General features: G+C 42.2%; 2 protein-coding genes and 2 long non-coding RNA genes across 4 annotated transcripts in view; 3 read left to right on the top strand and 1 right to left on the bottom strand.

Annotated features, from left to right (window-relative positions):
• Positions 1-479, bottom strand: part of LOC120438112 — a 660-nt gene extending 181 nt beyond the window's left edge. Inside the window, exons 1-3 of the long non-coding RNA XR_005611675.1 lie at positions 380-479; positions 217-306; positions 1-138 (exon numbers count right to left, since the gene is read on the bottom strand). The exon at positions 1-138 is cut by the window's left edge and continues 181 nt beyond it. This is a non-coding gene — a long non-coding RNA (uncharacterized LOC120438112). The remainder of the gene's footprint in view (positions 139-216; positions 307-379) is intronic.
• Positions 1-6,405, top strand: part of LOC120435347 — a 63,688-nt gene extending 57,283 nt beyond the window's left edge. The window contains exons 9-14 of the mRNA XM_039604771.1: positions 1,931-2,164; positions 2,263-2,451; positions 3,169-3,246; positions 3,373-3,429; positions 6,072-6,116; positions 6,195-6,405. Of these exons, the coding sequence (XP_039460705.1) occupies positions 1,931-2,164; positions 2,263-2,451; positions 3,169-3,246; positions 3,373-3,429; positions 6,072-6,116; positions 6,195-6,202 (611 nt within the window). The 3' untranslated portion in view covers positions 6,203-6,405. The remainder of the gene's footprint in view (positions 1-1,930; positions 2,165-2,262; positions 2,452-3,168; positions 3,247-3,372; positions 3,430-6,071; positions 6,117-6,194) is intronic.
• Positions 6,406-21,808: 15,403 nt separating this feature from the next.
• Positions 21,809-23,547, top strand: LOC120439257. The gene is made up of 3 exons (XR_005612499.1): positions 21,809-22,241; positions 23,035-23,115; positions 23,516-23,547. It is a non-coding gene; the product is annotated as an uncharacterized LOC120439257 (long non-coding RNA).
• Positions 23,548-37,633: 14,086 nt separating this feature from the next.
• Positions 37,634-43,455, top strand: LOC120438110. The gene is made up of 4 exons (XM_039608551.1): positions 37,634-37,724; positions 39,828-39,861; positions 41,772-41,843; positions 41,971-43,455. Exons 3-4 carry the CDS (start codon positions 41,821-41,823, stop codon positions 42,821-42,823), a joined length of 876 nt encoding a protein of 291 aa, XP_039464485.1. The 5' UTR covers positions 37,634-37,724; positions 39,828-39,861; positions 41,772-41,820; the 3' UTR covers positions 42,824-43,455.
• The last annotated feature ends 28,634 nt before the right edge of the window (positions 43,456-72,089 follow it).

The following is a 72,089-nucleotide window of genomic DNA, read 5'->3' as shown; positions in this document are numbered from 1 at the left end:
CAAAATAACAAAACAATCGACAGCCGCAGCAGTCGGGCCGTCGAATTACACCAGTTTAAAACAAATTAAAACACACTGATGTGTCGGGTCCTTTTCCCGCAACCAGAAATCCACTGGGCAAAGCAGCAGCTCGGTACTCTGTGAATAAAAGGCAGGAGATCACTTATGCTGGACAATAAAACACAGGAATATTCCTCAACTTAATTGTTTTGTTACCTGTCCACAAGTTCGTGTCACACCCTAATAACTGTGGGTCAGTGGCGATGAAGTCCACTATACCGTTCTCACGGGAGCAATGTTTCCCACCTACAAGGGTGCACATAACTATAAACCTCTGCCAACAGCCAGAGCTCAAGTGGTACATTTTTGTGTAACCTACCGTTCTAATAGAAGTTTAGGAGAGAACCCACATCAGACTTTCATAGAAAGAAGTTACAAACACCAACTTGCCCAACTTGGACTGAGCACTTGCAGCTTCAGGTTTGCAGAGAAAATGCCCAATTGCCCACACCTGCGCTTATCAAAGGAGCAAAGACCAGCTCCGCCTACCAGGGGCGGTTCCCAGACTCAGGTCTCACCTGTCACACTGAGCTAACATTCACTTTTTCCTCCAAGTCTCTGGTGTCTAACATCACCTTCAGCACTCCCGTTCTGTCTCAGCTCACACTCACCTCACTCCTAACTGTTCTAACTTTGTGTGATTTTGTTATTACTGCAGTTCCCCCAGTGTGACTGCCACAAATGTCTGCTTATCTGTTTGGTCATATTCACACGCTGAACGAAGCTCCTGACCTGTGTAGGTAAACATGGTGGTGGAGGAGCCTGTGACCTTTAGTGACGTCTGTCCTCCTATTACAGGTGTGTGTGTGCTGCTGCTGTTTGCACCGACTGTTTCTGCAGGTGAGTTGATGAAGTGAAGACAATCAGTGAGACTCCAACAAGAACGCAAATACATTTTGTTAGATTTGTATTGTGATTGTCATTTATGCTTAGAAATATCTGCTTATATATTCTTAGAGTTTTATAATTAGGTGTAGATTGGTAGAGGGTTGATCCTTAATAGTCTGCAAGCTTTGTGTGCATTCCAGAGCTCTCTGACTTTCACACCCACATTTTAGGAGCATGGGAGAGGTCGTACCTTGTCTTATTGTTTTATGGTAGGATAAACTGTTTTAGTCTAAGTGCCTTTTGTTTAGATGGACGGCTCTGGGGAGTCTTCCTGGGGTCACAGTTTGACCCCCACACACATATACACACATATACACACACACACACGGTATTCGTTGTTCACATGTATACCTATGTCATATGTTAATGAGCCTATGCATATTCATGTAACCACAATAAAAGAGCAGTGTTACGGGAGAGCGGACGAGAGCAACTGGGGTCAAGCGAAGGAACGGCGCCTGTCCAGTTCTCTCCCGTGCACGTGAAACATAAAGAATGTTGCCTACTCGTGTCTTGCTTGCTGTGTTATTACATTGCCTTTAACGTTCCAGCAAATAGGTTTAAGCTACAAACCTATCACATTTATCTGTGTGTCTGTGTGTGTGTGTGTGTGTGTGTGTGTGTGTGTCCTCCAGTGTCTCTGTCTGTCAGTCCAAACCTTCAGCAGGTCTTCAGTGGATCTTCAGTGGATCTGAGTTGTGTTGATGATGGACAGACAGCTGATGGATGGTCAGTGAGGACCAGAGGAGGACCCACTGAGGACTGTGGAGCAGCTGCAGGCTTTGGGAGGCTTCTTGGTTCCTACTGTGTTGTGGATCTTTCTGCTCCCAGTGAAACTTTCTGGTGTGGGGACTCCTCTGGACAGCAGAGTGACAACGTCTCCTTCAGTGTCCAATCAGACCCTACAGGTGAGATGTTCCAGCTGTGTCTCTGTCTCTGTGTGACTCTGCTCTCATTAACTCTGTTTGTCTCTGCTGGTCAGATAAAGGTGTCATCCTGGAGATCCCTGCACTTCCTGTGAGGACAGGAAGTGATGTCATTCTGCGCTGCAGGCAGAGGAATGGTGCCACAGCAGCTTATTTCTTCATTAATGGAAGTCATCATGGTCTTAAACCAGAGCACATCATCACTAAGTTCCAGCATTCTGATGAAGGTCTCTACTCATGTTCTACTGATCAGGGTGGAAAGTCTCCTGAGAGCTTTCTGAGGGTCAGAGGTCAGAACACTGACATCACTTCCTGTTTAAAAAAAAGTGATGTAACATTTTGACCTGATAATAGACTGACTGAACCTTCTTCATCATCTCTCCTGCAGATCCTCCCACAGTTACTCATCCTCCTCCTCACTCTCCTCCTCCTCCAAGCACCTCCACAAACTTTCCTCCTCCTGTAAAACCTCCTTATACTTGTCCTCCCTCTCTCCTGGTCCCTTTTGTAGCAGTTCTGGTTTCTGGGGTTCTCCTGGTTCTGGTTCTGGTTTTCTTCCTCTGCTGGAAACTTAAAGGTATGAAAGTTCTCACTCACCCGATATAAACAGATGTAATCTGATTACTGTGCTGACCTTCTGACCCTACATAAATTAAATGGCTGGGTCACCTCCGCCCAGATCAGTGAGTCTTACTCGTCCAAACATGCAGTCATGGTGGGTTTGAATGTATAACTGAGTGATGCTGCTCAGTGATTCTTCAATTTCCTCTGTGACCTTTCAAAATAAAATGTGTATTTGGGTCACCTCTGACACATAAAGCTATATTATGCCACAGTTTGTTCTTTTAGTGTGGAAGATGTCACAGTGTAGCATAAAAAGAATAAATTAGTGACATTACATTTCATCAGCTTTCAGTTCTTTAGGATTTATCATAGAGCAAGGCAGTCGTTCTCTTGCTGATCCAAGAATAAGTATATTATATAAAAAAATGTTTCTTCACAGAATCTATCATATCCAGCACAGAGTACTGTAGTCTGTAGTAACATGTTAGTGTCAACAAGCTATATGACTGTCTTGGAAAAGCAAAATACTCTATGAAGCTAATCTTCTCAGTAAGTAACACATAGCATAAATGCTTAATAATGCTGTAATGTAACAAGTTACTTTTGAACATAATGTCTCCCAACATTGGCTAACACAACAAGGATCCCAAAGACTAGCCCTAAACACAGATTTCACACATACTGAGGGTCACCGTATTGATGTTCATGTGTTTCCTTCTTCTCTTTTCAGGAAGTAAAAACCCATCTCCTCTTCCTGTGGATGTGACCTATGCTGATGTCACGATCAATCAGAGAGCCAATAGGAGAGGTAGGCTGTCTTTTCCAGCTAGGTACTTGCTGTAATCTCTAAATCTATGTTAAAAGGAGTGCTTGTACTGCTGAAGGCTGAAAACTACTACCTCTATGAATGTCTGTGAATCTGTGTGTTCTCCAGACAAACAGCCTGCTGATACACGAGCCGTCTACTCTGATGTTAGGACTCAAACTTCAGGTACAAATGAACAGAAAACAGGTGATGATGATGATTATTTTCTCTTACATGTTTGTTCTATTATGAGTATTATTATCATCATTACGATTATACTATTCTGTTATTGTGAATCTTAGTTCCCCCGTAGCTGTGTCTATTTCCACAGTTAGTGTTGTGTAAACTTATAGTGCTGTTTTCCCATGTGTGCTTCCTATCTGTTGTATTCTGATTTCCTATTTACTCGATGTTGTATTTTCAGCTAAAGGTGTGCCTAATGTTAAGTCCTGCCCACCTGTCAAGTCTACATTTGTTTTCACAACTTTTGCCTTATGACATCAGTATGTTCATAAGGGACATGTACATACAGTTGGAAAAACACAGGAACATGCAGACTATCCGGTCTTTAAGTCTGACGTCATTAGTCGTGCCTGGATCCAAACTCCACTTCAGGTCCCTAAGTCACATGAACACTGCGGCATCACTGAGAGTTAAAAACTGTCTAAATTCTTTCATTTGTAATAAAATGATCAGCGTTGCTGCTTTAACAGGTGTAACAATTAAGTTTAAAATCCAGGCATCCATGAAAACAGAATTTATTACATTTAATGGAGTTAGAGGTTAGCGGGAAGTTAGCTCGCTAGTTTCCACTGAAACATGACACACCATGTTCTGACTGAGAGATTTCTGAAAACATTAAAACATACAGCTCTGCTTTCACTTCCAACATAGATGAAGACTACGTGATCGCTAGCGACACAGCTATGTTAGCCTAACATAAACACAGTGCTAACTTTTTTCCAATTGATAAAAGTTAACGTGAGGGTTCCCGATGGTTAGGGACAAATCCAATCGCATGGCAGGATGCTGTAAACGGACCAAACTTCAGTCAGGAGAACAACTGAGATAATCCATCCACAATACGAGGTTAGTCATTAATACACTGCTGCATGGGCTGGGCTGTAGTTACAGCGTAAGGTTTTAAACACTGAGCTTGTCACGGCTGCTGAGGCAAGCCGTGGTGTGCTTGTGGAGTAAATGCCCAAAATGCAGGCTAAGGCTGTGATGCGTTTATTTACAGAGTGGCATAAACAGAAAATGAGGAGCGAAAAGCTACCAAAACCTATACTGGGAAAAATAATGACAAAACCTGAAAACATGACACACAGGCCGACACATGAGATGAGACGCAGAGAGAAGAGGAGACCACCAACTTAAGCTGAACAAACACTGATTTTTTTCAGTCGTGTTATTCAGCTCCTGCTCAAACTGTACAATTGAATCGCAGGGGTTAGAAGTTCATAGGTCACGATGCAGGTCTCACACTATACAGCCCGATGCTCTGATGCTACCTGAGTGCTCACACTGTGCGTCCATAACATGAAGCTCATAACACAAAATCTGTCCCTGTCTCTCCCTCTCTGAAGCACATGTGTTAAAAAAAAATCCACACACTGCTTCAGAAACACTGTGCCAAGGTTTCATTCATCTGAACAGAGTCATGTGACCAGTGATGTCCAAATCTTCAGTCAGCGCGTCACTGCTTCAGTGCCTGATTAAGTCCAAGGAGCTTGGAAAGAAAAGCTTCTGAAATTTAAGTCTCTTGAAGGTGTTTCATCCAAGAAGCTTCTTCCGTTCTAAGAGTAATTGGTGGAGAGTCCCAGATTTAACTCCCATAGGAGTGTTCCTAAGAGGGTCTTGGACCCCCTATTGACCCTCTACCTAATCATACCAGCCAAGACTGCAATCACTTGGATGAGTGAGAACCTTCGCAGACATACCTGATTCAGAGGTTTATAAGGAAATTAATCATTCTAAGGATTTGTGCTGTGTTTAGGTGATTTTGTGTGAGAGATGGTGACCAAGTGTCCTACATGATCAGACACATGGAGCCTTGAAGAGAGGACCCTCTGCCTGCTCCTATATAAAAACCAGCTCATCAGAAATTCTGCTCTAAATGTACAATTTTATTTACATATCACCTTTCAAGAAAAAAGATCACAAAGTGCTTCACACAGAAATCCAAAGGCATAAAACATAAACAGACAAAAGTTAACCAAATCCAATTCTAAAAATGTGTTTTTAGTTGTTTTTTAAAAGACACTACTGAGTCCAGAGGTCTTAAGCTCAGTGGGAGATGGTTCCACACTCTGGAAGCCACAGTGGCAAAAGCTCTGTCTCCCTTCATTCTCAGCCTTAAATACTGTAAAATAAGTGGGCCCAAATCACATGACCTCAGGGACCTGCTATGGACATAGGGCTGTAGAAGTTCAATGATGTAGGCAGGCAGGTTTCATGAAGAGCTCTAAAAGTCAGAACCAGAATCTTAAAATGGACTCTGAATTCAATGGGGTGCCAGTGCAGCTGTATTAGCAACAGTGTCACATGTGAGTACTTCGAAGATTTGGTCAGAAGCCTTCCTGCAGCGTTTTGAACAACCTGCAGAAGGTTTTAAGGAATATTAGGAATAAAAAAGGTAAGTTTGTTGTGTGTGTGTGTGTGTGTGTGTGTGTGTGTGTGTGTGTGTGTGTGTGTGTGTGTGTGTGTGTGTGGTACACTGTAATTTCTGCCTGTAGGGAAGCTACCTGGAAGATATAAACATGTTAAACACACATACAAGTGTGTGATACTCTAATCCTGTGTGTGTGTGTGTGTGTGTGTTACAGAGCAGTCACCTGATCCATGTGCTGTGTACTCATCAGAGACAGCAGGTAACATTTACACACAGGTGTATTTAAATAAAAGCCAGAGGTGAACAGCTGACATCAGTGATGTTTGTCTGTGAACAGGAAGCTGAGGACACACTCGGTCTGATGGACGACCTTCATCCTCCACTCTGCTCCTCTTTCAGTGCCTGCTGAGGCATCATCAGTTATTCCTGAAACTTCATTAGTCAGTGTTGATCATAGAGGGGAAGAGTTGTATTTTTAAAATTAGTTTTGCCGTTTTCATTCTTCTGCAAACATGTGAACGACTTTAAAGGATCCACATACATGTAATAAAGAAGGGACCTGTGTTTAATAAAAGTTTGTTTAAAAGAATCCCAGATGTGTCTGTGTTTGTTAAATCTATCAGCCTGTATCAGTCAGTCCCTGTGAGGTCCTGATATCTGTCTGAGACAAGCTGAGTCCTGTAGGTCTGGGTGATTTGATAATCGAGCTGCTGGTTGGTACTTTGCTGTCCCACTCACAATCATCAGCTGATGCTTTTACCAGTGTAAGTTTAGTATGTTTAATGAAGCAATGCATGAATTTACATTGATACTGTGAATATTTTCAGACTCACAGGTCCACATCATGTCACAGTTTGGTGTCAGAGGGACTTGCTCTTGGATGAGTCCTCACTTTATAGTTAGATTTTTATTTTTAGCTCGGGCCCTACAGAAATATCAGACCATAGCTGCTTCGTGCTTCTGCCTCCCTGCCTCAGATCCTTTACTTCTGTGATGAAGCATATGTGTAAGTCAACAAGGAGATCTGTAATCACTGCTTGATTTTAAATGATTTTTTAAACCACTACCACTTTCTGACACTGCCAATTGATTGATTGAAGCCTTTATTAGTCACTTGCAGTTGCCTGCAGCTAAATTGGACCTCTTCAGACCGTACATACAATACACAAACATGACAGTGGGGAAATAGGTCAGAACAGGTAGCATAAAGAAAACAATGAAATGTATAACACAGAAGGACAGTCGAGGAGGAAAAAGAAATTCTGCAAATCCTGACCCCTAAAAGGGGAAAAAACACGTACATTTGGCCAACATGTTTTAATGTTTTTTGTTATTAAACATTTGCACATAAATAAGTGACATAATATTCAGTACTTACTTTTAACAGTTTTCTCTTCGGCCGCCCCGCTTCAGCCGTCTGCCGTTTGTTTCGGCAAAATTATCCACATCCACCGCTGTGCTATGAATTCTGGGATATGTTGGGCCACGGAGGATACACCAACCCATCCTTCAAATTCGAGAAATAAAGGATGAATTTGAGGCTGCATTTGGCAGCCTTGGAATTGGGACAGCCTTCGTCGCGTGGCTGTGACGTAATTGGCCTTAAAATGCGGCATTCAAGGCTGCAGACCCTGAATTGGGATACAGTTAATAGCTGTGTCCCAAAATGTCGGCTGCATCCTCCGGAGGCCGCATTTGAAGGCCGATTACGTCACAGCCAGGCGACGAAGGCTGTCCCAATTCATCGTCTCCTTCAAATGCGCCCGACAAATGCGTCCCTCTGTTTGGTGGTGTCGAGCCAAACGGACTCTAACGTGTGTTTGAACGAGCTGACGGTTCACTCGTTAAGCTGAAAGAAAGATGCTTTAATCACAGGAGTCACACATGTGTCCACTGGACCATCTGGAACTCTTCTTGTTTAGCACTCGTAATAACACAAACACTAAATCCTCCTTCTCTTGTGCTGTTTTGTAGCAGTGTGTACACCTGAGACTGTCACCTGTCTGTCTGTCCTGCACTCTCTCTCTGTTTCTTTCTCTCTGATTGTGGAATAAAAGTATGAACATGTATTTATAAGTTACACTTGTGTTTGAATCCTGCAGCTTATCACACATTTGATTTCCATGTGTGACAACTGCAAGTGTCCAGAGTGAGGACAGACTGAGGGACCCACTGCTGCACATCATCTGTGAGGCTTTGCACCCTGATGATCCACCAGGACAAACTCAGCAGTGTGTGAGGAAGAGGAGGAGGAAGAGCCAGCAGCAGCTGACAGATGGAGAGAATAGACAGACTGTTCCCTGTTTGTGAAGGACTGCTAGGAAAGTTTAACATAACTAATTGTCTGTCCTGAATCAGTCTTATTAGGTAATGTTCAAATAATGTTATCATCCCAGTGTTTTCAGTGTGGGAGAAAGTACTCAGGGCCTTCAAGTTACACACTATGAAAGGCAGCAACAAGTTTAATATTCAGAAACCTAAAGTATGTATCAGCAGCAGAATGGAGCTAAAGATAAATGTTTGTTTCAGTTCTATGAAGCTTTGAGTATTTTGGATTAGTAGCACTGCTGTGTTTGTTGCATCATATTGCTGTAATTGTTTATATGCTTTATATATTCTGAGGTAAGTTGATCTATAGTGTTACATCATATTCTATAAGGATGTTATGTGTTTGTATACTTTCTGCCCAGTTTGACCCATTTAGCAGAAGTCAGCCTGTTTAAGGCTCTGATATCTATTCTGTATGACTTAAAGCAGTTATGACATGGTCTGATTTTCTCACCCAATAAAGGAATATTTCATATATCAGTCTGATCTTCATTCCATCAGAAACAGTTATCACATTGCCGTCACATTTTCTTTTTATACATATATGCAAGCATTGAGCCAAATTTAGTAATGCCAACATATTAAATGAACAATATTTGTCTCTTATATATAATACATCTGTATATACACTGTCAAACATACCTGTCTTTGAGTGAAGATTTAAGGTGATAGGACATATAAATAACTGCAATTTGAATCTGTAAGCTCAGTATTTGACACAGAGTTCATGTTCACTGCTGAAATAACTAATAATAATTAATGTAATAACTATAATATTGACCATATTATATTTACATTACCAAAGTGAGATGACTTTAGTCTCATGAACAACATTAGCTAATTGTTCTTTACTAGCTAATCTTAAAATGACTGTTCAGTACAGAAATGAAGCCCAATGTTTTACAGTCCTGTGGTCTCAGACTCAGATACTTATTAAATCACACAAAGCTCGTGTAGAAACAAATGAACAAAATATGTTTTATTTTTCTAGCAGTTAGTGTCATGGTTGCTAGGCAACATGAGCTGCGCGACGCAAGCTGGACTGTTCAATTTCACAAGCCTCTCCCGGCCTTCTCGGTTTTCGAGGACCTTTAAGGCTGCAGACCCTGAATTGAGAGCCATTGACTGAGATATGAGTTCATAACCTCACACTGATGTTTTCATGTTGGCTCCCTGATCCCACTCACAGACTGCTCCCACTGTGGAAACAGGAAGTAGAAGAACCCCGAGAGCTGAAACCAAGCAAAGCCACCTGTCCTCAGATCAGCATCAAACCACAGAATAAGAAGGAGGAGGAGGAGTACAGATGCATAACAATACTGCAGGGGTGAGAGAGAGGAAGTTCTTACAGAGGTTACACAGAGTAAAACATCAGTGGAAACATGACTGTGAGTGGACCACACCCTCCACCACAGTCCTCCACACTACGTAGCAGAAGTGTGTCAGCCAGGTCAGTGTCCCCCCAGGAGCCCTGAGACACTGCAGAGTTACTTCCTCTATGTGATCAAACGTGAGACGGTACAAAGATCAGGTTTGTTTATGACACACTGATCACACAGCTGTGACATGAACACACATCATCCTGACTCTGAGTCTCAGCGACACACCTGCAGAGTGTTTGTGGGTCTGACTCACTGTGTGACCTCTGACCTCTCAGGCTGTTACTGAACCTTTCTGTCATTACCACTTAATGTGTGGGGGGTTGTCATAGCAACTCCCCTGTTACCAGGCACTACCAGCTAATGGAGAAGCCTAAAAACTGGTCGTGTCCAAATTCATGGGCTGCATCCTCCTGAGGACCCGGCCTTCGCGGTCTACGTGGGGCGGGTCCTCAGAAGCTCGGGTAGGCCGGAAGTAAACGGCTGTGGATTTGGACGGTCTAGCCTGCAGATTAGTGTCACAGCTGTGTCTGTGGAGTTTAATAAACTCGGCCGTCTGCTCCTTGCTATGTAAAATATAACACTAGTGTAAATTCTCGACCATCTCACACTTCTGTTTAATCAGTTTCCTGTTTGACATTTATTCAGCTGTGTGAAAACCAAGGAGGAACCCACCCAGGGGATTAATAAAGTTTTATTTTATCTAATCTAATAACTTTAATCTCAGCCAAACCGATTTACTCAGGAACAAATAAAACACTGAAACAAAGCCAAACAATAACATTTTTAGGTTGTCTAAGTGACTTATATATTATGTTTAACCTGAGTAGCAAAAGTCCGCGGTGTTCTGAAAATGATGTGCCCGGATATGTGCCGTTCTCAGCAGCTTCAGTGACGCTCGAGCTCCCGGCTAGCTATCGAGCTGGTGGGTAACAGACGTCTCCGAAAACGTCGAAGCACGTTTGCAAATATACAATGTCTTGATAAACTGAGCAGATATTTTGTTATGGTCCTGAGCCTGCCGGCTCAGTGTTTTGTGTTTCCTTATGCTTTTGTTCATTCCGAGTATGTATTCTGTTGTGATTTGCCATGTGTTAGGTTTCTGTTCTTTGCCTGCCTGCTCCCACTTCTGTGTTCCCTCTGTCTGTCCATGGTGTCACACTGTCTGTTTGTGAATCAGTCTGCTTAGTTCAGTGTCTTGTCCAGTTCTGTGTCTGTGAGTTTCCTGTTTTATTCTGAAGGTCTCTGTCTCATGTGAGTGTGTTCAGGTTACGTTTCCCCTGTCCCGTCAGCCTTGATTTCTCCCAGGTGTGTTGCCCTCCTGTCTCTCATCCCCTGATTACTGGTGTGTGTATTTAAGCCCTGTGTGTTCTCCTGCCTGTTGCCGGTTCGTCTGCGTTACTCCGTGTCAGTCTGCGTTACTATGTTCCTCGGAGTCCTGTTTCTCGTCTGTCTGCGTCTCTCTGCCTCTCTCTGCCTCTCACCCCGTTCGTATGTTCTCAGGTTTGTCATTTAGCTTTCCCAGTTTAGGTCTTTAGTTTTGTCTTCCCTCTTGCCTGTTTTGCCACCTCACCTCTGTGCAAATAAAACTTCACTAGCATTTCATCCCCTGCTTGCATCTTGGGTCCTCCTTCCTCCAACACCACACAGCTCGCCTCGGCAGCCGTGACATATTTGATGTTTACACAGCTACTTTCTCGCCTGAAAATATGTTAAAAGTTTATTTTGTGACCCACAAAGATTAATAGCAGTAATTAAAAAACGTACTAGCGGCTGCCATTGCCGGAAACTGGAGTTTGTCAGGCCCACGCTATGAATTCTGGGATATGGTGGGCTACGAAGGACACACCTGACCCATCCTTCAAATTCGGGGAAAAGGAGGACGCATTTGTCGGCTGCATTCGGAGGAGTCTACAAATTTGGACAGCCTTTGGCGCGTTGCTGTGACGTAATCGGTCTACAAATGCAGCCTTGTTACGCCCCTAGCCTAAGCGTGTAGAGACGCACATAAGGTTGGAGGAGAGAGAGACACGTACCCGCCCTGATTCCCAAGCCAAACATCCAAAACCAGTTGTGAGTAAAAAAAGTGATTTTATTGAAGGTAATGAAGCATAGCTCCAGGGTGAATCCAGGCCAAAATAATAAACAAAACCAACGAAGTCCCACCAGAGAAAACTAACTAAACCCTAGGAAAGAAACAAAACAAACAAAAGACAATACTAACCCTCGCTCCCTAACCCGGAAAACAGGAGAAAACGGTTCCCAAAGAAAAAGGCAGCTCACCCCTTCCACTTCAGTCTATGGGTGCCTAAGCACTAAGTTAACACACGGAGAGCGGCTCTCACAGAGCACACTCACACAAACACACAGCAAAAGTATAGGCTGGAAACCAGGGCCAGGACCGCGTCGGCTGTCAAACTGCTTGCTCGCTCGCTTCTCTCTCTCTCTCTCTTCCCGGCGGGAGCTGTCAGAACGGCGGTCACGTGTTCCACGGTCCAATCAGCTGCTCACTACTCTTCATTAGGGGAGGGACCTGCAAAGAGTCTTAAGCACAGTAAAGAGACAGAACAAAACAGCCCACACAGAGATCTTATGGCCACAGCCGTAACAAGCCTCAGGAGGATGCAGCCCATGAATTTGGACACGACCACTGAGTAAGTCACGGTTAATCACATGCTGTGCACTCTGCTCTGTGATTGTCTCAGGCCTGCTGATAACACACTCACACACTTCCTGTGTACAGAGTTGCTGTTGTCAGCACTGATGTCAGTCCCTGCTCCTCTCACACTGTAACTACAGACAGTCAGTGTCTCAGTGTCAGTTATTATTGCTGTTGTTAAGGCTCTCAGGTGTGTCCTCAGTAATCACTGCTGGATCATCAGGTTTGAATGTCTCACAGATGTTTATTACACATGTTTGTCACCTCACAATCACAGAGCGATGCTGCAGCGCCCCCTGCTGACACAGACTCCTCCCTCGCTGTCTCAGAGGTCAAAGGTCAGCCTGCTACTGAGTGTCTGCATGTTTATGGACTTTCTGTCACAAGCCCGGGTCTCAGGGTGGACTGGTTTCTGACTGGACGATGTTGAAACCAGCTTCCTCCAGCCGAGATACAAAAATCAATATTCTAACAATCGTTTTAAAGCAGTGACGTGTGGATTCATCCCTCTGTGGTCTTCAGCTGCAGGACTCTGACCCTGGAAGACAGAGCTGGTTACTCCTTTTTCACTCACTCAGAGGGGGCGGTGCTTTTCCCCTGGCGGTAACAAAACTGTGGAATTTGTCAGTGTTTACATTAGATCGCTGCACTGCCAGTGTTTAACCAGACCTCTTCTGACTGACCTTTGACCTCTGACATGTTGATTTGAGCCTTATTAAATGATGTCTTTTATTTAGTGTTTCCATTCTACAGGGTGGGCCATTTATATGGATACACCGTAATAACATGGGAATGGTTGGTGACATTAAAGTCCTGTTTGTGGCACATTAGTATATGTGAGGGGCAAACTCCTCAAGATGGTGGTGACCATGGTGGCCATTTAGAAGTCGGCCATCTTGGATACAACTTTTGTTTTTCAATAGGAAGAGGGCCATGTGACACATCAAACTTATTGGTAATGTCACAAGAAAAACATGGTGTGCTTGGTTTCAACAATATCTCTGATCACAGATGGATCACAGTCTTACTGATGATCTCTGACAGCACCACCCATTACTCTGTGACCTCACAGCTTCCTGGTTCTGACCAATGTGACTGAGCAGACCAATCAGAGGCCGTCAGCGCATGAACCCTGAGAGGACTCGTTAAAGCTGAAACATTCACTCGGATATGAGTTCATAACCTCACACTGATGTTTTCATGTTGACTACTTGATCCCACTCACAGTCTGCTCCCACTGTGGAAACAGGAAGTAGAAGAACTCCCAGAGCTGTCCTCTGATCAGCAGGAAACCACAGGAGAACAAGAAAGAGGAGTGCAGATGCATAAAAATACTGCAGGGGTGAGAAAGAGGAAGTTCTTAAAGATGTTACACAGAGTCAAAATCAGCTCTGTGAGCAGAGATCAGCTGCATGGGTGGAGACACTCTGAGGTCTCTGAGCGTGCTCATGGGTGGAGATCACACCTCTGCTTCCTGATGCTTTGACCTTGTTATAGGAGGACTGATGTGTGTGTGTGTGTGTGTGTGTGTGTGTGTGTGTGTGTGTGTGTGTATGTGTGTGTGTGTGTGTGTGTGTGTGTGTGTGTGTGTGTGTGTGTGTGTGTGTGTGTGTGTGTGTGTGTGTGTGTGTGTGTGGAAGGGTATTAACAACTTCGTAGGTACCAAAGATTGGTAGTTTACTATACTTGTGGGGACAGACAGCCCTCATGGGAACAAAATCCCGGTCCCCATGAGTTTGGAGGCATTTTTGAGGCTCAAAATATGGTTTTAGTGTCAGGGTCACAATTAGGCTATGGTTAGGTTTAGGCATTCATTTATGATTGAAGAAAATAAGAACAACCCCAGGTTTCTCTTCAGCACTGTAGCCAGGCTGACAAACAGTCAGAGCTCTGCTGAGCCAACAATCCCTTTAACGTTAACTAGTAATGACTTCATGAACTTCTTCACAAATAAAATTTTAATCATTTGAGAAAAAAAAATATCAATAATCATCCCACAGATGTAATATTATCTACTGCTACTGACGTCCTAGGTGAGACGAGCAGTTCAAGGACTCCAGATGTTCACCACTGGAAACTCCAGCAGAGGCAGTGAGGAAGCTGAGGCCTCCTGTGGACTCACTCAGCTCAGAGTGTGAGCAGCAACTCCTGTATACTAAACATAAGAAAAGTAATGTGTAGTGCTTCTTCTTTTCTTTTTTTTAAAATGAGAATCCAGGGCTCATATTCCTCATGCTTATATGGTTTTCTTTTATTCAAAAACAGGTTAGTTTAGCGAACGTGTTCCTGTGTCCTTGACCTTTTTAAGGGTTTGAGGAGTTGGTTCCCTGGTCCGGATATTTGGGATGGTTCAAATGCCGAGTCTTTATATGGAAACAACAGGATATTCTCCACCTTATTTCTTAAATGTGTATAAATGAGATCGAATGATGTCCGATAAAAGTAATAAACATGAATGTAAATCAGTTTTTTTTGTTTTTGTTTTTTAACTTTGCAGACTCATTTACCCACTCCAGTGAAAGTGATAAAAAAAATTCATGTCTTTAATGAGATTTTGAACAAAATGCATTACATTTTGTTTTTTGCTACATTAGCAACTTTTCCAACTCTGATTCTCTGCAGGACCCACGCGGACATCAGTTCAGACGGCACACGCAACGTCGCACAGTGCTGGTGGTCTTTCAGTAAATATAAGAAGATGGTTAAGGCGAGAGATTACTATTCTGTCATTTACATCGGTACAAAGGGAGGACTAAATGCCAAAAAAGAGAGAAGTTTTTTTTAAAAATGACGCTTTAAAACAGTTCAAGTATCTTTGTGTTTACGGGGAGAAGGGAATAACTGCGGCCGAGGCTCTGAAAAGAGACGGTCGCTTCACCAATGACCTGGGCGACTTTGAGGTGGTTAACATCGACGACGAACATAAGACCAAATGCACAGACATAATTGATCATCTGGACAATAAGAAATTCCAGATATGTTTTCCACAGGGAGCAGATACGGAAATAAAAGATTAGTGATGGGATTTCCAGCTCTTTTTAGAGAACCGGCTCTTTCGGCTTGGATCACTAAAAAGAGACTTGTCTTTCGGCTCCCAATCGGCTCTTCAGGTTGTTTTGTTGCTTTAATTAATGTAATATTAACAACAATATAAAATTATGCACAAAAGGAATTACTAATGTAAAAAAACAAGTGGTTTTATTTATATATGTTTATATATAAATATATACAGTGGCCCCTAGAGACACGTACAAACTCCAAAAAGCACGTACAAACTCAAAAACACATTGCTAGCATTAACTGACCTTCCAGAGCTACCTAGATCACTTAAATTACACAATTGAAAGTATATGTGTATTGTTTGTGTATTTATACACAAGCATTCATATATATTCAAATAATTAAACAAAAATGTTCATTTACCTGTTACTACCACACACCAAATCCGGTCGTTGGTACTTGCTGGCTTGTGTAGCCTCTAGGTAACAAAAGCTCAACACTGCGCTGAGCATCCTGGAGCTCTTCCATGTTTTGGAGTTTTTACATGTTTTGAAGTTTGTACGTGCTGCTTTGTCTGTAGGGGCCACCGTAAATATTCTTTTATTTATTCACTCCACATAAAATGTAATAAATAAATCATATAATACAAAAACCAACTATTCACATTTCAACTTTTAACTATTTACATTTTCAGCTTTTTCCTTTTAAACAAATTTAAAGTGAAACAACACAAAACACTGCAAACCACAACACAATTAAATATAAATTAAAATATGAAAACAAAAAGAAGATGCATATTCTCTGTCATATGGGCCTGCATGAATAAACTTTCTGAATCCTTTATCATCTGCAACTGAAAATAGTTGTGGATGATTACTATACCTTAATAATGTGACGTTGTTGTCCCTGGCTCTCTTTCTCTCTCTCCCCCTCCCGCTCTGTTCCTGTGTTACTGCGAGTTTAACTACCGCCCCTCCCCCCTCTTCCCAGCGCAAAGCACAAGGCTCGCGTACGGAGTGAAGCGGAAAAAAAGTGCGAGAGAGGGTGAGAGAAAGAAAAAAAAATAAGGAGCCGGCTCGTGTCGTTCACGTCAAATATCCGTCTCTAAGAGCCATTTAGTTCGCGACCGACACATGACTATAAAAGATGCAGCCATCCCAGGGCAGCAAAAACCTCCACAGTGCAGCGGTGGAATGACATCAGTCTTAAAAATGGCAATCAAAGAAACGGACAGCAGCATTGACCGTAAGGAGGTTTACGATCTACTTTGTCAGCAGTATCCGCGTCTGAAACGATGGATGGAGAGTAGATTCCCTTAAAATTCTTTCCAGGAAGCACTGAAGTACAGGAAGGAGAGCTTTGGAAAGAGCCGGCAGCCTTTTACTGAAATTCGCAGTGTTATGTTGCTGCTCGAACTGAGCGAGTCAGTTTGTCTCATATCCGGTTCCTTCATAAAGCAAGGCACAGGCTTTGTGTTATTTGACAACTTTGTCTTGACCAACGCCCGCTTATTCGACTACTGGGTTAAATCAAACTCACCTAACTGGCGTGAATTTGTAAATGTTACCGTGGTCTTTAACTTTGAACACCAAGAATCAGACAGGAACAACCTCGGCGCTAAGGTGTTTATCGGCGACGATAAGTTATATTATGTCATACTTAAGCTAGAAACAGAGAAAGTGCCGCCAGTGCTCATTAAGAGATTTGGGCCTGTGCCTTCAGACGGCGAGGCCTGTGTCGTCGGACACCCGGGAGGAGGAGTGAAAAAAATGAGTCCTACATGCATCATCGAGAAAGAGAGGCGAGAGCATGCTGAGAATAATGAAAATTAAGAAGACTGTGAGGAATTTTGCAGTCTTTGTGAAATCAATCAGCAGATCAAAAACGACCCCTTTGAAAATATCTACGTCACCTACAACACTCTCATGTACCACGGCTCTTCCAGCTCCTCGGTTTTCGATGCTGACGGACGAGTTTTTGGTCTGCACATTGGCGGGTTTTTCTATAAATCTGAAGAAAGATGGGTATGGGGAGGTGTTGGAAAGAGTTGAGCAGGAGGCAAAGGGAAATCCTCACCTAGAAAACATTATAGCCTCTGTTGTGGGGTCAAAGCAAGGCAAACCTGATAGTTGTTGCAGGAAGTTGAGACTAAAACAGATTCTGAGGAGATCGGTGATGCGCGAGAATCTCCGGTCAAAGCACACACGGCTGTGTAGAGACAGAATGATCACAATAGTTTGTTTGCCTGCCTTCTGTTTTGTACAGACAAGTGTTGAACTCTTATTTTGCAAACTCTTAGATTTCAATCGTTATCATTATTATTAAGACAAAGGCGGTGAGTATGGGGCTCTTGACAACCATTTTCACTGTTGGTCGATAAATGTAACCATTTTTGGAAAAAGCAAGGACAATTTGTGTTTCCTTGTTTTTTTATTTTATCGTAGTTTTGTTTTTAGTTTTGACAGACTCAATACATTTAACTTTATCGTAAATTTTTTCTTTTATGAGCCTTTAAGATTAGTTGAGTGGCCGCATGATTTTTTTCATTGCTCAACTAGAGCAATGAAATCAGTTTTTCTACTTTTTTTGTGTGCGGCCTAACTGTAGATGCTTAAGACGTTGTAATTCTTAACGCTTGTTACGTGACCGGTATGTATTCAAGTGAAGCTTGGGATTTATTAAAGGCTGTTTGGACACAGCTTCTGTTTTGAGGCTGGAGAATATGCGAGTTTTTTATTTATTTCAGTGTATCATCCCCAAAACACATTTTTTAAAGATATGTTCTTGTGTTGTATTTTTATTTTCTGAAGTAATATACCCAGCCTTACTTCTTCAAGCGTCGCCCTCTAATACTCATGCGGTCTTTGCGTATCTACCTCTTCACTGAGATCACAACCTTGGCCCCCCTGTCAGTTTTGGCCGGCGGTCATAGGTTCCTTCCAATAATATGGCGTGAGACTGACATAAAATAAATCCATTAACTGGCACTTTATTAAAGAAGGCACATATTAACAGCACAAACACCAACCCACTAAAAATAAAATGGCTTCCTTTTATACTCTACCTATTCAGGTGAGCATCCGGACTAGCCCGAGTATGAGCCTTAACTAATCAAAATGAAAACGCAACCCAACAAACATACAAGAACATTAGAGCACATAACAAACATATATATATTTCCAAAACGTACTATAAACAAATCAATAACATATGCTTCAACCATTACTACCCAACCCTTCATACTCCCTAACCCAGAACACTGGTCTGCTCTAGGAGCTCTTAAGCAGGTGATTGAACTGCTTCCACTCTTTTGCTCCACATCCTGCAGGAAGCAACCAGGACAGGTGAGTGCTTTTACAAATTCTCTTTTCACATATGTTTAGGTTATTGACAAATGATTAAATGTAAGCAGCTCTAACTTTGGCTCTTTTCTGTCACAGGTAGGATGGTCAGTCCCCTTGTCGCTTCACCTTTACAAGCTCTAAATGTAATCCTACAGCAAAAAAAACCTCATAAAGAATTCATAAAAACTAGTGTGTTGTCTTTATTATATTATTTTTAATCCCCAATCAATCAATTAATTAATAAAAATGCAAACAAGGAAATGGAACCCCTGGTCTCCATTGCAGCCCCTAAAATTCCAAATACGTGAGTTTAATTATGAGGTGTTAGAACATGGAACATGGAATCCAAGCTCTCTTAACAATGGCGCTGTTCTGCATCCAAGTACCAAACTCAAATCTGATATATTGCAGAGTTTGGTATCAGAAATGGTCGTATACAAAATGTGTCCTTCTTTTGGCACTTATTTATATCATACATCCTGTCAGTAAATGATTGATTCCCATTTATTCTACTTCCAGTTGACCAGTTTTATTAAAATTAAACATTAAAGCGGATGGTGTGACTGGATGTAAACTGGTGCTGGAGTTCACCTGCATGTAACAGGTTCACTGTTACATGGAGATAGACAACCGTAAACTTGTCAATTCAGCTGCTGAAGGAAATCTTTGTAAATCTTTTTCTCCCGAATTCCTAATGAAAAAAATCTGAACACAACAAATTGGTGACCCGACGTGATTTTTCAGTTGGAAAGGAGAAAAGGAGGATTGGAGAGGCTCCTGACGGAGCTGCTGTCAGACGCCAGAACTGGAGGAAATTGATTCACCCACACAGAAGGCCTTCAAAATAAAGGTACGCAGAGCCTGTTATATCAAAAGCTGCAAAAATTGGGCAGAAACCAAATTAAAATGTGAGCAGTGAGAGGTTACAGTTCACTCAGTCACACTGCAAAATGCATCAGTATATTTCCATATTTTTATATCTGTAAAAAGAAAGCTGACACTTGTGAGACTTTATCAGAGGTGTAAGCATCACAGCAGAGGCCTTTGTGTCAAAGCAGCCGAGGATAAAACAGAGAAAAACATGAAGGAGATTTTCCTGGCCTAATAATATAAAAATATTCTGCAGTAGATCAAAAACGAAAGAAAACCATGAATCAACATATGAAAATTACCTGATGCTGCTGAAGTGAAGCAGAGCAAAGTTACAGAGGTTTGATTACAGACACAGATAAGCGTTTTGAAATCATTTAAAAAAGTTTAAATTTGTTCAGTATTGAACAGCAGAAATGAGGCTTTCTTTTCAGAAGTAAGTAAAAGGAAACAAGCACAGCGCTGTAAACAACGGTAAACTTGTGTGCAAGAAATGCAGAAAACAGATTTTTAGATGGGAAACTGTTCTTGAAGTATACTGAAAGAGAGAGAGAGAGCTGTGCATCGTGGTGGAAGCAAAACAGCAAAAGTCAGAGTGAATCCATGACGATATTTATGTGAAGCATAGTTTGGATCTTCTTTTGCTGCTGGATCAGTCAATATTGTTTGGAAAGATCAAACCTGCAGCTTCAGAATCACAACAAAAAGGGCGTAAACCCAAAGCGTGGACCCGCCGAAACATCAGAATCAGCGAAAATGCACCAGTTCTACCTCACAGAGTTACTAAGACACACCCTCTGCCAGCATTACAACAGCTCCACCTGCTTCACCTGCCTCCTCAGCCTCTGTACACCTGAAGAGAAAAGAAAGGCTCCAAAAGCTCAAATCTACAAAGGATTCATGAAGTTTCATCCAACAAGAACATGTTTGCCTTCCACAGTGTGCTGTTAGACACCACTGTACCTCTGCCATTTCAAAAAGAGCAGCTTGGGAACATTTTGGCTCCAAACACTTTGTGTTTAACTTCCTAATCTTTGTTTTCTTTGTGAACAACATCTGGAGCTTTTTGACTCATAGAAACATCATTTTGTTCTTTAGATGACAGCAGATTGGGACTGAATAATCAATCACTATCAAACCAATAAAGATGCTGATTTTACAGGAACTTTGTTGGAGAAGCTGGAAAGACATGAAACTGGTGGAGATCCCAAACCAGTTGATAGTTTTCCATTTGAGATGAAATGACTTTCTGTCCTGATATATAATAAAGATGTTGGTTGTTTTTGAGCCCCTGTATTAAAAGTAGATCCAGTTTAAAGTCAGCTTGAGTTTGATGTCTTTATGTCAAAGCTGCTCATGATGTTGAGCTGCTGATGGAATAAAAACAGGTAAAAATCTGCCTCAATATAAAAGCATGTAGTCCAGACTTAAATGTAGCCTATTGTTAGCTGAGGTCCACACACAGTGTTTGACAGTGTAAACTGTGTGAAAGGGCTGCTGGTGGAGCTCACTAGGATGAGCAGGTGACCATGTGCCACGAGGTGGAGAGCAGCTGGCCTGGCTTTGATTCTGACCACGCCCCTTTCTCTCTCCCTCTGCTTTGCTGTCACTTATCTTCACTGCTCTGTCCAATAAAGCTGAAAAAGGCCCCAAATCAAAGAAATCTGCTGCAGCCTCTGAAATGTCTTCTGTTTCCTTCCCGACGGCTTTTTTTCACCGTCAGCCCATCAGACAGTCCAGCAGCATTTATGATGATGTCATGATGTTGAAGAGACTGCTATGGTGGCCTCCCATGACCCCAGCCTCATCTACACTGAGATGCAGACATTTGAAAACAACTGAATAATAGTCCAACACAACAGTCTGTGTACAGACACACACTGAGCTTTCATAGAGTCAAAGGAGTCAATCAAACACAGCTAGTTGAGTCATTTCTTGTGTGAGTCTAAAGTGAATCTAGTATTTGAAAGTCCACTTCCTGTATTTGTTGTTGAAGACTTCTTCAGCTTCTTCTCAAGGACATCAGCTGCTTGTTTGGCAGCAGAGGCAGTTAAGAAGCTTCCTGAAAAACACTGAACAGTGAGTTCACTGTGGCATATGACAAATTCAGCTTTCTATGTGCAAATGTGTCTGTGTCAACCTTGGTTTCGAGACCAAGGCCGGTGTTGAGACATCCAACTCTAACCTACACTACAGCTCTGCTGGCCTCTGTGTTCACCCTGCAGGAGACGTGGAGACCCGAGCTCACCTTCTGCAGCACTTAGACACAGTTGCAGTGAGGGAAGGTGAGTCATCCTTTAGCAGGACATCATTCAGGCTTTATTAGCATCACTGTGACTGTTATTGTGTTTGTAGGAGTTTCCTCTGCTGGTCTCAGACAGCAGCAGAAACATCAGCCTCCCTGTCAGTGGAGATCAGTTCTTATGTGCTGTTGGCCAAACTCAGCGCCTCCCCGACTGCTGAGGATCTGGGATATGCCTCTGGTATTATCAGGTGGCTGACTGGGCAGCAGAACTATTACGGAGGCTTCTCCTCCACTCAGGCACGACACCACCCGAACAGCATGAAGCTCATCTTTGAGTTCATCTACAGTCTTGGACCAAATCAGAAGAAATAATCCTGAAGCTTTCATGTTGTTGCTTTTCTCTCAGATATGCAGACTTGTTTTAGCAGGCAGGGATGTTTTTATTCTTTATTTACAAGATGAAATTGACTTTGGTCTAAAAATGTGTTGTTTTAACAGAACAGCCTTCTGTGCACCAACTACACGTAACAGCCTGTAAATAACAGCTCAGCTGCAGTCTGTAAGTTTCTACCTGTGATTTCTCTACTTTGTTTCTCTGAGATCATCTCTGTTAAACATATTTAACCTGTTTAACCTTTATTTAACCAGGAAGTGAAGGTCAGAAACTCTTTGTGAGAGTGTGTTGAAGTGACACAGGCAGTTTGAACTTCATGTCAACATGAATCCATCCTGTAGGACACAGTGGAGGCTCTTCAGGCTCTCTGCTCCACTCTGGTGTTCAGTCCTGAAGGTTGGAGCACAGGGACAGTTCAGGCTCCAGCAGTCAGCTGACATCTGATCAGGGCAACAAACTGCTCCACCAGGAGGAGGCGCTGCAGGACGTGTCAGGAAAATACAGGCTGGAGGTGAAGCTGCTTCAGTGCAGCTCAGTGACAGCATCATGTGACCAGGTCCTGGTTGGTGTCAAACAGGCTTTCTTTGTTTCTTTGTACTTATAAAACGCTAAAGAAGCATTTTCACATGTAATCAGTGTGTTTTCATAGACAACATTAGAGCTGACAGTAAGAACTGCACACAGTACAATTCTGTTTGACACTAAATTAAAAATCAATAAAGTCACTTTGTGTCTACATGACAATCAGAAACTTTCTTCATCCCAGAGGGAACCTGAGCTGTCGGAGCAGCAAACACACAACAAACATCAACCACTGATAGGAAATGAGAAACACAGATATTGATGATAAATATTAAGATAAATAGATAAATATAGAGATATAAATATAAAAGTGTCACGGTGTAGAAAAGTGACAGCAGGCTGCACTGAGCTGTGATTGGTTCTGTTTGTTTCCCAGATTTGTGCACCTACAACATCCCAACACCTGCTGATGTCCCCACTCTCAGTGTGAAAGTCCACACAGAGGTGGAGCCCACAGGTGGAGCTGCCAGAGCCAGACTGACTGTGGAAATACATCCCTGTAAGTATGTGACAGGTTAGAGGAGAGTCTGTACCAGCGTGGAGTCACTGTGGGTGATGAAGAGCATGTGTGCACACACTGTTCAAACACAGCTACAGTGGGAAGGAGAAAACTACAAACATGGTGGTCCTGGATGTTCCCCAGAGTGTGAGTAATTAGACTCTACCAACACGTCATGTGATCACTGTGATGATGTCATCTCCTCACAGCTCAAACATGGCCTCCTGGTGAGTCGTGTTGAACCAAAGGAAGATCCTGTTCTGGTGTCCTTAGAGGAGGTCAGAGACGTCCACAGTGGGGACACCAGATGATGATCTTTGGTACAAACTGTGTCTGCGATTGTTTCTGTCTCGTCCAGTTATCAAAGGACACACCATCAACCACAGAGATCATCCAGGAGCTCCTGGATGATCCTGCAGGATCCACCTGAGTGTCCCAGTCCTGGACCCTGTTTGTAACCAGGAGGATCCCAGGCTTGATTATTGTTGATGTGTTATAAATATTCTTGTTTTATTCTCATTAAATAAATATGTGTATAAATATGTGGATTCATGTTTCAGTCCTGGACGTTGATGCTTGTTTGTTTGAAAGGACACAGATGGACCTTGTTTCCTTCTTTCCTTCCTTTTTGTGTCCTCTGTGCTTCATCTGCTGCTCTTCACTCTGTTACTTTGGACTGATTTCACTCACACTTTGTTTCCATGGTTTCTGTGCGTCACGCTGACAGCACGTGAACAACACGACATGTTTGATCTCAAAGAAGGAGCAGCATCCTCTCTCCAACCTGTTTCTCCATCTTCTACAACACCTGATTCATTCCAGTTTCTCTGCTTTCACTTTGATTCATGTCAACATGAAGCCTGAGCGTCTGTGATCAACACACTATCAGCACCACTGACATACTTCATCATTTAAAAACACTTCCTGTCACTCTGGTGGTTACAGTGACATCATGCAGTTTGTGTTTTGACCTCCAGAGGGCGACAGATCAGCACAGACAGAGAGCTCCATTCAAACTTTGCTGCCATCAGTAAGATAAGATAAGATAAGATAAGATAACCTTTATTTGTCCCACACGTGGGAAATTTGTTTTGTCACAGCAGGAAGTGGACAGTGCAAAAGTTATGAAGCAAAAATTAGAATAAAATAAAATAAGAATAAATACAGTACACAACTGTACAGCATAAAATAATAAAATACTATATACAGTAGAATAAAATAGAATAAAATATACAATGGGATAAAAATAGAATACAAATGCTATATACAACAGAGTGAAAAATACAACGGTTGCCAGAAAGATTATTGCACATGTGTGGATGTGTGTGTTTGATCAGTTAAAGTCTTTGTTGTGGAGTCTGACAGCAGTGGGGAGGAAAGACCTGCGAAATCTCTCCGTCCCACACCGTGGGTGCCGCAGTCTCCCACTGAAGGAGCTGCTCAGTGCTGTCACAGTCTCATGCATGGGGTGGGAGATGTTGTCCAACAGGGATGACAGCTTAGCCGCCATTCTCCTGTCACTCACCACCTCCACTGGGTCCAGAGGGCATCCTAGAATATAATCATCAGTGTTTGAGCAGTTATGATATCAGGGACAATCTAGACATGTGTGACAATACTGAACATGTCACATGACTCATCTTAAACATCATGTGATCCACTCTCAGTCTGCACTTTCATTCATTACAGCAATGGTTTTACAGGTGATTACTTGTTGTTCACAGTTCATTTTTAAATAGAAGACATGGGACTTTGAAGCAGTTTAAACACGTCCATCCATGAACATGTAAGAAATCAAAATAAAGTTTTGCTTCATGTCTGAAATATGTAGAAATCTGGCTATAACAGTTTGGGTCAACGTGCAGATGTTCCAGATGTTCTGCTGTCTCTCTGTGTTTCATGTTGGACCAAAGTGAAGGTTTTTGATGTGACTGCAGGAATGTGACGTGTAACTCTGAGCTTTAGGAAATGAAACTAAATGGATTTTTTCTCCTGTATTTATAGGAAAGTGTAGGAGAGCAACAGATGAACAAGTGTTACTGTAACAGGAAACACAAACACGTCATCAGAGGATCTTTATGTTCATCATTATCACTGTTTCCTTGTTCTGTCACAAACACACAACACTTCCTGCTCTCTCTCTGATGGATCTGATTGGCTGTTTCATTCACAGGAGGTCAGGGTGTAACACACACAGCTTTAACTGCACAGCGACACACTTTAAATCATCTACAGACAAACCTATGTGTTATGAAGAAATAATAAAGAAGTGTCTACAGCTGTCCATAAAGCAGCTTCTCACACAAACTCTGATACTTCAGTCACTTTAATTCCTGCAAAGCTGCGTAATAAAGAGCTGTGACTGCTATGAACTGCTGATGATGACTGCATGAAGCTCTCAGCTGAAGTTTCATTCATTTATTCTAATGTTAATGTCACCTTTTTAAGTCTGTGTGAGGATTTTAATGACAGACATTATAGTCTAAGAAGCTTGGAAAGAAAAGCGTCTGGACTTGTTTAAGTTGCTTGAAGACGTTTCACCTCTCATCCGAGAAGCTTCTTCCGTTCTAAGGGTCAGTGTGGAGAGTCCCAGATTTAAACCCAGTGAGAGTTTCCCCCCAAAGAGGGACAAAGGACCCCCTGGTGATCCTCTGCCTAATCACATGAGCCAAGGTGTGAAAGCGGGTGTGGGACCTAATCAGCCAGAGTTTCGGGTGAGCTCATTGTGAAACCTGGCCCCACCCTATCATGTGATTTCCTGAGGTCAGATGGCCCAGGATGTGAGTGGGCGTTAAGGCGTCTGGGAAGGGATCTCAAAACTGGATTATAGATGGCAGACAGTTGAACAATTTAGAAGAAAGTTTCTTGGAGGTGAAAAACACATCACTCCTGCATGTATTCAACACGTCACAAACATTTTACATCTGCCTGGTGATGAACCATCAGCAGTGTGTGAGCACTCACTTTATTGATTTGACCAAAAAAACAAAGTCAGTCTATCAGTCAGAGGGAGAGACAGCTGTGCTGCTGTGTCCCTTCAGTCATGAACAGCCACCGGTTTGGGAGAAGATGGGCTTCCTTTTGAATCAAAGGTAGTCAGTAAAAACTGGTGTTTCCATCACTGATGTTAAATGATTCAGGTTGGTACAGCGGTGCAGATCAAACCATGAAACTGGAGTACGAGCTTGTAGTGCCCCAGATCTGGTCCAGCTGCAGTAGAGAGGGAGATGAAGTCACTGTCAGATGCTGAGAGAATAACCAGTGTTGGGACTAACGCATTATTAAGTAACGCGTTACAGTAACTACGTTATTATTGTGGTAACGAGCACGGTAACTAGTTATTATGCCAAAACCAGGAACGCGTTACTCGTTACTGGGATTTAGATAGGCTCGTTACTCGTTACTTCGTGTGGTGGATATCGCGGAGCTTCCACAGATTCAGTAACATTAGCAAGTGGTGGAAGCCAGCAGGTGGATGAAGGAAAAATGAGGCGAGAGCAGAGACCCGAGGCCAGGGGCGGAGCGGGGGGGTGGCTTACTGGGCTCAAGCCCGGGTTGTTTTTCCAGAAGCCCGGGGTCTTTTGGAGTGTAATTTTTTCATAGTTGGATGCCTGGCTGGCAACTGTATAAAACAAAAAACTACACACAATATTCGAAGCACATAGTGCATACTGTGGGAATTTACGACTGCGCGTAAATCCCCCCTAATATTGGTATGATCCGAGCTCAGGCACTAAGTGACTGAGCGAGGGGGTGGGGGGAGCTGCTGCGCTGTTGGAGAAACGGAGCAAGGCAGACAGAGGAGAACTGAAGTCTGATCATGTACCAAAGCAAATCATTCGTACTGTACAAATAATGTAAATATGACGGTGTATCACGAAAGATTGATATCAAACTGATCACTTGACCCATATTACATTACTTGCTCTTCAAGTGAATCAACAAATGGCGAAATGAAAAGCCGAACAACAACAACGCTGTTTCTTTAGAGAGTCTTAGCTTACATGTGTGTTTATTTCATATTTTCAGTTGTTTCCCTCCACGGCTAAATAAATCGGTTTCAGTAATGCACTGATATACAAGAATGGACATAAGAAGCTTCTTTCAAAGAAAAAACTCTGGTAGATGTTATTTTATATATTATGCTTTGTATGTTGTTCAGTATATTTCTATGCAAAACAAGAAGAACTTCAATACACAGCAGTATATTCACAGTTTAAACCAGATATTTGCATACACTTTATGGAAAACACAAGAACATTGTTTTACTGTACAACATCAATTTAGAGTAAACTTGTTTTTGTTTTGGATAAATAAATATTGAAATATCTTTTGAATTAGTTAAATGTCAGAATAAAGAGAGACAGAGCTGTTTTTATCACTTTCATCAAATGTAGGCGTACATATACACTAAGTTTATTGTTAATTAATAAGAAAACTCCAGACGATTCCATTCTGAGCTGAAGAAGCTTCTGATAGGTTAGTAGAGTCCATGTGAGTAAATTGGTGGCACAGCTGTGGATGCATATAAGTCAACACACAGAGCCTGTTTCTGTGACATGGGAAAATCAAGAGATGTCAACCAAAACACCAGGAAAAGAACTGTGGAGCTCCATAAGTGCGGCTCAGTTTGAATACAATTTGGTGCCATTTGCAATTAAGAAATACAGATAGTTTCTCTCTTTACTCTTAAAGTTAACAAATGGGTTTTTTTATATTTATCAACCTTAAAAAAATAAACATTTAGTCTGATTTGATGTTACAATTAAAAAAGTGTTTGTGTTTTTATCTGAAGTGTTTGTAAATATCTGGTTTCCACGGTATATTTGATGATTGTCAGCACAAAGAGGGAGAGAGAGGAACAGAGAGGGGGAGAGAGGAGCAGAGAGGGAACAAGAGCAGGTGAGACAGACATGTTAGTCAATGGTTGTTTAACAAAAGTATCACCGTATCATAGGTACTCATGTATCTCGTACCTAGTGTATCTTTTTAGGTTTGTTATTTTGCAAGTTCTATATTTATTAAGTTATACAGGCTTGTTTGCACAACAAGGCTAAATAATTATATAAACTTTTCAGAATCTAAATAGTGTACTTTGGTAGAATTAAAAAATAAGTGTAGTGCAGGTCTATGATGATTTTTAGTGCTACTATCATCTAGTTCTGATTCTGGTTCTGTCTTGGTTAAATCCTAAGTAGTCCTGATTTTGAACTGTTGTAGTCCTGTTTTAATTCTGGATCAAAAACTAGTTTAAGGTGTCCTGCATATGTGATATATATTTTTCCCTATATGAAGTCATTCTTTTTTGAACAAAACTCAAAACAGAGCCAATTAGTCTTTCAGTCATTTCAGTCGCGCTAAACAACAGCAGCACGTTTAAGCTTGATCAGCTGTTGTTAGAATTTATTTAATATTAATTTCTAGTAGCTGATGTTTGCTGGAGCCACAGCTGTAAAGCTGCTGGTCATGATATCGGTTTGGTCATCTGGTGAGAGGGAAACATGAAGATGAAACCAGGAGATGTCCTTACTGAATCATCAGAGCTGAACAGGTGATGGAGAAACAGGTTTACCTTTTAGGTGACATGAATGAGTTGAAGTTATGAACTGTTTTTGAGAGACAAATAACACCAGGATCCTTTTCTATGTAGCTGACAGCTGGTAACTGTGCAGGGGCGGATCTAGCAAAGTGTTGCCAGGGGTCCGTGTAGGCAATGCTCCCTCTAATTTTTCATGTGTCTGAGCGAACACACAAACTCCCTGAGCGATCCCTTGGACCACTGTGAGCAACAGCAGACCTGTGCACTGTGGTCACACCAGTATCGAATCCATCCAAGTTACATGATTTATTAAAGTAATTGAATTACAGCATTTACATTTATGTTAGACTACTTTTAATTAACTGCTTTAGCCCACTTACAATGAAAATTAAAAAAAAAAAATCTTGTTCATGACCTGTGTAGTATGTTAACACTATTGGAAGTAAAAATAACTTGAACTCCAATTTTGAAAACACAACTTTATTTTTTTATTTTATTTTTTTTTATGAAGCTCTGACTTGTATTATGAGTATGAGTCTGTGGTCTGGGAGAGAGTCCTGTCACTCTCATTGTTCTGACACACAACAAAATTATTGACTACACTACACACTAACTACACAAGATTTGCGCTAAACGTCGCAAATCACTCACTTCTCAAAACCGCCGTCACTTCTAAAACTTCCTCCCGTTTCTTAACAACTGAATGCCATGTTTTGATTGGTCGACATGGTAGATTTTTCGACCAATAGGAAGGGTGTTTTGGTTTTGTCTTTGCTCACAGGCGGAGATTGCGTTCGAGCGTTTTCCTTATAAAACGCCGTTTTTAGCGTTTCAGGAAGGAAGGAAGAAAACCAAACATTGTATATTTCTTTTTATCACAACTCTGGTTTTACGTGGCCTATCAACACAATTTAAAAACTGGTATAAAGTCCACACTTTTTCCGTCAATTGTTCCGTCTGTCCTGCTCACATCTCCAATGGTTGTACACGTTGTCATAAACGTGGCTTCACTCCACATTAGCCACGCCGCTTTGCTAGCTAAAACACCGGTGTGGGCACATAAGGACGCTGTCATAGCCTGTCAAAGACGTTGATTAGCTGCGTATATACGAATGTGAATCGCATCATTGGCTGGACTATAGGATAAGGTGGCAACGTTCTAATCCCATACGGGAGCAGCCAGTCACTTACTGACTAACACCGCAAAACAGAATTGTTAACGTATTTAATTGTGTGGATGCTGGTTAAGCATCCACACTATTGAGTTCCTCTTGGGACTTCCGTACACTTTTTGGCACTTAACTACTTCCGCAATTTTCAGCCGATTTTCACCGTTCAAATTTTAAACTATTCTGCTATTTCTGCTAATGTGTGCTATGTCTTTTGGTATTTTTCACTATTATACTTTTTAAAATATTAAGCTTAATTTGTCCCATTGAAATGAATGGGAAACTTCCGCAATTCTGCTAAAACTTGCTTGTTTTTGAAACTTAACTGCTTTTTCCTACTTTCACGTAGAACAACCATTCAAACTTTAAAATGTTCTCAAATTATTGGGCTATTCAGGAATAAATCAGCTTTTTCAAATCTTCTACCGTTTTACTTTTATGCCTCTTAAAGTTTTGAGTTGCAAAATTGTGATTTTTCACAAAATACATGCGTTGTTATGGTTGCTATGCACTTGGCTTCCAGTGTGCCACTGAAGGTTTTGCAGTCTTCTCTTCATGTCCGAACAACTTCTTGCTACTTGCTCAATTTTCACTCAACTTCCACAAATTATACATCAAAACGTAGGTATTTTTGCTGGCTTTCAGAAAATGTCACTATCATGGTTGTGAGATTTATAGAATTTTGGCAGATCTCCTCAGACCAACACAAAGTCTCAAAACTCTCCATAGAAAGTCAATGGAGAGCTTGTTCAAAATCACACCTTGATTTCTGTAATGAGAGGCATATTCGAATCGTCATATCTCCTTAACGAAGCAAAGTTAAGACATGAGGCTTGTCCCAGTATATCTTCAGACACTCCTGACGCTCACAATTCAAGAATTTCTTTCTCACCTATTACCGTTCTGAAATGAGTTAGACTTGTTTGAGGGTAGGAAATTCGTCCCTCGCTCAGATTTCTTCAGATTTCAAACTCTGGAAATGAGGCACTTTTTTCTCTCGTCATATCTTTTTGATGGATTTCCACAGAGACCTGAAAATATCCATGACTGTTCACCACAGCCTGCTGTCTCTTACGGTGAAATAATGATATCGATACTCCAAATAGATTTAGAGTTAGAAAGCATTGTTTGAGGGCAAGTCAAGGCAGTTTTCGCTTTGCCTCTACTCAGTTATGGTGCATTAGAAGTCAAATATCTTCAATAATTCAGATTTTAATGATAAACTGTCAACACTTTAAGATCCCCCCATCTCTTCTGAACAAAACGGTGTAAGAATGACTGTTCTAGCCCCTACGGTTAGGAAATTAGGGGGAATCCTGACTATGAAAAATAGACAGCACAAATCCTGTCTCTGTGCTGCATGTGTGTAAAAACAGGTGCACCTGTTTTGGTGGGAAAAAGTATACAGCCTCTCTGATTGGTGGATTCAAATTCAGCAGCTCCCAGGCTGTTTGGCTGCTGCTGCTGCTGCTAGTGTGTGTGTGTGTGTGTGTGTGTGTGACAGAGAGAGAGAGAAAGAGAGGGCGAGAGAGCGTTTTTATGGGAGCATCTTATTGTATGATTTAAATTCAATATATTTAGACTGGTTGACTGAATTTGATCCTGTGTCTCTCTGTGCTTGTGTGTTTCCATATGTGTCCATATTTTTGATTGTGTGACTGTTTTTTTTTTTGTCTTTTTTTTTGCTGATTTTCTTTTCATTCAACAATTACATTTGAGGGAGCCTTAGAATGTTCAGCATTTTTTCAGCTGTTCATTTTGCTTTTCCAATTTTTCTATTTCAGTTATTACTATTGTGCTAAGTCATAGCATTTCTGCTGCTTTTCAGTATTTGTGCTAAATACAGCATTTGTGCTAAATCATACTATTTCAGCCATTTTATAGTATTTGTGCTAAAACATAATATTTCTACTAAACGCAGTATTTCTGGGTAATCATAGTATTTCTATGTATTCCTGCCAGCTCCTCAGGGAGCCAATCCTCTGTGAGTACTGTAATTTTCAAATTGACATATCAAGTCATGCATGACTTCCCAAGCAGCCAATCATATCTGGTTGGGAAGTCATGCATGACTTCCCAACCAGCCAATCATATCTGAGGACTGAGACATTCAAATTTGCATATTGAGGCCTTCATGCCTTCCCACCCAGCCCATCACATCTGAGGGCTGAGACATTCAGATTTGCATATTGAGGCCTTCATGCCTTCCCACCCAGCCCATCACATCTGAGGGCTGACACATTCAGATTTGCATATTGAGGCCTTCATGCCTTCCCACCCAGCCCATCACATCTGAGGGCTGAGACATTAAAATTTGCATATTGGGGCTTTCATGGCTTGTAAGCCAACCACTCATCCATGTCATGTATCTCTACAAATTCATATTTTTACTTTAAACACACAACACTTGACAATCCCCCCATCTCTTCTGAACAAAACAGTGTAAGAATGACCGTTCTAGACCCTACGGTTAGGAAATTATAGCCATTTGTTTGAGAGGAGTCCTCACTATGAAAAATAGACTGCACAAATCCTGTCTCTGTGCTGCGTGTGTAAAAACAGGTGCACCTTGTGGAGGAGGAAGTATTATGTTTTGTCATTTTGATTTATTATTTTATTTTCACTTCAGATTGTTGAGTTGGGGCTTTTGGGTGTTTTTGTATTTTTATACTGAAGTCTTCAGTGGGGGAGAAGCTGACTGCAGGCTGACAGGAAATGCGTCTGCAAGCCATGCTTTTGCAGAAGTGAAACTGTTCAGAGAGCAGATGCACACTCTGTGCACCCACAGACAGACGAGACACACACACGCTTAGTTAGAGGGATCACTGATAGGGGAAAGTTCAAATTGTTTTGCTTGGGGTTGCTTTTAGACTATATTAGGAGGAGCAAACATATTGGCAGATCTGAGAAGGAAAACCTGTGTTATGAAAATGATTTTAATCTTTTATACATGATTGCATTTGAGCTTATTAAAGAGCTGTGGCTCCTGGTCAAGTGAAGGTCAGAAACTCTTCATGGGCGTTATGATCTGCCAATACACGGTGAGGAGGACTGGAGCTCTGAAAGGAATTGCAACACACCTGCTTACATGACATATGCCTGGAGTTATATCCTTATATCCTTATATTCTTTAGAGCTAAGAGTTAAGTTTGTATCATTTATCACTTATATCCTTTTAAGTAAGTTTTAAGGTTCATTTATGTTCAGTTTAAGTAAGTTTCCTTCATGGTTTGAGTATCACCATTTGAGTGTGACATTTAGAAGTCACACATAGTTCAGCTGTGCACGAGCACAGGCCTTATGTCTGGCTAGGACGAGGGTTGTGAGGTGAGCCGGAGTGCAGGAGAGGTCATGACACATACATAGCATATACTGCAGACACACACACACACATGCACACCATAATAGATCTATTTTGGTAAGTAAGAAGTGAAGATGTGTTTTGCTGCAAATGCAGAATTGTGCCAAGTACTTAGAGGAAGTGCACCAGATCTCCCACAGGGAAGCGACAGCGAAGACGAGCTGAGGGGAAGCACCGACCCGAAGACTATGTTCTTTTAAAACTATGTTAAAGGTTGTTGACAGAACATTTGTGGTTTTGGAGTGACGTATGTTTTGTTTAAATCTGCCTAGCAACAGAAAAGGGGGCTGTACTATCTTAACCCTATAAAACCGTTGTCTGAATATGGTAAAGACAGTTCAATACTGATTGGGTTGTTGAACTCACACATGTGTTCATTAAAATGCCGTCTAAATTGCACACGCCTGGATCTGTGGTTATTTATGGATTCCTCTCTCAACATTGAACCTTAACAACCTGTTTTGGCGGGAAAAAGTACATAGCCTTTCTGATTGGTGGATTCAAATTAAGCAGCTCCAGGCTTTTTGACCTACCTAGAAACATACAGGAAACACTGTATGTACAGCCCCTATTTGTTCACTTGCTTCTGCTGCTGCTGCGTGTGTGTGTGTGTGTGTGTGTGTGTGTGTGTGTGTGTGTGTGTGTGTGTGACAGAGAGAGAGAGAGAGAGAGAGCCTTTTTATGGGTGTATCTTATTGTGTGCCTACTGGTGGTGGTCAGAGGGCCCGGTGGCGCCAGTGTCCAGCAGCCTCGCCTCTGTCAGTGCGCCCAGGGTGGCTGTGGCTACAACGTAGCTTGCCATCACCAGTGTGTGAATGGGTGAATGATTGGATATGTAAAGCGCTTTGGGGTCCTTAGGGACCATAAAAGCGCTTATATAAATACAGGCCATTTACCATGTCCATATTTGTAATTGTGCAAGTTATTACTATTATGCTAAATTATAGTATTTCTGCTACTTTTCGGTATTTGTGCTAAATACAGTATTTCTGCTAAATCTTAGTATTATTGCTTAATCATATTATTTGAGCAAAATCATAGTATTTGAGCATATTCTTTCTATTTGTGTCATAGCATAGTATATTTGCTGAATTACAGCATTTCTGCTATGTTGTAGTATTTGTCCTAAATCACAGTATTTGTGCAATGTTTAGGTATTTTTGTTTAAATAACGTATCTATGTAATCTTGTACCATGGTTGCTAAAATCCTGTATTTCTGAAAAGTTATCTTGTTTCTGCTAAGTTACAATATTTATTCTAATTTCTGCTGCTAAGTTCTGCTATGTTATTGTATTTCTGCCAAGTATTATGTTTTCTTTACGTTATTGCAGTTCTGCTAAGTAATTACATTTTTGCTAAGTTCTTATGCTTCTGCAAAGTTTTTACAATTTCTGCAACTTTTCAGCTTTTTCAGCTAGTTTCAGCTGACAGCTTCAGCTTTACAGCATCCACACTGCATTTTCGCAGGAAATGCAAACTTTTCTAGTTTCAATTCAGGTTAGAATTTTTTTTTTGTGCGCAACGCAGATTTTTTCTGCGCAGAGACCGTGCCAGCAGTGCGCAATTGCGCACGCGCGCAGCTTAGAGGGAACATTGCGTGTAGGGCATTAACAGGGAAAGTTTGCAGTCTGCATGCCAAATATTCTTGGGCAAGATACTAACCCCAAATTGCTCTCCGATGCATCCATCGGAGTATGAATGTGTGTGAATGTTACTTAGAAAGCACTTAGAAAAATGTGCTTGTGCGAATGGGTGTGAATGGGTGAATGCACAAGTTGTGTAAAGTGCTTTGAGTGCTCAGAAGAGTAGAAAAGCGCTATATAAGAACCAGTCCATTTACCATTTACCAAAGGGGGGCACAAGGAAATACTTTTCTTTATTATTCTCATTTAAAATGTCTCACTTTTAAAAAAATAATTATCTGAGTCTTACAACAAACAATTGATAGATTGATACATATATACCATCAGAACAGTGTACATCACTGTCACAACAGTGTTTGTTTTCATTCAAAGGCTTTATGATTTTTCCTATAATGGTGGGCCGGTCTCTAGTCAAAATGCCCGGGACGATTGTTTTGTCCTAGTCCAGCTCTGTATGCAGCTCATCTGCAGCCTGGTGTTACCTACATCTTCCTATTCAGAAGGCAGAATTTCCAAGTTCTGAGTACAATCAAAAGCACCACGACTGCAGTTTTTGTGTTGGATGTAAAAAGCAGGCTAGAATCATGGCGGCGGTCAACGACGGTCCAGGCGTGGGATTTCTCTTGTGGAAATGTGCACATTATTTTTTCCTTTCTGTTGGTAGGTGGCACAGTGCACTTGTGGCAAGTAAGCAAGCTAGAAGACTGGCAGTGTGGCTGGGTATCCAGTTACGGAAGCAACACATTAACAAGAGAATTCTGAGTAAAACCAAAGTTACTTTCCCTAGTAACTAGTTACTTTGAAAGTAACGAGTAACTTGAAGTAACTGAGTTACTTTTTTAGAGAAGTAACTAGTAATGTAACTAAGTTACTAATTTAAAGTAACTTACCCAACACTGAGAATAACTGACATGTTTCCCAACTGGTTAATGAAGTCGATCCAAACAGAAGGCAATATTGTGTAGTGTGAGAAGTCTGGTGATTGTGGGGATCAGGGAAATTATTTTACTGCTACTGTTCATAACCATCATCATTACCATTAATAATATAATCTACAACACTGATATTGCATTCAGAAGTTTAAACATATCGGCACCCAATTAGCCTTTATTACAGGTGAAGTTATAACCACTTTAAACTGTTGAGTTTAAATTTATAATCTTAAATGCTTATATGCTGATTATATTGGGTTATATAAGAAAGGCCCAACTCTGAGTACAGTCTGTGCCAAGAGTCTTGACAGGAAACTGCAGGCTTCTGCAGAGCATGCTTTTGCACCCAGAAAGTGAAATTAAGCAGAGTGTAAGTGACGTGGAGTTTAGAAGGTTAATCTTACAGTAAAATAGTAGCTGAGCAAAGGCCTGAGTGTATTCAGCAACCTGCTGCGTTTGAGTTTGCTTGGTAACAGATGACTCAGAATAAGTCAGGAAGTATACTTCTAACATGTCTTTGTTTCCTCTGTATAGTGTGCACGTCAGGAAGCACCTGCCGTGGAGACTGAGAGAATGTTCTTTTCTGACTGTGTCACAAGTTGCTGACAGAACATTTGTTGTTTTGTAACTTGCATGTATTGAATCTGCTTTGACGCATGAGGGGGCGTCATAAATAATACCCTGATGATATAAAATAACTGCTTGTGTATTATTGCGCAGAGATCCTGCAACTGGCGTTTGGGCTGTGTAGGGGTCTCTCTTTTCCGGAAGATAATTGAATAAAAAGGAATATAAAATGTTTTGACCACTATGAGTCGGGTTTTCTCTGTTCTATCATGGGGACAAAAGAATCGGGGTTAATGTGATCAAAGCAGAATCACTTGCTCCAATGACAGCCTGGTAATCTGTAATGTCTCACTGGACGATGCAGGAGAGTATTGGTGTGTTTATTCTTAGTTTTTTCATTGTTTGTCAGCAGAAAAACTATTCTGATCTACAGAGAGCCCTTTGGGGTTTACTCCACTTCCTACAGAGTCAGGTGGATCCTGCTCAGCGGTCTGCAGGTGATGCTTTGTGTTGTTGTGGTCTGTGTGATACAGAAAACCAGGAGAGGAGAACGACTTCCAGCTGAACCACACACTTAATATGGGTATCACCATCATTTACTATTATTAGTATTCATAATGATAGTATCAGTATATATTATATATTTCAAATATAAAGACGATCTGATTTTGTTCAATTTTAAGTGACGTATTAGAATTTGCATTTAATCCATATATTATTCACACATCTCAAAGTGTTGTCAGATTCTGAATATTCTTCTGTTTCTATCAGTCAGTGATCAGTTAGATCTGTAATAAATGTTAGAAACCAGTTCTTAATGTACTTAAAGTTCTTCATTCTGATGTGAATCAGGATCAGATTTCACTGAAAATGTGTTGTATTAAGTTCAGATGGTCCAGATGAGAAAAGGATCTTTTGCTCCCAGAAGTGCCAATAGAAATGATTGAAACCTAAGAAAGCCTGCATTTGTTTAAGGCTGGTGGGTTACAGCCACTGCATGATGGCTTGGACGTTCTGTTGGTCCATGGGTGAGCTGTGAATACAGATAGCGAAGCCGACAACAGAGAAACAACCACTTTTAAAAACTGATCAAATCAAAGAAACATGTTACGCCGAGAGATGCGGTGAGGGAAACATTAGACTTCACACTGTCTTAACTGAAGTAATTGCTTTATTATCTCATGCCAATATCATGCATATACAGATAGCAACTTCGCAAAATGGCCCCCAATCCATTTCCTGCTCCCTTTAAATACTCTAAAGACCACGCCTTCTCAATTCAGACTGGCCTATAAAAGAGCTGCAATTGAGGCAGGCCACCTTTTTACTGGGAAAACAAGATGGCCACCACAGAGGTAACCTGCAAAACACTCTGTTACATGAATGCTTCCCAACAAACTTCCATATTGATCAGGTCAATAAGTACAGCTCTGACATCACTACCATCTCCTTGAAGTCTTTATTGATGGTGATTACAGAAATCTGCTTCCGCAGTAAAGGTATAAAATAGTACTAAGCTTGTTTCCTAAAGGAGGATTAGAGCTACTCCAGGCATAAATTGAGTTTTAAATAAAACCTCCCAGGTTTTATTTACATATCTGATGCTTACATATCAGCAAAGAAGCATTATGTAAGAACACATCACCACATGAAAACTTCTTGCTTTCAGTAAATCAGGTGATTAAAATCTGTTTTATGCTCCAAAGTCTCACAGACACGTGACATAAATGAAAATGTGCTCAGGTAAGAAAGTGGCTCTGCCTGCTGTTCCAGGTTAGAGAACTGACTCAGGTTTTAGCTCCAGTGATTTCTGTTGTTGGTAATAGGTCATGACCTCTGTGTCCTGACGTGACTCGAACATCAACCTGAGCTGTGGCTGCTCACAGAGGTGCTATGAACCAAAAACACACAAAGGTTTTTGGCTCATGAAGCAGACACACAGACCTGCAAATCATTTACAGCTGTTCCTGTCACAGATTGCACGACAAGCAGTGTGTAAATTAATAAAGGACCCAGGATGCAGACATTACTGAATGAGGGAGCTTTATTGAAGGAACGTGCTCAAACATCAAAGGCGAGAGTGGCGTAAAGCAGAACTGAGTAAAACCTAAACTGGGAAAACTAAGCATAGAAAACAAACCTAAAACCTAGAGACACACACGGAGATGCAGTGAGACATGGAGAAACCCAGAGACGACAGAGGGAGATACGCTGACGAACCAGCAACTAACAGAGGCAGACACAAGGTTTAAATACACAGAAGGATAACGAGGGAATGAGACAAAGAAGGAGGGCACAGCTGGGAGTAATCAGACATGATGGGACAGGAAACGTAAAGTGAACACGGACCTTCAAAGTAAAAGAGGAAAAACATACACACACAAAGACACAGACTCAGAGACTTGACTACACTAGAGGGGATACACAGCAGGGATGACACCAAACAGAGGGAGCACAAACTAAACCCTAGGAAACCAAAACACAACAGTCATAATACATAACAATGTCACAAGTAAAAGTACAAAAACCAAAAACACCGGGTCACCAACCCAGGACCATGACAGAATACATGAATTCAAAGGTCAGGCTTCAGGGTAACGCCTCCGCTTTTTTTTATTGCTCCTAATAAAACAGGACATGGAGAACATGGCTGACTGCGTCATCTTTGTTTGAATTTTTTTAATAATATTAAAGAAAAAAAAGAATAAAGATGTAATTTAATTTTATTTCTACAGCATCAAATCACAACAGGTGCTTTAACTGTAAGGTAGACCCTACAGTAATACATACAGAGAAAAACCCAACAATCATATGACCCCCTATGAGCAAGCACTTTGGCGACAGTGGGAAGGAAAAACTCCCTTTTAACAGGAAGAAACCTCCTGCAGAACCAGGCTCAGGGAGGGGCGGGGCCATCTGCTGTGACCAGCTGGTGGTTGGGTGAGGAAGACAGGGCACAGACACGCTGTGGGAGAGAGCAGTGGTTGCTGTAAACAAACTTATAGCAACAGCTGTATGTAATGTTTTTATAACAAAAAATCTGTTTCTCACAGCCAAAGCAGAAAACAAAGAACCACATGAAACAGAAATAAGATGAAGCAAACAGGTGTGGGTTCATCAGAAAGGTGTGGGCCCCGAAGTTGGAGCCACTGACACCTTTGGCTGTGGGAAGGGTTATTAAATCCACCAGTGATGGGCAGAAGCAGATCCATACGGTCACGTTGGTGTAGAGGCCTGACTTCGTGTTCATGAATGTGACCACTGGGCTCTTTGTACTGAAACTCTGAGTCATGTTTTTACTTTTGTTTTTACATTTGGGGAATCCCCGCTCAGGTTTTACTTTCATTTGGCGTCTGTCCAGGTACTTTCATACCATACAACTTGTTTAGTCAGCCAATCAGAGACCTGCAGCACGGTGGCGTGCCACGACTAAAGGTCTATTCTGTTCTATTCCACAGGCTGCACAGGGTCAGAGTGGACGTTCTGGAGCAGGTAAGCGGACGTTTTTGTCTTTCTGAAATGTTCTTTTGTTAGTTTGTCCCAAGGGTATAGATTTGGTGTTGGCATTGGTGGGGACGGATGATTCAACCACCGAACCCTGCCCTGTTTTTTTTTTTTTTCATTTTGTCTTTGCTTCTTAATAAAAAGAGGAGAAATATACTTGTCTACCTATGCTATTCTACATGCTTTTAAACCACTTAAAATCACAATTCATAGTTTTATATGTGAATTATATAATGTTAAATTACTATTAAACAAATGACTGACTAATGATTTTAGACTTTAGTTTACTTCAGCCATATTCCATATAAATCAGGTATCATACAAAAATAAAAATAGCTTCAAATATAGTCGTGACAATAAAAGAATATGACTTTAAGGACTTAACAACATTACTTCAGTCATAGTACACCAACATCTCTGATACAAAACTACTCATCTAAGATTACCACAAAGTAAAAGATCTCTCAGCAAAATTATGCAACATTTTAGGCACTGTTGCCCCGATCAAATCAGTGAGCTGGGATTTTTTATTCTAAACATGAACTACTGTTACAGCAACAGATATGGACTACATGCCCCACACAATAACTCAATGTCCACTATGTGAAGCAGCCAAACACATGCCTTCTCCTCTCATTAACTGAGATAAACTGCTGGCATATTGGTTTTACATCGATACTGTCCAGTCACTCCTGGTGGACATGGCAACACATTATTCATGGTTACATACAATTTTAGACTGATGTGGGCCAAACCGATTTACTCACGAACAAATAAAACACTTAAAAAGGCCAAACAATAACATGTTTAAGTTATTTAAGTAACTGTAGCGAAAGACCGCGGCGGTTTGAAAACGATGTGCCGGGAGTTTGCTGTTCTCGTCGGCTCAGATATTTGAAGTTTACACAGCTACATTTTTGCCTGAAAATATGTCAAAAGTTTATTTTACGACCCAGAAAGAATAATAAGAGTAATATTAAAACTAAGTAGCTCCAGTAATAGCAGCTATTGTTGGAAACTGGAATTGGCTGGGCCAATCTGGGATATGGTTTTTCAATTTTGTTGTCCGGGTGGAAAATGGGAGAACTTGGGGAGAATGGAGGCTCCGGAAGATTTTCGGGAGGGGCACTGAAATTTGGGATTCTCTCGGAAAAATCATGAGTGTTGGCATGTATGACCTAGCATAGCCTGTAACGTTATTATGACGGACACATTTTATGAGTGAACTTGACTTTAAGTGACTGACAGGTTTCTTTGAAAAATACTTTCTTATAACCAGGTTCTTCCTTTTTGCTGCCGTCCTCCTCTCCTCCTTGCAGGTCATCGCAGCGCAGGCTTGCTGCTGCTAAAACTAAACCGAGCTCTCTGAAAGGCACAGCCAATCACATTGGCCATATTTGTCACATGACGTAGAACTCCAGTAGAGAACGTAATTTAACTCTTTGTGCACCGCTAGGTGATTGAGACGTTGACAGATCTTTTTGTTTCTTGCTATCGGTTTTGTTTTTCTTTACTCGAAGAGATCAAATTATTGGTGGGGACAATTCAATAATCGCTGGATATTGGTGGGGACATGTCCCTTCCGTCCATGCCAAATCTACGCCCTTGGTTTGTCCACATGATGAGCAGGCTGGTCCATAACTGAACATTCGTACATTATGGTATAAATGTCAATAACAGTTTTTAACCAACCAAGCGTGAAGCATGAATACAAACAGAGGCTAGCTGTTGTTAGGATTTTATTCAGGTTTAAATCAGACAAATAACAGCAACGAAATAATCTTTAACTGAACTCTGATCATTTTTACTGCAAGCTTTTCAAAATACCGAAGATAAGCCAAGAGTCTGTATTTATGTACCTGAGATCTGACCCACATGCTGTCGATTACTGACCACAGGAAGCACCTGAAGGACAACGTTAAAGACAGTCAAACTTCCTCTGAGGAGATGGACAGAAACGAGGAACTGAAGTAAGTCTGGAAGCAAGGAGTGAAATGAAACGAGAAGATTTTCTCTGTGTTTTGTTTCAGGATCCATCTGTGGACAGATTAAATATTTGCTGTGCTTAAACTGTTTTTTCTATAATTCCTGTTTCAGCAAATTGTTTCAGAGGTTACGTGTATTTACACGCTACAGAGCAGACAATCTGAGCAGCTGTGATGAAAGGCAAAGACTGACAAAGCTGGCAATGACAAGCTGCACAGATGAAGTCGTCCTGCAGTGGCTGAGAAAAAACTCAGAATCTGACGCCTTCAGCAAACTCACAGACATGTTTGACTTCCTGAAGAAACACATTGATGAGGAGGAGAAGAAGAACCACAGCGATGATGTTCACATCACCTTTGTGGCTCATAGTTTAATCAGAGACTTCATGATCCCAGCCAGCTGTTACCTGCCTCTGCCCACCATCACTGATGTGCTCCTCTATTCTCCCTGGAACTGTGTCAGTTCTGGTTTAGCGTACAGTGTCGCTACAGGAAAACTGAGGCCTCAGCACAGAGTTTTTTCCTGTAGGAAAGAAGGCTGTACCATTCCTGATGACAAACATCGACCTGTGAACCTGCCAGATCACTGGAACTCACTGAAGAAAGCTGGAGCACAGATGGTCCCAAACATCACGGTTAGCCCCCTTTCACCAGATGATGATGATGATGGAGTGTGGAAAAGCTTTGAGTCTCTCTCAGCTAAACACGGCCCACCAGGAAGGAACCGCATCGTCATCCCGTTCATCCTCCCAGGACAGGAATATGAAACTGTCCCGTTCTCTGTGGTGACCTTGGCTCTGTCCCTGGTGCTCCTCTCCTCCAGGTTTAAAGCCACTCTTCACTTCTCTGGTTGTCTCAGAGATCGCTCTACTGTAAAGAAATTTGACAGGAAGTATCTTCAGGAGCAGTACGCCTGCACCATCGACAACAGCATGATGACACACTCACCTGAAGCTTTCAGATGATGATAAATGCTGCTCGTGTTAGACATGTTTGTGGACATTTTAGTGTAAAGATGAAGATGAAATGATAAAAGTAATTTTTCTATATTTGAGGCTCAAATTTATGATGAATGGACTTGAATCATCATTTAGTTCCAGCTCATAATCTGATCATAATCTGCTAACATCTGTGGAATAAACAGACTCACCTGTTCTCTGCTCGCTGCTCACAGGTGACGTGATACTGATGTCAGACCTTCAACCAGCACACACACAGATCATTGACATGAAGTATATAGATTATTTATGTACATTATGTATTATGCAATATTTTGATCTTTTATTGCTTTATGTTGGGGTTTTAGATCCGTACTTGGGTAGAACAATAAGTTATGAGCCACAACTTTCTAACTCAGACTCTGAACTGTGTGTCACGTTCCAAACATAGAAGTAATACAAGTCTACAAGTTGTACATCTATATTTTCACGCCTACAGACTCGGTAATTGTTTCTGATCTTTTGTTATTGTAAAGCATTAAAATGTGAAGATGATGTCGTCTAAGTGAAGAAGAACAGGATGAAAACCTGAAGCTGCTCATTAAAAACAATATTGTATATATGAAATTTATGGAGGACCATGTGCATCAAAATAAAGAATTCTGTGCTTAAATAATGAATTGTAGAATAAATTTGGCATTTGTAAATTCATTTTTGAATTCCATGTTAAAAAAACTGGTTTTTAAAATGTTTTTTTAAAATGGCAAATCCACTCCTCATTTCAATCCCTTTCCTGTTGATCACAGATTAGCTCAGGGATTAGCAGCTGGATTAGCAACTTTATTTCAAAAATCCTGCTGCAATGCAAATTAGCCACACTTGGCATGTAAAGAGCTCTCTGACTGGTTGGACAGACACAGGCTGGCTGCCTGGATTTTTCCTCACTTCTTGTTTGTGCTGATAGCTTTGCCCTGCTTAGAAATGTGTGTGCTTGTACACCACTCAGCCTCAGGATTTACACTTTGCTCGACACTCATATGTGAAGAACAAAGAGACCCTGCAGCAAAACAGAGAGCTGAACCTCTGGCTGCGTGCCTGTTTATTATTTCAGGTATAGATGATGGAATATGACCAGTCTGATGTCAGCCTGCTTCTCTGACAGCACCTCACCTCTCTGTGCTGCCCCCTGCTGGCTCTTATCAATACTGACTGAGTCCTTGCTGCCACTTTATTAGGTACAGCTTGCTAACACAGGCTCAGACCTGCTTTGCCTTCAGAGCTGCCTTAAATCTTCATGGCTCAGATTCAGCGAGGTGCTGGAAACATCCCTCAGAGTCATGTGATCAGTGAAGTCTGCTTCAGCACTGACAGATAGAAAAGTGCAGCCACATAAACAGGATATATAATAATAATAATAATCAAATGATTTTCATCTTGTCAGCCCTTTGTCTGGGTGCTAATCCAGCTGTGTGTGTTTGTGATGACAGTAAATAAATGTCACACTTTCAGCTCCTGTTTTACTGCATTAAAGTGATAAGAAGACTTCAGAGCTTTGACATGGATGGTAGTGAAAGCAGGAAATGACAAATGTAGCACAGCAGCAGCGTTTTAACACGTCTGAGCATCATTTCAGTGTTTCAGCCATTTTAAAACACTTCCTGTCACTGTGGTTACAGTGACATCATGCAGTTTGTGTTTTGACCTCCAGAGGGCGACAAATCAGCACAGACAGAGAGCTCCATTCAAACTTTGCTGCCATCTGTAATAATAAAAGACGGAATCGTCCCTCATTCAGAGAAAATATTACGCGTTTCGTATTGAGGTGAAAAGGAACACAGTTTGTCCCGGACTTCAGCTAGAATGGAAAAAAAAAAAAAAGACACAAAGCTGGAGTTATTCTATGTTTACGCTGCACAGCTGCCTCTTCTTCTCTCATTCTCTCCCCCTCCCTCTCCTGTTGCTACTTCAATCATGAAACGATCAATGATCAGCTGATTGTCTTTTCTCTCTTGTTTATTTATCGCCACTTTGCGCCAGAAACAAGAAACCAGCAGATGTTGCGCTAAACAAAAGCAGCACGTTTAAGCTTGATCAGCTGCACAGCAGCCTCTTCTTCTCTCATTCTCTCCTGTTTCTACTTCAATCATGAAACTAAACAACAGCAGCACGTTTAAGCTTGATCATCTGTTGTTAGAATTTATTTAATATTAATTTCTAGTATCAGCTGATGTTTGCTGGAGTCACAGCTGTAAAGCTGCTGGTCATGATATCGGTTTGGTTATCTGGTGAGAAGGAAACATGCAGATGAAACCAGGAGATGTCCTTACTGAATCATCAGAGCTGAACAGGTGATGGAGAAACAGGTTTACCTTTTAGGTGACATGGATGAGTTGAAGGGAAGTTATGAACTGTTTCTGAGAGACAAATAACACCAGGATCCTTTTCTAAGTAGCTGACAGCTGGTAGCTGTGCAGGGGCGGGTCTAGCAAAGTTTTGCCAGGCGGCCAGGTAGGGCCTTAACAGGGAGAGGGGGACACAAAGAAATACTTTTCTTTCTTATTCTCATTTAAAATGTCTGGCTGTTATTAAATAATTATCTGAAGCTTACAACCAAAGTTTTTATCTGACGTAAAATGTACAGAAATCATACATATAACATCGAAGCAGCTGGAATCCACAGCTGTGCGTGTTCATGGAGCTTGCATTGTCACCTGCTGGACATCACTACCTGACAAGTTTAACTGTCTTCAGAACATTGCAGAGGCCTTATTGACAGTATTTGGCTCTACATATCTGTGTGAGCAGATTTTCTCTCACATGAGTGTCCTCAGGTAGCCGTCTGAATGCTGGACACTTGGAGACCTGTGTCTCTGAGTGGAGACCAGAGATCACATTAACATGTGTGTCTCTGCATGCGCATATATATATATATATATATATATATATATATATATATATATATATATATATATATATATATATATATATATATATATATATATATATATATATATATATATATATATATATATATATATATATATATATATATAGAAGATCATAAGTTCGATTCCTGCCTGGGGCGTCTGTATCCAGTAAGGGTCCCAAGGCTAGACCCCTATGCTAAAGTGAGCCTACCGCAGACATGAGCGAGACAGATAAATATGTGGCAAGGAACAATAACAGAACAGCACCACCAAGGCTGGAGACGGAGCAATACTGGAAGAGCATATGGGAGAAGGACGCAACCCATAACGGCAATGCTCAGTGGCTAGTGGATCTGAGGGCAGACCATAGCGACCTCCTGAACAGGGTCCAGTAACCATCACAGTGGCAGACATCCAAGAAAGGGTCTCCAGTATGAAGAGTTGGACAGCACCAGGGCCCGACATGGTTCACGCCTACTGGCTGAAGAAGCTGACTGCACTCCACGAGCGTCTGGCAGCACAAATGAACCAGCTGCTAGTTAACGAGAGACACCCGGAATGGCTAATCAAGGTCGGACGGTCCTGATCCCCAAGGAGGGACCGGTCCCATCCAACTACCGACCAATAACCTGCCTCAGTACTACATGGAAGCTCCTGTCAGGCATCATATCGGCTAAGATGAACAGGCACATGGGTCAATACATGAGCGGGGCACAGAAAGGGATTGGCAAGAATACCAGAGGCGCAAAACACCAGCTACTGGTAGACAGAACAGTCAGCCGAGACTGCAAGACCAGACTGACCAACCTGTGCACAGCCTGGATTGATTACAAGAAGGCCTATGACTCAATGCCCCACAGCTGGATACTGGAATGCCTAGAATTGTACAAGATCAACAGGACCCTAAGAGCCTTCATCAGGAACTCAATGGGGATGTGGCACAAAGAGAGGGAAGGTAGTCAGAACTGAAGGGATTGAACTACCAGAAGGCAACATTGCAGACATAGAGGACAGTTACAAGTACCTGGGGATCCCACAGGCGAATGGGAACCATGACGAGGCCGCTAGGAAAGCTGCAACCACCAAGTACCTGCAGAGGGTCAGGCAAGTCCTGAGGAGTCAGCTGAATGGTAAGAACAAGATCCGGGGCCATCAACACCACGCCCTGCCCGTGATCAGGTACCCTGCTGGGGTAATAGGCTGGCCAAAGGAGGAGATAGAAGCCACTGACATCAAGACAAGAAAGCTCCTTACCATGCATGGAGGGTTTCACCCCAAGTCCAGCACCCTGAGGTTGTACGCTAAGCGGAAGGAAGGGGCCGAGGACTGGTGAGTGTCAGCACCACAGTCCAGGATGAGACAAGAAACATCCACGAATACATCACGAAGATGGCCCCAACTGACAGTGTGCTCAGTGAATACCTCAGGCAGCAGAAACCCAAGAAAGAGGAGGAAGGCGAGGAACCATCATGGAAGGACAGGCCCCTGCACGGTATGTACCACCGGCAGATAGAGGAGGTGGCTGATATCCAGAAATCCTACCAGTGGCTGGACAAAGCTGGACTGAAAGACAGCACAGAGGCACTAATCATGGCAGCACAAGAACAAGCTCCGAGTACAAGATCCATAGAGGCTGGGGTCTATCACACCAGGCAAGACCCCAGGTGCAGGCTGTGTAAAGATGCCCCAGAGACAATCCAGCACATAACAGCAGGGTGCAAGATGCTAGCAGGCAAGGCATACATGGAACGCCATAACCAAGTGGCCGGCATAGTGTACAGGAACATCTGTGCCGAGTATAACCTGGAAGTCCCGAGGTCAAAATGGGAGATGCCCCCAAGGGTGATGGAGAATGACCGAGCTAAGATCCTGTGGGACTTCCAGATGCAGACGGACAAAATGGTGGTGGCTAACCAACCGGACATAGTGGTGGTAGACAAACAGAAGAAGACGGCTGTAGTGATCGATGTAGCGGTTCGAATGACAGCAATATCAGGAAGAAGGAACACGAGAAGCTGGAGAAATACCAAGGGCTCAGAGAAGAGCTCGAGAGGATGTGGAGGGTGAAGGTAACGGTGGTCCCCGTGGTAATCGGAGCACTAGGTGCGGTGACTCCCAAGCTAGGCGAGTGGCTCCAGCAGATCCCGGGAACAACATCGGAGATCTCTGTCCAGAAGAGCGCAGTCCTGGGAACAGCTAAGATACTGCAAGAGGACCCTCAAGCTCCCAGGCCTCTGGTAGAGGACCCGAGCTTGAAGGATAAACCGCCCGTAGGGGCGTGCTGGGTGTTTTTTTTTTTTTTTTATAAGATTCTGTTTTTTACAGGATGGTTGGCAACTCTACTAACTAACCTTATGAATAAAATAAAGTTCACTATCAGTAACATCATAGCACCCATCCAGCTGTATAGAAACTCTGTCATGCTAGCTAGCACGCAGTACCAGTTATTGTAACTGATGGTAAAAAGTCAGCACAGCGAAAATAAACTCCACCTAAACTTGGTTTATATCTGACCCAGATAGACTGCAGGTCATAACTTCTTACCTGAAGTTCAGTTCACCTGACACTCGGACCTGTGGCTGCCTCGGGTCTCTGCTCCTCCTGCCTCCCCTTCCCTCATCCACCTGCTGGCCTCTGTGGAAGCTCCGCCACAGCCACCACCAAACAACTGAGTTATTTTTACACATCGGCCAGCATCTGGCCAGGGGCGATTTTAGCCCATTTTGGGGGTGCTGAAGCACCCCCAAAATGAATCAAAGCACCCCCAAAGATTTCTTACTTTTTTTTGACAATATTTGCTGTTTGTGTGACACACTGCTAAAAATATAAAAAGCATACAGTAGTTGGTTGAGACATAACAATTTTAACAACAAAAGTATAGATGTCAGACGGTCAGATGTCGCTGACTAGGAGTCAGACCATGTTTCTTTTTGGCTGAAAAACATTAGACCCAGGTAAGCTGGGTGTTAAAAAAAAAAAAAACAACTTGTTTCCCGGAGATGTTTGCTACCCTACAATCAGTCCTACACTGTAGTAAAATCAGCGACATCTGACCGTCCTGTTGCTCCCATTGAAATTTACATCCTATTTTAAAATCTAAAACTTAAAATTGTCCATAGCCTATTTTTGTTACCACTGTCCTGTTTTAAATGGATAATAACTAATAATACTAATAATAACTAACTGACTGAATGCCCATTAACCTTATAACTCCTGTTACAATACAATCTATTTGTGTATGATTGTCAGTCCAAAGACGGAGAGATGAAAGAGGGAACGTGAGGAAAAAGTACAAGGTCAGGAAGAACCAGGTAAAAAACCTGATTTTACTCACACAATCTGGAAGTTGTTCTCTCCCTATATTAAAGCTGCTATACAGAAGCTGCATTCCAACATAACATTATCATTGATTGGGGAGATTAAAATTAATGATATATTTGTATGTGGTTCAGCCACAACTCTACTAAAACCTCAGCCAGTAATAGGTAGGCCAACTTTTGGACTGTCCAGTTGTCTGTATGTCTGCCGCAGTACATACATCATATTTGCTCACTATCAGAAAGAGCCAAACGGAGCCCTGGTGGAGTGAGGAGCTGTAAAGAGAAGCAGATGCTCTGTTTATATTCTAAAAGTGTTTTAAGCCGGTTTCAAAGATTCTGTACAGCAGCTTTAAATGTTTTCTAAAAGCACACATACACTTTATTGCGGCTCCTCCAACCAAAGGCCGCGGCAGGCTAAACATGAGGACACCGGTGACGCGCAACAATAAACGCATAAAATACACTCCTGTAACATTTGCTCCTTTATTCCACATGCACCGTCCAATATACTAATCAGCACATGGGATCAACTTCTAACCAAATACACAAAAGCACAGGCTGCACAAACAAATGACTGCAACTCACAATGATGGCACTAACTACTATGCCAAACTAAAACCTTTCTATGTCATCAATTAGTTCATAACCATACAAAAACCATCAAGTTACAGACAAAATCTATCAAATAGCTCAAGTTGCGTTCAAGCTGCGATCAACAGAAAGTTTTGCCTCATGCTCACCCTACCTTCTGCTCATCAACATCAGGTGCTGTGAACAGGTGAGTGCAATCACATTTATCCTCTACCACACCCATGAGACACGCCCCACACCCGTGCACCAATACAGTGAGTCCATTTAACCCAACCCACTTAAACAGACAAAGAGCAACTCATATGGCTCCTACATACCGGCCCCTAATTATTTTAGAGCAATAATTACCTCATACTTACTTATGTAGGAGACATATTAATAAACATAATCAATCTTTCATCAAACATTCAAAATACAATTTCAATTCAAATAAGCAAATACACATTAATACAAATAAACATCTGAAAAAGTCAGTCTTTATGATTCTTCTGCTTCCTGTAGAAGACACACTTTAGTGATCGGCCTGTCCAAACAACCAGTCTTCGTTTTAACACGAATCTGACGTACAAGTCCTTTACCGTCAGAAATTGCTTCCACAACTCTACCAGTCACCCAAGAGTTACGAGGCGCAGAATCATCGACGACGATAACCACGTCCCCAGGAATGAAGTTCCGTCCGATTCTCTGCCACTTATGACGCTCTTGAAGCTGGGGCAGGTACTCCTTAACCCAGCGCTTCCAGAACAGGTCAGACATGTACTGTACTTGCCTCCATCGACGTCGTCCATACACGTCCCCCTTCTGGAACACTCCTGGTGGCATCAATGGCTTGGTCTTAAGCAGCAACAGATGGTTAGGAGTCAAGGCCTCCAAATCATTAGGATCAGTAGAAGCTTTGGTTATTGGCCTACTATTCACAATAGCCTCTGCCTCACAAAGAACCGTACAAAGGCCATCATCATCCAAGTTCTGCATTTTCACAACAGAATTTAACACCTTCCTGACAGACCTTATGAGACGTTCCCAAACACCGCCATGATGGGAACCAGCAGGGGGATTAAAAATCCACTTTATGCCCTTTTGCAGCAGCATCTCATGCGTCTGTACCCAATTCCATCCTTCCACTGCCTCTTTCAACTCAGGTTTGCCACCCACAAAGTTCCCAGAGTACACTTCTTCCAGTGTAACCTTCAGGTCTGGTATTGTGTCATTTCTTCTGGGAATATTCCTGTCCTGTTGCTGTCGGTTGCCACCAAACATGAACCCAAAGTCACCAAAGAAGCTGGAGAAGATATTGCTGTGAGAGCTGTGGTGACCCTCTTTGAGCCCGTGCTCTCCATACATGTCAGACTGTTTCCTTTTCTCCTTATCTGAGAGGACCTCATAGGCTGCCCGCAAGTCTGCGAACTTGTCCAGGACTTGCGGGTCATCTTGGTTCCTGTCAGGGTGTAACTGCAAAGCCATCTTTCTGTAGGCCTTCTTAATGTCCCTGATTGATGCCCCCTTGTGTTCATTTGCTCCAACAGCATTAACTAAAACGGCCATTTTAATCTGTGGATCATTTAAAGAGATCTTTCCAAAATCAAGGTTCCCTGGCCAATTAAATTCTGGTTCAGCAAGAAGCTTTGGCCCTGGCAACCAGGAATCATCCTTGATAAACATCCGTTTAAGGCTCATATTTCGCTGTTCTACAGCCTTCTTATTGTTTGGCATTTTTACCTGATTGGACCTAAAAGGTAAACCAATGGTATAATGACCATCAACCAACTCAGAGTCCATCACTGACTTCATAAAGTGCTGATCTTCTCTAGACAAAGCAAACCGCTCATCCTGAATACATTCTGGAAAATCAGCCTTCATTTGACGTTCCCACAGCTCATCCAATTTTGCCACGGAAATCCTATTGACAGTCACATCAAAAATGTCAGTCTTATGATCCTCTCTGAGAGGACCATTCACTGTCCAACCCAGCATAGTTTTTACAGCATAGGGACCTCCATACTGACTTCTAACAACCTCCCATGGCTCTAGAGCCTTGGGCACATTGGTCCCGATCAACAGGTCTACCCCGGAATTTATCTCCAGTATCTTAATATGGTGCAAATGTGGCCATCTATCCAGATCTTCCTGTCGGGGAATATTGCATTGATGAACAGGCATGCTTTTCTGAGTAAATAGGTCAGGCAAGTCACAGTAGTGATCTAAATCTAAACCAGCTACTTCCAAATCTGAAACTACATAGCTACTGACCACTTTCTCCTGACCCATTGTCCGCAACAGAATGCCAGTTTTCCTTCCTGAAAGATTTAGCCTATTCATGAGCCCTTCAGTACAAAATGAAGCTGAGCTCCCAGGATCTAGGAAAGCATATGTTATCAGTGACTGATTACCTTTCTTGGACTTCACTCTAACTGGTATTATGGCTAGAGCACTATTTTGCTCACCGGCCCCAGTAACACCACTGCTTTGCACAGCAAATGAAGGACCTTCATCTGGTGGTTCTCCCCCTCCTATAGTTTGCACTGAAACACTTTCCCTCTGCTTGGAGTGGATATGTAAGAGTGTGGGGTGTTTCTGATTACAGACTTTACACAAGAGACGTTTCCTGCAGTCCTTGCTTCTGTGCCCAATGCGCAGACAACCAAAACACACACCATTCTCTTTCAAAAAAGATAATCTTTCACAGTGCAACTTTCTTTCAAATGAAGGACACAAATCCAACATATGTCCTGCTCCACAAAACAAGCAAACCTTGGTCACAACTGAACCACTCTCTCGCCTCAACGCTGGCTCAATCTTCCCTTCCACCTTGGCCACTGTAGTAGCAAAACTACTCTTCTTAGCCTTGGGGTAAAACTGAGACTTAACATTCCTCGCCTCCTGTCTGATGGCTGTTGGAGGATCCTTTATGTCTCCAAACAATGGGTCACTTGCGATCTTAACTTGCTTTTCAACAAACTCAACAACATCGCTAAAACCCACTTTACGTTGAAACCTCTCCTGCAAATCGCAGGCAACATTCCTCCATTTATCCCTGAGCTTATAAGGCAACTTTTTTATAACTGCTTGCATGTTAGCAGAGACATCCAACTCATGCAAGGACTCAACGTCTCCCATTGCATTGCAACATTGCCTTAATAAGAACCCATATTCCTGCAAAGCCTTCACATCATCAGATTTTATAGAAGGCCATTTACTGACCCTTTCAATGTAGGCAGCAGCAATTTTCAGCGAATTGCCAAAGTTCTCCTGGAGCAAAGATTTAGCTTTAGCATATCCATACTCAGCAGGCATATACTGACAGCTTCTGACCATTTCTCTTGGATGGCCTCTAGTGTATTGCTCAAGAAAATATAAACAATCCTTCGCACTGTGAGCTTGACTCTCCACCATGTGCTCAAAAGCTCTCATAAATGTTTGATATTGCAAAGGATCACCATCAAAGAACTGAATGTCACGCCTTGGTAGCAAAAACAGAGACTGCTGCTCAGCCAATAAAGTTGTAATTTCATTTTGTTTCTGCAAAACGGTGACTAGATGATCATGACCCTCACTACCTTGCTCTGTATGTGTAAGATGTTTTGATTGTACGTGAGACTGCGACATCATCTGAGTAGTCGAAACTACACCTGGAAACACTTGTGGCTTCGTCTCTGACTGTTCCAATGAAATGACCTTGGGCTGAGAAATATTTTTAACCTTAGGCCTTACATCAACACCCTGATATGGTCGCTCTGGTAACACAGGTTTGAACATCGGAGCATTAGGATTTAAAACGCCTAAATGCCCCTGCTCTCGTTCTAAATACGAATTCATTCCATCAGATTTACCATTAACGGCACTTGAGACTCGGGACATCTCAGAAGCTTTCAAAACATTCACCTTTGCTGCTGAGGCTGCTATTTCAGTTTCTAAGTCAAGCAGCTCCTTTCTTTTCTTAAGCTGTATTTCTTGTTCTTCCAAAGCATGCTTTTCTTTCAACAACCTCTGTCGAACAAGAAGGGCAGCCATGTCAGCCTCTGCCGTTATGCGTGCTGACAAGGCAGATGAAACCATAGAGCCACTGAGTGATGATTTGCTTTTCCTACCACTTCTGTTTCCAACATTAGAGATGCTATCACTTGGATTAACATCATCTATTGCAGCACCTTTACCAACATTCCCGGTGTGCCTAGAAGCACCAGAACCATTTCCAGCAGGTAATACATCAAAAGATTTAACATCAGCTGGATTTAACTGAGGCAAATCAAGCTCAGACACCTGATTTTTACTCTGAGAGTTTCCCTTTGCATCATGAAGCCATCTCTTTATGTCTTCCATAAACTCAGTATTATGTGCTCGCACACTTATAAACCAAGCAGTTTGTTTTTCTTGCTCTTCTTGAGGAAGCAAAGGAATCAAGGTTTCATGCAGACAAGTTGCCTCACTAAGCAACATAGACAAATTCTCTAATTGAGCCTGAACAGTGGAAACATTATCCTCAGATTGTTTTAATTCTTTAATAACCTTTATGACCTTTTTAATTTTATTAACTTTAGTGTGACGTTCTGTTTGAAGCCTTTCAATCTGACTCTCCAAAGCCTTAGCAGTCGGTTTCGGCTGTCTTTTCTTTCTATCTTCATCAACACATGGTATTAATTGGTGTATCTCCATTTTTCTTCAAAGCATTACAAAATCCAAATGCTGAACTGCACCTATGCCACACAGCTTTGTTCCAACACATCAACTTGATGACCTTCACTTCATAAAACCTTGGACCCACACAATTAACAGGAGCAATATCCCCCACTATCTGCCTATTAAACCTAACTAACTCACCCTAGTCTTCCGTACATACTAGCGGTGGGTATTTATGTACCTCCATACCGTCAGCTGTGAGGAAGACAAATTGTCTTAAACACAAACTGCGGCGGTACTCCCAAGCCAGTGGCTTCAGCCGCCTGATGCACAATAACTAGAAAGAAAATCAGTACAATGCCTAGTGCAGCTGTACTGCTGAAACCTAAGAGGGAAATAAGACTCCTGAAAGAAATCTGTTTTGTGTAGCCACAGGCTCAAATCTAAAAGCGCATGGACAAAGGCAACAGCAACTACAAAACTCTCACCAATAAAACTCATCTATATATAAATAATCCAATAAAATCTACAAAACTTTCTGTTGACAAATTATTGCGGCTCCTCCAACCAAAGGCCGCGGCAGGCTAAACATGAGGACACCGGTGACGCGCAACAATAAACGCATAAAATACACTCCTGTAACATTTGCTCCTTTATTCCACATGCACCGTCCAATATACAAATCAGCACATGGGATCAACTTATAACCAAATACACAAAAGCACAGGCTGCACAAACAAATGACTGCAACTCACAATGATGGCACTAACTACTATGCCAAACTAAAACCTTTCTATGTCATCAATTAGTTCATAACCATACAAAAACCATCAAGTTACAGACAAAATCTATCAAATAGCTCAAGTTGCGTTCAAGCTGCGATCAACAGAAAGTTTTGCCTCATGCTCACCCTACCTTCTGCTCATCAACATCAGGTGCTGTGAACAGGTGAGTGCAATCACATTTATCCTCTACCACACCCATGAGACACGCCCCACACCCGTGCACCAATACAGTGAGTCCATTTAACCCAACCCACTTAAACAGACAAAGAGCAACTCATATGGCTCCTACACACTTCTCAGTGTTTTGTTATGATCCAGTGTTGTTTGTTTTGTGTTACTCCTCCCACCAGAGGATGGCTGTGGGTTTCTTCCCCTTTTCTCTCTTAGGAGGTGGACACCTGGGCGTGCCTGCTGGGTATCTGGGTGGAGTCTCTGCCTATCCTCGGATTGGATAATTGGTTGATCATCTCCAGTACTTAACTACCGGATGACAGCCACCTGGCCCCCTCTCTCCTAACCTCTACCATTCAGCAAAGAACATGTGTTTTTGATTCGTTGCTGTGTAGAGTGTCTTTGCCAAATTGATTTGCAAGTATAACCCTGTGTGTGTGTCTGGTGTTAGTATCTTAGTTTTGTAAATAGTTGTAAATAGTCTTGTCAAGTTGCACTCGTGTATTTTGTTCACCTTGTACATATTCTTCACTGCAGCAGCCTAGTAGGCGTGAGAAGCCATTTTTGTTGATTAAGTTTTCTCCTGTTTTTTGTTAGAAAGTTAGGTAAGTGGATTGTCTTTTGGTTGGTTTTTATTTTGTGTAGGAAAGCATAGGGACCAGTAGGGAGTTTTGTTTGTTATTTTTGGCACAGCTCACAGCTGAAGCAAATAAATGGCTGCCTAGCACTTTAAAAAGATATTGTTGTTTGTGTCCTTGCTTGGGTGGCGTGTGAGTGGGCCAACTTCTTGTTGCGTTCAACATTCGCCTACACTAAGAACGTAACAGTTTCTTAAACTTTTTACAGTGTGTACCACCTGATAAAAATGTCAAGCTCTCCCAAGTACCACTATGAAAGCATGAAACTCATAAATCTTACAACACAAAATGATTATTATTAAATTAGTAAAATTAGTGTCTGCAGTAAAGATTTTTATTTGTAACAATTTATTCTGTTTTGGAGTGGTTTTTTTATGTATCGGTATTATATTACACACACACATTAAAAGTGAATCTCTGTCCAAAAAATGCACTCAGTTTACTTTTTACTCACTATGAGCATCATTTAAATAACCTTTATCAGATTTGATGGGTTTTTTGCAGACTTTTGAAAAAAGTGTTTTGCTTTTCTTTCACAAATGTGGGATTAAATTGTGTTAATATGTACAAAGCAGTGATGTCACGTTTTGAGACGAGGACCCAGGCACAGAGAGACTTGATGAATTTAAGAATCTTATGATTTAAGAAAGAAATTTGTCAGATTTGCACAGAGATGGTAAAATTATGATGACTGATAACAGAGACGAGGACAGAGAGAAACTGGTTTAAATGCACAAAGGAGACAGCCATAGAGAACTTGGGACAACTGGAGACATTTAAGGATGCAGGGACTTAGAGGGACATGAACGAAGTCTCATTGTGAGGAGTAAAGTTTGTCTTGCCTAACTGGGCAGCTCTCTGGGTGCTCAGCATCCCCAAAGCTCTGATCCTAGAATCGCCCCTGCCTCTGGCCAACCCACCACCTGTCATTGTTCATGCCGTTACAAAAAATAATAATAAAAAAATAAGTCATCAGCCCACCGGGCAAATGCCCGGTATGCCCGATGGCCAATCCAGCTATGTTAACCTGTTAATCTTTCGCCGAAAAATTGTTTTTGCTAACGTGATGCTCATAGTGCAGAAGACGATGTTGCATTCACTTACGCTCGTATATCTGGGAATTTCACCCAGAGAATACTGGAAGTAACACTGAATCACCAAAAAGGCAGTTAGGTTCGTTATACTCAGTACAGAGACGAGGTTCAATGATAAACAAATTGACAATTTATTAATAATTATTTAAAACACCATATAAAAGCACAATCATAAATATTCATGTACAAATATGCTTAAAAAGGTATTCAGAGCTGAGGCTTACCAGTGGAGGGGCAGGGATGCCACACACAAACTAAAAAAAGAAAACACACCAAGACACAAGTGCAGCACACTATCACACTAATAAACTAAACAAGGCAGGTGTGTACACGCAAAGGATCCCACCACCAAGGCACCCTAGTCTCCTCCACGTCGGCGCTCCGCATCTGAATAAAAGAAACAAAGAAAATTTTAATATATCACAACAAACTAATGTGTAGCGCTGGGGGATAACCCAACTGCAGGACCACACTGGTGATCTACAGCTAGAAAAAGGGCCTCCCACCAGTGGCGTAACAAAAATCCAAACTACAAATCAAACAACAGGAAAACAACATACAATCTAGATAAAACTCTAAAATCTGGAGCAAACGGAATCGCCGTATTGCTCCAACTTGCCGTCTGCACGACTACAAGTTAACGGTCAATCAATATGCACGCCAGCTGACTCCCATAACCGGCATGCATATGGCCGCTGTCCACGCCGACGTCCACTGTAAAAGCTGGCAGCAGCAGGGAAAGAAATCTCCTAACGGGAACAGACGGTAAAAGCACAGCAAAGCAAAGCAGCAGCACTTCAGTTCGCGTAGCTTGGCGTAAAACTAAGGCCCACACTTCCTGCAAAGCATAATAAATAATTACTATAAAAGAATAGAAGGCAGAGAGCGTAACAAAAGTTGATTACGTACCAAGTAAGCCGCGTCATAAAACGTGAGCAGAATGGCTCAGAGGAGGCTTCTACAGCTACGACCTACAAACAATAGCCGTTTACCACCAAGTAAGGTAATATACACACACACACTACAATGAGTAAACACCTACCAGCTGCGATGGAGGCTTCAGAAGCGTAACCCGCAAATAATCTCGGCAACACCAAAGGGAAGTCAGGTGACCAAAAAGGAGATCACAGGTAAGCGATCCAGGGACACTCAAATGGCCACTATTTATACTAGCGCCCCCTAATGTGCCAGGCTGAAAGTGGGTTGGACCGAGGGATAACATTCATCCTGCCACACATGAATCCACATATTTATACACATATTTATTTAATGAGAATAAAACAAGAATATTTATAATCCATCAGCAATAATCAGGCCTGGGATCCTCCTGGTTACAAACAGGGTCCAGGACTGGGACACTCAGGTGGATCCTGCAGGGTCTGGTTCAGGAAAAGGTGGAGACCAACAGAAACAGTTTTAGTAGAAAGGTATGATTTCATTTATGTGAAGAGATCAGAGCATTATTCTGATTATTAAGCTTAAGTCAAATATACTAATGCGCACGGCGCCGTGACACTTAATGATCTGTTATTGTACATTTGTCACATGTGTGTATTTGTTGTTGTATTGTTGCTGCCATGATGCATCACATGGGACCATCACACTACCACCACCATATGTGACTGTTGCTATGAGGCTCCTTTTCATTGATGCTGTGTTAGTTTCAGATGTAACAGGACTCAAAGCTTGTCAGAAAGCTTTTGTCTCATCAGTCCACAGAGTCTTTCCCAAACGGGATCATCAACATGTTGTTGGACAATGTGAGACCATCCTTTGTGTTCTTCTTGGTCTGCAGTGGTTTTCTCCTTGGACTCCTCCATGGATTCTCTTTCTTATTGTTCAATGATGACCTTAACTGAGGCCTGCAGGTCTTTCATGTTGTTCTGGGCTCTTTGTGAGCTCCTGGATGTCGATGTGCTCTTGGAGTCATGTTGGTGCCACTGGCTCCTGGGAAGGTTCCCACTGTTCCACACTTTCAGCATTTGTGTCTAATGGCTCTCACTGTGGTTCAACAGAGTCCCAAAGCCTTAGAAATGGCTGTGAACCCTGTGCAGACTGACAGCTGTGACTCTGTCAGCTGATTGTGTAGATGGTGGCATCATGTGTTGCTGTTTGACATCTTTCAGCCTCTTTCTCACACGGGTTCTGTAGAAGTTGATGAGTCTGTTGATCCAACAGGTCTTCTAGTAATCAGGCTGAGTGTGTTTGTCAAACTGAACTCAGCTTCAGAAACAAATGTGCTTCATCACAGTTCATTCATGATTGAAGCAGCGGGGCAGTTACTTTTGCACACAGCTCAGGTAGGTTGGGATCACCTTTGTGCCTTAATCAATGACATCATCATTTATTTACTTGTGTTATCTTTGTCTAATATGAACATTTGTGTGATAAAAACAGTCAGAAATGACTGAGTGAAAAGACTTTTTCACACCACTGTGTGTGATCGTTGCCCCTGGGAGAGTTCACTTATCTGCAATGAGAGGTGTGATCAACACGAGTGCACGAGTGTCACATGACTCACAGCTGTGCATGCAGTGGCAAAAGGCTGAGTGTGTGCCATCAGTCTGTACTCAGTCCTCACTCTGAGCCTCACATCTTCCTGCTGCTTCATGAGAGCAGAACTTCCTGTCTGTGGGAGAGACGAGGAGGATCCTGGTGCAAGAAGCACAAATGATGCAGTTTGTTTCCTGTTTACACTCAAAGTGACTAAAACCAGATTTATGAAAGTGTCGTTTCTCTGAGTCCCACTGATTGAAACATCAGCTTGTATGAACTGTTCAGTCTGATGGATCCTCTGAAGTGTGTCAGTGTGCTGTTGGAGTAAAGCTTAGTTAGACTTGGACCTGGTTGGTAGTCGTCATAGATCTGGACCACGGCTGGCTTCAGGTCGTCCACTGGGAGCTCCTGGATGATCTCTGTGGTTGATGGTGTGTCCTTTGATAACTGGACGAGACAGAAACAATCGCAGACACAGTTTGTACCAAAGATCATCATCTGGTGTCCCCACTGTGGACGTCTCTGACCTCCTCTAAGGACACCAGAACAGGATCTTCCTTTGGTTCAACACGACTCACCAGGAGGCCATGTTTGAGCTGTGAGGAGATGACATCATCACAGTGATCACATGACGTGTTGGTAGAGTCTAATTACTCACACTGTGGGGAACATCCAGGACCACTATGTTTGTAGTTTTCTCCTTCCCACTGTAGCTGTGTTTGAACAGTGTGTGCACACATGCTCTTCATCACCCACAGTGACTCCACGCTGGTACAGACTCTCCTCTAACCTGTCACATACTTACAGGGATGTATTTCCACAGTCAGTCTGGCTCTGGCAGCTCCACCTGTGGGCTCCACCTCTGTGTGGACTTTCACACTGAGAGTGGGGACATCAGCAGGTGTTGGGATGTTGTAGGTGCACAAATGTGGGAAACAAACAGAACCAATCACAGCTCAGTGCAGCCTGCTGTCACTTTTCTACACCGTGACACTTTTATATTTATATCTCTATATTTATCTCTTTATCTTAATATTTATCATCGATATCTGTGTTTCTCATTTCCTATCAGTGCTTGATGTTTGTTGTGTGTTTGCTGCTCCGACAGCTCAGTTTCCCTCTGGGATGAAGAAAGTTTCTCTGATTCTCATGTAGACACAAAGTGACTTTATTGATTTTTAATTTAGTGTCAAACAGAATTGTACTGTGTGCAGTTCTTACTGTCAGCTCTAATGTTGTCTATGAAAACACATTGATTACATGTGAAAATGCTTCTTTATGTTTTATAAGTACAAAGAAACAAAGAAAGCCTGTTTGACACCAACCAGGACCTGGTCACATGATGCTGTCACTGAGCTGCACTGAAGCAGCTTCACCTCCAGCCTGTATTTTCCTGACACGTCCTGCAGCGCCTCCTCCTGGTGGAGCAGTTTGTTGCCCTGATCAGATGTCAGCTGACTGCTGGAGCCTGAACTGTCCCTGTGCTCCAACCTTCAGGACTGAACACCAGAGTGGAGCAGAGAGCCTGAAGAGCCTCCACTGTGTCCTACAGGATGGATTCATGTTGACATGAAGTTCAAACTGCCTGTGTCACTTCAACACACTCTCACAAAGAGTTTCTGACCTTCACTTCCTGGTTAAATAAAGGTTAAACAGGTTAAATATGTTTAACAGAGATGATCTCAGAGAAACAAAGTAGAGAAATCACAGGTAGAAACTTACAGACTGCAGCTGAGCTGTTATTTACAGGCTGTTACGTGTAGTTGGTGCACAGAAGGCTGTTCTGTTAAAACAACACATTTTCAGACCAAAGTCAATTTCATCTTGTAAATAAAGAATAAAAACATCCCTGCCTGCTAAAACAAGTCTGCATATCTGAGAGAAAAGCAACAACATGAAAGCTTCAGGATTATTTCTGCTGATTTGGTCCAAGACTGTAGATGAACTCAAAGATCAGCTTCATGCTGTTCGGGTGGTGTCGTGCCTGAGTGGAGGAGAAGCCTCCGTAATAGTTCTGCTGCCCAGTCAGCCACCTGATAATACCAGAGGCATATCCCAGATCCTCAGCAGTCGGGGAGGCGCTGAGTTTGGCCAACAGCACATAAGAACTGATCTCCACTGACAGGGAGGCTGATGTTCCTGCTGCTGTCTGAGACCAGCAGAGGAAACCTCCTACAAACACAATAACAGTCACAGTGATGCTAATAAAGCCTGAATGATGTCCTGCTAAAGGACGACTCACCTTCCCTCACTGCAACTGTGCTGCAGAAGGTGAGCGCGGGTCTCCACGTCTCCTGCAGGTGAACACAGAGGCCAGCAGAGCTGCAGCTGCTGCTCAGGTCACTGAGAGACTCCTGAGACAAGCCAGGCTCTGGATCATCACAGGATCCTTTAAAAGATCACAACAAACAACTTTAATGGACAAACAGAAACCTTGTTCATTAAACCCAGTGTGAGAACAAAAGGAGGTAGTATTACTGATTTAGTGACTCAAAGCATCAGTGTGATAATACAAAGTGGGAGCTGTCATAAAAGTAGAGATCAAGCAAAGACATATAAAAAAACACTGTACAGGTTGGGTGGTGAAAACAGTACTTGCTGGTGAGAGTTCAGGTACGTGGATGACACCTGGGTGAAAATCAAATCTCAGGACGTACTACATTTCACGGATCACATTAACTCGGTGGACCGACACATAAAATTCACCAGGGAGGATATGAAAAGTGGCAGGTTAGCCTTCTTAGACTGTGAGATTTCCATCAGTAAAAGCTGACGTGTACCGTAAACCTACACGTATGAATCAGTATTTAAAGTTTGACTCTCATCATCCACTGGAGCACAAACTGGGTGTGATCAGGACGCTACAACACAGAGCGAACACCATCCTCACTGACACAGCAGCCAGGGAGGCAGAAGAACAGCACATCAAGAAGGCCATGAGTAAATGTGGTTATCCCAGCTGAGGGACATTATACCAAGTGCACTGGTCTAGGGGAAAGTTGAGTGGGGCTTTAAATTGTTCTGCCTAGCGAGTTCATCTGGCATTGCTGCTGTATCAAGTTGGAGGACTACATTCTTCAATGCTCCCCTGAGTGAAAAGGCACACAAGCTACCTCCACCGCCAGCTGATCTGATCACATCTGTTCGACCAAAGGCCAGTTGATCTAAACGCCACACTGTAAACCCGAATGTTCAAAGTAATTAAATAGATTAAGTAGTGTATACTCAAAGTCTTTAAAAAGTTCTGTTAACTTAAATATGTCAAGTTCGTGTAACATGTTCTTCTTTTTGAGTAAATGAAACTAATAACTTTTGATTGAATTGAACTATTTCTATATTAAGTAAGCATCACTTAAAATCATAACTTAAGCACAACGTAACACAGTTAAGTTAGGACATATAAGAATGGTAAAGTCCTGTTATTTTTGTTGTTTCAAGTAGGTAGGATTTAATAATAAACTTAATTTATGTAGCACATGCTAAAATAAAATAAAATCTCAAAGTGTTTCACCAAATAAGTAAAATCAAATTGTCTTAAATGCATTAGTGGAAGAAAAAATGTATTTATTTTAATATTCATTGTCTTATCAATGTATCCTATATATATTTTTTTAATTTTTTTCCGTAAGTGTTAAGCAGCTGCAGGAATCAATTTTATTCGAGTTAATCTCTGATTCACCCTCCGAAGCGGAAGGCGGCGCTAATGAGCATTATACACTGATCGTTTACCGCTATTTTGAAAAAAATACGAAACACAGAAGAAGTAAAGGTATATGGGCGGGAAACAGCACCAAAGAGGCAACACGGAGGACTGGAGAAAGTTGGACCTAATGTGGTGGATCATAAATTCATAAATTTGATTAGTTTTGGAGTTGTACATCTCTGTTCCTTACATTTCATGTCATGTCTTTATTAATGTTTTATTTGTTGCTTTGACTGTTTTCGAATAGAATATGCAGTGGGAATATAGAGGGAGATAAGTAGTGAAAGTTCTGTCTGGGTTGATTGTGCGTCGATCCCTTGGTAATGCCTCAGGGCTCCAGTAGGTGGGTTCGCGCGCCTCCTTCACTCAATACAGACGAGTGAGAGTGAGAGCTGTGTGTCTGTGCCGTTCTTTCACCTCTCCTCACTATTTCCCCTGTTTAAGGTAACTGCCATGCACAGAACTGTATAAATGTGTGTTACTGTTGATTATGTTGTTATCATTGTTCATTGTAGCGAAAGATGTGAATTGCGGACTATTTTGCTGAGAAGTTCAAGTTAAACGCTGTTGCTGTCTATGCTAGTTTTCGCTATTACTCCACCATATTGTGTGAAGATTTTTCTGTTACTACCTGTATAAGTTAACTACTGAAAGACATGTAGTACTTAAAGTATTATTTCATTGCTGTGGAAAGTTAGTGACTGTGTCAGCTAACATGTGCGAGTTAAAAAGATGTTTTTGTCTAATGCTACAGTTCGTGTTATCTAAAGTATTCTCATCAGCTAATGCAACGAACAATAGTGACTTAGTTTGGATACAGTTGTCCTGAGATTGAGTGCATCCATAAGAATATTGTTTTGGTTGTATTGCTTCTGAAACTCAATACAGACGAGTGAGAGTGAGAGCTGCGTGTCTGTGCCGTTCTTTCACCTCTCCTCACTATTTCCCCTGTTTAAGGGCACAACATTTGGAGGCACCGCTGGGATGATTGATTTGAGGACCATCCCTGACCTGTAAGAGAAATCCTCTCGTTGATCATCCCCCCCGAGACCCAGGTATCAGAAAGGAGCATAGCGAGGCAGCAGAGGCATTGCTAGACCTACGTTGGTGTCTGTATCCTGAAGTGAAAAAGTGACCACTAGGGGGCAGTAAAAGCCAACTAAGTCTGATCATTTCTCAGCTGACTGCTTGTGCTAACTCCTCTGACAACATGGAGTCTGAATCAGAAAAGCTAGAGCTGGAGATTAAAGGAACACTGTATCAACTGACCTTAGAGCAGCTGATTAAATTATGTGATGTACTTCAAATCTCCGGACCAGGAAAAGAGTTTGTGATTAATAAAACGCGCAGTCAGCTAGTCTCACATTTAGTTAAGCACCTTGAACGAACAGAGCTGGCTACCCGAGAGGACGAAGGTATGTCAGAACTTCTTAATGTCCAGGACATTCTAAGTGATATACAAATGGATAAAAAACAAAGTGTGAATGAAACAGTGGACCCAGCTGTTCAGGACCAAGAAAGTAGCCAGGAGGAGATAGAGACATTAAGACTGCTCTTAGAACAAAAAGAGGGTGAAATGCATGACTTGATGAGGAATAGCATGAATCCTGCCTTAAGTCCTCGCACCCCAGTGAGAAACATTGTTCCAACAGCACCAAACAGTTCCATGTGGCGCAAAGATTTTAAGATATCAGGCCAAATAGGAGAGCCGGGGCAAAAAGACAGGCTGACATTTTCCAGTCTGGCCAGACAAATTGAAAGCGGGATCAATAGAGGCTACCCAGAATCAGAAATCACTGATGCTGTAATTCGTGCTATCACGCCAGGCTTGCAGCTAAGGAGTTATCTTGAAGGAAAAGAAAACCTCACATTACCTGCTCTTAGGAGAATCCTCAGGTCTCATTACCAGGAGAAAGGTGCCACAGAGTTATACAAACAACTTACCTCTGAGGTTCAGAGTAGTAAAGAGACACCCCAAAATTTCTTGATCAGAACAATGGACTTGAGACAGAAAATCCTGTTTGCTTCTCAGGAGGTTGAGTCCAGTCTAAAGTATGACCCAGCACTAGTCCAGAGCCTTTTCATGCATACTGTCCTGACTGGTCTTCAGAATGACAATATTAAAAGTGACCTGCAACCTTACCTCCTGCAAACAAATACTTCAGATGAGTTATTGCTCGAGAAGGTAAATATAGCAGTCGCAAATGAAAAGGAAAGACAGGACAAAAAGAAACACGCCGCTCCATCACGAGTAACAGCTGTAAATACTGTCCAGTCTAATGATTCCCCAGTGGAAAGAGAAGCACAGCCCAAGAGAAACCAGCTCCTCTACCCCTGATCTTCTAACAGAAATAAAAGAAATGCGTGCTGACATGGTACTGCTGAAAGACTTGAGGGCTGAAGTTTCCCAAATCAGAGAAACCATTCAAAAGACAACCCCAGCACCTCAGCAGCCCTTCCCCATTAAGGCTGAACAAAACTGCATGCCATTTTACCACCAGCACCCTCCTGCAGCAGCACAGGAATACCACTCAGCACATGGACCTGGGCATGTGCATGGGACAGCACAGTTTCAACAAAGATTTGCACCACAGCGATATTATCCTCACCACGTCACCGCCCCAGATGTTTTGCATGTGTGCAGGCTGGTGAGGAATATTGTCAGCATTGTTTTAGGTGTGGGAGTAGTGAGCATTTCCGTGCAGGTTGTAAAGCACCTAGACTGACCAAATCAGATAAAGGGAGCCCTTTAAACTAAGGGAGGTTGCTCCCACGGGACATGGGGCAACCGACAGCATTGAAAAGTCCCAATATTGTGCTAACTGTGAAGGAAAGGAAGAGAACATGAAGTTAAAATGTTGTTCTGTTTGTAAAAAATAACATTGTACTGCTCAAAAGACTGTCAAGAGACACACTGGTCTGTGCACAAAAGATACTGTAAGCCATATACATGTTCATCTATTAAGAAACAGGAAACACAGTCAAGTTGCAAACCAAAGTGTAGGAAAAGAAGTAATTCAGTGAAGACGCCTACTGTAAAAAGAGCTTGTAGGAGAGAAATGTCTCATTCAGTGCTTTCTGCACAACCAAAGAATCCAGGCACTTTGGGACACAGGTTCACAAATTTGTGCTGTAGATGCGGCCTGGAAACAGACCCATTTGCCTGATGTCCAACTAAGAGATATAGCAGAACTAGTAGACCCACTTGAACCACTGCAACTTGAAGCAGCCAATGGGACAGAAATACCATATATTGGTTGGCTTGAGGTAAGCTTCAGACTTACTGCTAATGATGAAGATCTGCTAATACCTGTGTTAGTATTAAAAGGCAACCAACAGTCATGCCCCATAATTGGCTTTAATGTGATTTCACACCTAGTTGCAAACAGAGTACAGGATCAGACAAACAATAAGAATAAAGAGAAACTCATGAAAACAGTAAAAGTAGCTTTTCCTCACCTCAGAAAGAGTAGGGCAAGAGCTTTTGTTAATGCAGTGACAGTGGGACAGCCATGTGAGCACAGTGTAAGAACAACAAATGAGAGAGTTGAAGTGCCTAAACACAGCTCCATCCAAATAGAGTGTCGAGTGCAAGCCCCACCTTTCAAAGAAGATAGAACCCTGATCTTTGAGCCTCATGAGAACCCACAGTGGCCTGAAGGACTCGAGTTCTGTGATACCCTTGTTTTAGTAAAGACTGGTATGACACCAAAAATTGTCATTAGTGTACAAAATCCCACTAGCCATGACATCACACTGCCAAGTAGGACTGTTATTGGAACTGTGCAGTCTGTTGCGTCAATATATCCTGCTAATGTATTCAAAACTGACTGCCTTCCTACTGCATCAGTCTGTCCCATCCAGGCTAAGAGCTCAGGTGAGAACACACCTAAAAGTGCACAATGGGACCCACCTGTCGATTTGACTCACCTGAATGACCACCAGAGACAAGCTGTTAGTCAGATGTTAAGAGAAGAATCAGAGTCATTCTCTAAATCTGATGATGACATAGGCTGTGTTGAAAACTTGCAAATGAACATTTCATTGAAAGATAATGAGCCAGTCACACGGACTTATCTCTCTGTACCAAAACCCTTGTATCAGGAAATGAAAAATTACCTACAGGACCTAATAGCTCAGGGGTGGGTGGAAAAATCTAACTCATCTTACTCCTCTCCGGTAGTCTGTGTGAGAAAAAAAGACGGTACACTGCGCTTGTGTATTGACTACCGAGAGCTGAATAGGAAGACTCACCCAGACCGCCACCCCATTCCCAGAGTACAGGACATCATGGACAACTTAGGTGGCAACACTCTCTTTTCTCTACTGGACCAGGGTAAAGCATACCACCAGGGGTTCATGGGCAAAGACAGTAAACACCTAACAGCTTTTGTGACCCCCTGGGGCCTGTATGAGTGGGTCAGAATCCCATTTGGACTGATGAATGCTCCAGCAGCATTTCAACGCTGCATGGAGGAGTGCTTAGAAGGGTTAAGGGATGAAATATGTATGCCTTACCTCGATGATGTCCTTGTCTTTAGCAGAACGTTTGAGGATCATGTTGAGGATGTCAGGAAAGTGCTGCGCCGACTCAGGAGTACGGAATCAAACTCAAACCAAGGAAGTGCGACCTGTTCAGGACAGAAGTGAGGTACCTTGGCAGGATTGTGTCAGCAGAGGGAAGCAGGATAGACCCCGCAGACACCGCTGCTGTGACAGCTTTGAAAACAAACGGCCAGGTACTGTTGGTGAACTAAGAGCAATGTTGGGCCTATTAAGTTATTACAGACAATACATCAAGGATTTTGCCAGAATTGCAAATCCTCTGTATGACTTGCTCAAGGGACCTGCAGATGCTGAGACCCAGCGAAACACAAGATTAAAGTGGCAAACAAAGCGAAACAGGTGTAGTGTCCCTTCGAGCACACCTATTGAGTGGACCGACATGCACCAATTAGCACTGGAACAGCTGATAGACTGTCTAACTCAGCCCCCTGTTCTAGGCTTTCCAGAATTTTCACAGCCATTCACCCTCCACACTGATGCGTCAAACCAGGGATTAGGTGCCGTGTTGTACCAAAAGCAGAATGGAAAGCTTCGTGTGATTGCTTATGGTTCCCGCACTTTAACTGCAGCTGAGAAGAATTACCATCTGCATTCAGGCAAGTTAGAGTTTCTTGCTCTCAAGTGGGCTGTCACAGAAAAATTCCGTGATTACCTATATTATGCACCATTCTTCACCGTGTACACCGACAATAATCCACTTACCTATGTACTGTCCACTGCCAAATTGAATGCAACAGGGTGTCGATGGGTAGCAGAACTGGCAGATTTCCACTTCACGATTAAATATCGCCCGGTAAGGAAAATGTGGATGCAGACAGCCTCTCAAGGATGCCAGTAGACATGGAAACGTTTATGAATGAATGCACAGAGGAAATGGCATACGATGTAATTGGAGCAACCACACAGGCAGTGGAAAGGCAGGATGACTCCAATGTGTCATGGTCCATGGGTGTCTCAGCCAGGTGTTCAGCCATGGCCACAGATGTTTCCATCATTCCACTGACAAAAGGCCAGATCAAACAGGACCAGAGAAGTGATCCGACTATTGGACCTGTAATTCAGTGCAAACTAGCACAGGGAAAAAAACCATCACGTTCAGAACTAAGAAAACTCAGCCCACAGATCATATGTCTCCTGAGGGAGTGGGACAAATTGGAGATGGATGACAATGGGATCTTGCACAGAAAAACAGCAAACAGAAAACAGTTGGTCCTACCAGAAATACACAAAAGTACTGTACTAAAGGAGCTACATGATGAAATGGGCCATCAAGGTGTAGAGAGAACATTGTCACTGATACGGGACCGGTTTTACTGGCCCTATATGCAACGGGAAGTAGAGGATTATGTGACCAGAAGGTGTGTTTGCATAAAACAGAAGAAGCCGTGTCATGAGAGCAGAGCACCACTGACTAATATTGTCACTACTCAACCATTTGAACTTGTCTCAATTGATTTCCTGCACCTTGACAAGTGCAAAGGGGTTATGAATACATCCTTGTAGTCATTGACCATTTCACACGCCGCCCAAGCGTATGCCACAACTTCCAAATCAGGTAAAACGGCTGCAGACAAAATCTTTAATGACTATGCTTTAAGATTTGGCTTTCCAGCACGAATACATCATGATCAAGGTGCTGAATTTGAAAATCATCTGTTTGCACAACTGAAAAACTACTGTGGAGTTGCTGGGTCCAGGACTACTCCCTACCATCCCCAAGGGAACGGACAGGTGGAGCGGTTTAATAGGACACTACTCCAGATGCTGAAAACACTCTCAGAGAGTCAGAAAACTAACTGGAAGGACTCGCTTAACAAACTGATTTATGCCTACAATTGTACCCGCAGCGAGGTAACTGGATTTTCCCCTTTTTACTTGTTATACGGACGCTCCCCACGATTGCCAATCGACATGCTGTTCAGCTTGACCTCAGAACAAGGAGATGGCAATCATCATGACTACATGGTAAAATGGAAACAAGGCATGGAAGAAGCATATGAGATCACCAGAGAAAACGCTCATAAAGCAGCTGTAAGAAGTAAAAGACATTATGACAGCAAGGTGAGGAGCTCAGTATTACAGCCAGGTGATCGTGTTTTAATAAGGAACATGACACCTCGAGGAGGTCCAGGCAAGCTGAGGAACCACTGGGAGGATGTGGTTCACACAGTCGTTCGTCAGGTCAGCAGAGATATCCCAGTTTATGAACTCAGACCTGAGAAAGCAAAAGGAGATCAAGAATATTGCATCGCAATCTTCTTCTGCCATGTGACCATCTGCCTGTTGAAACTGAAGTGCGACCACGAACAAGAAAAAGAGCTGTGGAGACAAGTGAGGAAGTGGAACAAGCTGAGGAAGAGGATGACGATGATGAGTACTATCCAGTGTCATCTCAGCAGCCATTTGAGCCACTTTATCCTCCGACACTGAATCCTATGAGCACTGATGAACCAGCCAAACACCTTCAAACAGTGGAAAACATGTCATCTGAGCCAGAGAATGAACATGAAGTACTGAACCAATGTGAACAACTACCTGACCAAGAGGAAAATTATGTGGAGGAACCATCAGTGGAGGAACCTGTTCCTGTACCTGTTCCAGACAAACACAGCAGGACCAGTGAGCAAGAGCGTCAGCGATCGAGAGTAGAGAGCGCAAGCCACCAAAGATCTTCACATATGATCGGCTTGGTTCACCAGCTTGTTATAACCTGAGAACACCATCACATCATACACACTTCATGGTTCCACGGACTGTTCAGGCATACTGCCACTGATAACTGTATGGACTTGAGTGAAAAGAAACATTGTGATCACACACAAAACACATTACTGAACAGAGACAATGTACTTACACTCCACACCAACCACAAGTAAATGGACTGTTTAACACAGAATTCATATTCAAAGTGACTTGACATTGAACTGATTCATATTGTGCTTGCAGCTTAACACACACATCCAAAGCACACCACATGGCTACGGCCACTTGTATCACTCTCATGGACATTTGTCAAAGGAGAGAGTGACTGCTTTGACAAGCTGCACCAAAAGGACTTTGTTTACAAGCCAGCAGCAGACTGTGTTAATGTAACTGCATGGACACTGTAATTCATACAGACTGTATGAGAACACTGAAAGACTTTGGGTAATAACCCACACTAAAGAATGTATGAAAAGAGTTCCAGCTTGTGAAACTATTTTTGTAGAGTACATATAAGGTACAAGACACAGTTATAGTATGCAATGGTTTATTGTATGTGGTTTTGGTGATATTAATGGTCATAACTCCACGTTTGTGCTAAATGTTAAACATTTGGATGTTGAGGACAACATCTATTCTGAGGGGGAGTATGTGGTGGATCATAAATTCATAAATTTGATTAGTTTTGAGTTGTACATCTCTGTTCCTTACATTTCATGTCATGTCTTTATTAATGTTTTATTTGTTGCTTTGACTGTTTTCGAATAGAATATGCAGTGGGAATATAGAGGAGATAAGTAGTGAAAGTTCTGTCTGGGTTGATTGTGCGTCGATCCCTTGGTAATGCCTCAGGGCTCCAGTAGGTGGGTTCGCCGCCCTTCACTCAATACAGACGAGTGAGAGTGAGAGCTGTGTGTCTGTGCCGTTCTTTTCACCTCTCCTCACTATTTCCCCTGTTTAAGGTAACTGCCATGCACAGAACTGTATAAATGTGTGTTACTGTTGATTATGTTGTTATCATTGTTCATTGTAGCGAAAGATGTGAATTGCGGACTATTTTGCTGAGAAGTTCAAGTTAAACGCTGTTGCTGTCTATGCTAGTTTTCGCTATTACTCCACCATATTGTGTGAAGATTTTTCTGTTACTACCTGTATAAGTTAACTACTGAAAGACATGTAGTACTTAAAGTATTATTTCATTGCTGTGGAAAGTTAGTGACTGTGTCAGCTAACATGTGCGAGTTAAAAAGATGTTTTTGTCTAATGCTACAGTTCGTGTTATCTAAAGTATTCTCATCAGCTAATGCAACGAACAATAGTGACTTAGTTTGGATACAGTTGTCCTGAGATTGAGTGCATCCATAAGAATATTGTTTTGGTTGTATTGCTTCTGAAACTCAATACAGACGAGTGAGAGTGAGAGCTGCGTGTCTGTGCCGTTCTTTCACCTCTCCTCACTATTTCCCCTGTTTAAGGGCACAACACTTTCTCTACCTAACTTTCACTGTTTGCTGTATGTTTGTTAGCGCAGTCGCTGGTGCTAACTAAATGCTTGCTAACTGAACTGTGGAGACATCAGACATGAAAAGAGGCGAACAGACGACATTATTTAATTGTTGGTCCAGACCAACCGCTTGTAAAAAGAAAAACGTCCGACCCAAAGGAGGTAAATACCTGTGTTG

Source organism: Oreochromis aureus, linkage group 3 (assembly GCF_013358895.1).
Source record: "Oreochromis aureus strain Israel breed Guangdong linkage group 3, ZZ_aureus, whole genome shotgun sequence".
NCBI classification, from domain to species: domain Eukaryota; kingdom Metazoa; phylum Chordata; class Actinopteri; order Cichliformes; family Cichlidae; genus Oreochromis; species Oreochromis aureus.
This window is presented reverse-complemented; position numbering and strand designations above follow the sequence as displayed.

Bases quoted from the DNA above. Each gene is read 5' to 3' on its own strand.
- LOC120438110 (XM_039608551.1), top strand. From the start codon at position 41,821: ATGGACAGAAACGAGGAACTGAA. The intron at 41,844-41,970 runs GTAAGTCTGGAA...TTCCTGTTTCAG, and splicing joins GACAGAAACGAGGAACTGAA to CAAATTGTTTCAGAGGTTAC.